Below are 72,089 nucleotides of genomic sequence, written 5' to 3'. Positions count from 1 at the left end.
ACCACTAAAACATCATAATTTCTGAAATATTTAAAACGCTTCTCATAGATATGTATAAGTATACCATGGAGTGTTGTCAACCAAGAATGTCTGGGAGTACAACTTTTCGCAATTCAATTTTGAGAAGTTGATGATTGTCCAAGTGAACGTCACACGTTCCCTCATAGTTCTTTCGATCCTTCCTTCTTTGTCATCAACATACTCCGGTAACTCCATCTTCTCTGTGGTTGAAATTAGTTAGCATAAGGGAATGTTAATAAAAAAGAGAAGAAAACATTGCAATTTTTTTTTTTTTTTTGCATTACTTGCCTTCCATTTCGAGGTTGGCACTGTATTGTTTGAAGCACTATATATATATATAACTATTCTGGTGGCTGATGTGGAATATCGTCTCCTCAAATCTCTCCCGTTGATTTTCTCAAACCTCCTTTGTTTAACAATTTCCAGTGGACTAAGCCAAAGTAGTGAACACTACTAACCACATGCCTGGAATAAATATTTTTGGCAACCATTCTGATAAAATACATAAAATATTTTTTTTAAAGTTGTTTACGTGTCAGGTTGTTAATAAATATATTTATTAAATCAATTAATAATTTATTTTTTAAAAAATTAAAATAAAATTGGTTTATTATATTAACAACAATAAATTCAATTGTTCATATTATAATTATCAGATCCGATTCGATTCAATTTATTTATATAATCTGAATCGAATCATGTTTAAATTCTTTAGAAAAAGATAAATATATCCCTAATTTTTTATTTTGTAGACATTTAAATTCCTAAAAATTAAAAAATACAATTAGATTTCGGACAAAAAAATATCCTACCCCTAAGTCCTAGTCCAACCTCTCACTAATCTCTCAATCTGACAAAAAAAAAAAAAAAATCCTAGCACTCAAAGTCTCCTTAGCTTCCTCTTCCTTTCTTCATTAAAGCTCGAGCTCTCTCATCTCTTACTCGCTAGCTCTCGCAATCTCAAGCTCTCTCCCTCTCTCGTCTCTAGTCTCGCACTCAAAGTCGTCATCGCTCTCTGCATCGCCAGTGGTCATCATCTCACACGTAGTCTCATTCGCACACCTTCCCTAAGCTCGTTGTCGCCGATGACAGAAGCAGGTCTCGGGATTGATCGTTGTTGTCGCTCCATGTCTCCTCACTGTCTCGCACTCAATCGCACGCCTTTTTGCGCTCGTCGTCGCCGGCGGTAGAAGCAGCCATTCCCGAGGCTGGTCGTCATTTTCGTCTTCTTGCTTTGAGTCTCGCCGTCAGCTCCCTTCGTGCAACCAGAAGCTGGTCCTCAATTTGGTGAGTTCCAATAAATTTTTCTGTTCTTTCTTTTTCAGTTTTGTTGTTGTAATTCATCTTTGTTGTTGCAATTTGTTGCTGAAAATATTAATGATGTAGTTTTTTTTTGTTTTGCTGAAAATTATCATTAACATGAATTTGTTACTAATTATCACCACTGAATCTTGAATAATTTGTTGTTAAAATTATCACTGAACTAGTTTCTTTGTTGCTTAAAATCATCACTAAGATGAATTTTTTTACTAATTATCATTAGTGAACCTTGAATTTGTTGTTATCTTGCTCAAATAATTACTTAACTAAATATTTTTGTTGTTGAAAATTATCACTGAGTTGAATTTGTTAATAACTGAACTTTAAATTTATTGTTGTCTTGCTGAATAATCACTTGTATATGAAAATGAATATTAAAAGGAGATCTCTGCTATATATTATTATTATTTCTCCTTTTTTTTGAAGATTTATTGTTTAATATCATGCTTAATTATGCTTAGAGCAGGACCGATTTGCATTATTGTTCATTTTTTTCTATGATTTACTATTTGTGATATGTCTTTGGTTACTACAAACATTAGCTAAATAGATATGATTCATTGGTTAAAATATTTGAGATTAGTTAGTACTTGAATTTCTAAAGAGATTTGAACTATGGATGTAATTGAGTTTGAGAAAAAATTGTTTACAGCAAGTGATCCTAAGGTATAATGATTGAATATATTTTTAATGATTTAGCGGCAATTGGCTAATTACGTTGACTATATTGCCTCTTTTTAATTCTTATATTATAATCTTTATGGTGGTTTAAAAATTATGATGGATGATGTTTTTTCTGGGTTTGATCAGGTTATGATGAAAAAAATGAGGTTTGATCAAATTTAAAAATAGAGGAATGTTAGGGAGTCAGTAGAATTTGTGATATATAACTATCAATTAGCCATAATAAACATTTTTAATGGTATGAGATGATATCTAACGGTGTAGGATTACTCATTTTTCTTTTGATGGTTAAGTGCTGGCCAAATTTTAATAAAAGTGGCGGTCCCTAAACTTTTCCTTAAAGATAAATATCAACAGTCAACAGGATCGGATCATCTTGGTAACATTATCGTTCTTTGACATGAATTTTTTTCGTTGAATTAATGTTCTGATGAACATTTTACTTAAACTTACTTGACTTGAGTCTTGAGGTGTGTAAGCTGAAGATGAGATCAGATACTTTAAATTTTTTGTATATGTTTCTCTAATCTGGGTCTTTCTCTTTTTATACAAAAAGGAAAAAAGAAAGTTTATCAAAAATTTTACTGTATCAACCTCTTCTTTGATTGTGTTAGCTTATGTAAAAATACACCTCTTATTTTAAGAAATCTTAACCCCTCTTTTATTCTTAGCTTCTATACTTTGTATGATTTAGTAGAGTCTAATTACTTGTAACCAAATGCAATTATAAGATCATTGTAAACGATTAAGCCATCTTAATCATCAGCTACATAAAATCTTCTGGGTTAGTGTGATAAGCAACAAATAATTGATCAATAAACGCCACATATTCATAAATTTGAATTTATCGGCTAACTTTGTCAATGGAATTCTGTTATATTAGCTTTATATGGTCAATGTTTTTTTCTTAAAATTTAATTGTAACAACATTTTCATCTGTTGGCCTATAATGGACTCAAGTCTTTATGTTAAATGTGTAAGTAACTTAAAGGAAGTAAAAATTATAGTTTTGTCATCAGTTATGCTTAAGTCCGTGATAGTTGAAATTTAGTGACACCCTAAGTTAATGACGCTTAATAATCTTGACGTAATTAGATGTTGAATCTTTTGTTCAATAGCACATGGTAGGGTAAAGTTGCTAATTAGCCAAGGTCGCAAAATTGCTTCAAGATAATTAAGAAAGGAAATCGTTAGTATTTCAGTTTTTAAAATAATAGATTTTTTTATTATATTATCTTTTTTTAAAAAATATTATAATCATGAATGAACAATATAATTTAGTTGTGATGGTTTTAATGTATTAAAATTATTCAGTTAGCCACAGTTAAGGTAAAACAAATACTACCATTTATTTAAGCATGTTGATAATGAACTAAATTTAGAAAATAATATACTCGCACATACATATATAAAGTTGTATGCTAAGTTGCTAACTCTTTTATAAAAATATTTTCTATAAAAAATTTTAACTAACTTTTATAAAATAATTGCTTAATATTTTTAAAATTAGAAAATAAATTATTATTAATAATATAATAATTTGATTTTTTAATTTAAAAATAAATAATTTGTAAAATTATAATATAATTTATATAATTTAAAAAAGATATAATTAGTAATAAATGAGAATATTATCTTTCTCCTAATAATATAATCATATGAAGCTCCTTACATGCATCATCATTCATATCCTTCACACTATTACTCTTAAAAAAATGCAAAACTCTTCCCAAAGCTATGAACGACCATTCAATGTACTCTTGAGTCTCGACTTCTCTTACTCTTCTCATGATATTTGATACCATAACGGTAGTTAAAAATAGTTCCTCCAATTGTTGAACAAAATACTTTTGAATTTGCATAAATTCTTGAAATCCTCCTTAGTATCCAAAACCTCGGCAACAACAATGCAAGTATCATTCACAATCAACAAACCCTTTGCTAGCTAGGGTCATAAAATTTATCTAATTCTATACCGAATTGCACTTCATAGTTGGAAGAACTTCAGGGCAGTATTCATAGGAACTCCCTGGCAAAATCATATACAAAATTATTGAAGTTCTATGATAGTTAAATTCATAAAAACATTTTATTATATATTATATTGGGCAAAAAACATATATAAGTCAAGGGTAGCCAGAAATTACGTGAATCCGCCAAGTTAAAAATTGCTTCATCAATCAACCAAAGCACTTCTCTATACAATTCAAACCAGCTTAGTTCGAATTTCATTTATATATAATTCGAACCGAATCAGCTCGAATTACTTGGCAACATTCACACTAATTCGAACCAGGTTGGTTCGAACTTAAAACATACATAATTCGAACTAGATGAGTTCGAATTATATAGGTGGAAGCTAACCAAAGTAATTCGAACCAAGTAGGTTCGAATTACTAATAACTAATTCGAACCAGGCTGGTTCGAATTAGTTAGAACCAGACCTGTACATATATGGTGTGAACGTGAGTATCTCTCATTAGAGGGATAAGATGGCTAGTGAAGAGAGTTTCATAGTGTTGGTTCACCACAGAGGATCCATTAAGAGGAAAACTCGTTCTGGTGTGAAATTCACTGATAAGGATCCTCTGTGTATGATCGTCAGGCCTACGACTAGGTATGAGGACCTTGTTAGCTCTGTATTGCTGAAACTTGGTCTCGAAGATGTGAAACGGGTTAAGAAGTTTTTCTATCGCATTCCAATCACGGTGCTCCAGGAAACCGTTAAGTATGATTGTTTCACGATCGGGAGTGATGAGGACTTGTAGGTCATATTTCATTGTCGCCGGCAGTTTCTAGAGGTGAGGACACCAGAACTGTTGGCAAAGTTGGTTGACGTGGTATCCAACTCGGGGGGTTCGAACCGGAATACCACCACTTTAGCCACGGTAGCCGGTTTTAGCTCCAGACCTGCCGTTGCTTCTTCCTCTGTCCCTGCGTACGAGCCACCCGTCCAACCTGTTGCCTCCCCTTCGTTCGCTTTTGATCTCAACGGCAGTGTAGGCGACGAGGTCGGAACAGGGGAATTTCCACGAATCTCTTTACAGTGTGCTACACCGGCTGGGGTTGGAAATGGATTTTTGGATGATCCAGAGGACGATGATGTCGAGTCGGATATGATTGTTGATGACAGTGGCGATGATGTCGGAGCAAGTGAGCCTGCTGGGGCGGGCGGTGGTTCTAGCTCTGGCACACAGCAGTACCCTCCACATTTTTCTTCTTTGGACTTAGATGCCATGAGGCAGGAGGGGGTTCCTGGGCAGCCGGCTGGATTTGGCGCTAGAGATGGTGAAGGGTCTGCAGGTCTGATAGAATTTCAGGTTGGTCTGCAATTTCAGGATAAAGATGAGGCCCTGTTAAGTGTGAAGACTTACAGCATCCGTCGAGGGGTACAGTACAAGGTCGTGGAGTCTGACTATCGCCGATATGTGGGCAAGTGTTCTGAGTTCGGGAATGGGTGCACATGGTTGATTTGCCTGAGTCTCCGACAGCGCAAGGGCCTTTGGGAAGTCAAAACGCTACAACGGACCGCATACGTGTCTCGCCACCTCCATCTCTAGCGACCACAGGACTTTGGATTACCATGTGATATCGGCATTCATTATGCCAATGGTTAGGGCTGATGTATCCGTCAGCATCAAGGTGCTCCTAAATGCCACCGCCGCACACTTTGGGTTTAGGCCGACGTATAGGAGGGTCTGGTTAGCCAAGCAGAAGGCTGTTGCCCTCATTTATGGTGACTGGGATGAGCGTACAACGAGCTCCCAAGGCGGGTGTTAGGAGTCCAGTTGACGATGCCTGGTACTGTTGCAGTCCTTAAGACGAGTCCTGTTCGTATCGGTGCACAGCTGGACGAGTCTCAAGCTTATTTTCACAGACTATTCTGGACGTTTTCACTATGTATCGAGGCATTCCATCATTGCAAGCCCCTAGTTAGTATTGACGGCACCCATCTCTATGGCAAGTATGAGAAAACGTTGCTTGTCGCGATTGCACAGGACGGGAACTCCAACATACTCCCTGTGGCATTCGCATTAGTCGAGGGTGAGAATGCTGAGTCGTGGGCCTTCTTTCTCTCCTACCTGCGTGAGCATGTGACACTGCAGCCGGGTCTGCTGGTTATATCGGATAGGCATAACGGCATCAAGGCCGCGCTTGAGGCTCCTAACAGAGGATGGTTACCTCCGTCTGTATACCGGATATTCTGCATTCGACATGTAGCGGCAAATTTTGCCCTAGCCTTCAAGGGCAAAGACGCAAGGAGGCTACTTATGAATGCGGTGTACGCTAAGACCGAGGTCGAGTTCCATTACTGGTTTGATATTCTGAGGTCTAATGACCCGGCGATGTGTGACTGGGCGAACCGGATTGAGTATTCATTGTGGACACAGCATTGTGATGAGGGGCGTAGATTTGGACACATGACGACGAATATCTCTGAGTGTGTGAACTCAATCCTCAAGGGTGTCAGAAACCTTCCTGTGTGCTCGCTAGTGAAGGCAACATACGGAAGGTTGGCCGAATTATTTGTTCGCAAAGGGAGAGAGGCTGAGGCACAGCAGGGAACCGGACAACAATTTAGTCAGCACTTGGTGAAGTGTATTGATAAACGAAATTTAGCATGCCGATTTAGAATTCAAAGATGAATATGATCGTGAGTATAGTCTAATCGACACTTAAATTTCATACCAAACAATCCTACAATCTATATCCGAGAGTACTAGTCTCCCGAGTCGTCCTCCCTTGGAATTGCCAAAATGTGCATCTTATTGATTAGAAAGCTTTGTTGGGATTCTTTGAAGGTTTTAGCAAAGTAGTAAGAAAAAAATTATCAATCATTAAAAGACTTGGCTTAGGATTGGCATTAGAATTTCTATCCTTATAGTTCTTTCAACGATGACAACAATTAGGCTATGCCTCATTTAGTTATCCCCTAGGTGTAGAGGAAAGTCAAATGAAAATAATCAACTTGAGTCACAAGTCCTAGCTTCACCTCATAGGAATCTAGCTTTAGTGCACTCCAAGTCAATTAGCAATCCCTAATTCCAAATCAACAATTGACACAACTATTCAACTTCTTCTAATGGTCCAATCCTATGCCAAGTGAGAAATTTCTACTCCATAACTAGTTGACATTTTATCAAACATTTGATGGACAAGAAAGAAAGTCATAGTAAAATGAGAAGAAAAGTAGAATTAAAGGTATTGCAACACAAGGAACTAACAACAAGCATCAAAGAGCAACAATGAGGATCAACTTCTCAAAGTATTGATGAAATTCAAAAACACAAAGTTGAATTCTAGATCTAAGAGAATTTAGCAATTACAACTACTACTTGAAATTGGATAAGTAAATCTATGACATGAGCAAAGTAAAGTGAGAATTGCAATGGATCTCACCAAAAAGTGAGTGAAAGTTCAGAAATTAGATGAAGAAGAACCCTAGTGAGAGCTTGAGATCTCTCTCTCCTCCCTCAAGAGTGTAACTAACTACCCCCCCCCCCCCCCCCCAAAATATCTCTAATCTAGAAAATGAACTAAGTGTCTTTGACCCTTGCTCCTCTGGTCTTCTTAAGCTTTTCCGCCAAGGCATTCCCCAAAAATGGGATCTCCAACCAACTCCACGCCTAAGTCACGTGACTTCTAAAAAATCACATTCGAACATCGGCGCGCATGCGCAAGGTACGCGTGCGCGCCACAGATGCATTTTGGAATGTACGCGGAGGCGTGACGTACGCGTGCGCGCCCAAAAAGATCATGGCTTAGCCGCTACGTAACCCGACTCGTGGCTCGACTCTTGGCTTCGGCTTCTAGTTGTTCTACCCACGCGGACAGGTCAAGTGCGCGCACGCGCCCATGCTGAGATTTCCAAGGCTTAATTCTCTTGCTCCCTTCCTTTGCTCCCATCCTCCTTCTCTCTTCCGGTCCATCCCTGCCCTATATTCTGGAACCACTTAACACACGGGTCACGGCATCGAATGGCATCAAGAGAAGATTAGAAATGTATCTATTTTAGTGCAAAATAAGTATGTTTTCATCCATGGGGAAAAACTAGGAAAGGAATGCAAATTCTTATATTTTCATACAGAAAGTGTGTGGAATCATTGATAAAACCCCTGAAATCGGCACAAGATAAACCCTCAAAATGGGGTTTGTCATGTATAGAGGCCAACTTGAAGACGGCTCGGTGCTTCACGGTGACTTTGTATGACAGGGATAACTCCGAGTTCACCGTCGCAGAGACAACTCCTACTGGTTCTTTCTCACTGGGTAGCTACAGAGTCTCGCTTGCATATCAGACATGTGACTGCAGATACTTCCAGGCACTTCATTTCCCGTGTCCCCACGCACTGGCATGCTGTGCCTATTCACGGCTTACATGGGAGCCTTACGTCCACCAGGTGTGTATCGTCTTAGTTCGGTCTTCAGTGTGTATCGGATGGGTTTCACATCTCCCATTCCAGAGGGTTTCTGGCCACCATATGATGGGCCGACTGTCATCCCAGACCCGAATAAAAGGCGTGCGAGAGAGGGTCGTCCGAGGTCCACTCGGATACGGACCAATATGGACGAGGCAAACCCGAACCGGCCAAAGAGATGTGGGCTTTGTCGGCAGCCCAGCCACACACGTCGGAGTTACCCACAGCTCCGAGGAGCAGAGCACACACGGGGACATGATTAGGTGTATTGCTAGCTTTGGTACTTTTGTTATTTCAATTTCGCGTTTAGATTCCAGTATTATCGGTTTTCTTATTTGTAGTTGGTAAGTGATAACATTTGTTAATGTTAGTGCGATGTACTGTGAATGGGATCATTATTGATGAATATGTTTTGTTTCCAGAGTTTTAAATGAAATGTATGTTGAATGCACACCGGAATAACAAACTCTACGAGTTAAATTAAGACATGACGTAGAAACTATGCTAGTAACAGAAATTAGTGTTTTGAACGAATTGTGAGTATTTCGAACCAACCTGGTTCGAATTACTATTTGATGCAATTTGAGAGTAATTCGAACCAAGTCGGTTCGAATTACTTGGGGAGTGGTTCACGTGTGTAATTCGAACCAAGCTAGTTCGAATTATGCAATTTGTAGTTTGAATCAAGTTGGTTCGATTTATATGTTAACGTAGTTCGAACCAAACTAGTTCGAATTACATAGTAATGTGCTTTGGCTGATTCGTGAAGCAATTTTCAGTTTGGCTGATTCAGGTAATTTTTTTGCTCCCTTAGCTTATTTCTGTTTTTTGCCCTATTAGATTCTCTAAATTTTAAATTTTTACTTTAGAGAATAAAGTGATATCTCACCTTTAAATGAGATTTTTTTATATTTTTTTTGTTCCACCTATAAAATAAATGGTGAGATATCACATTTTATCTTCTAAAATAAAATTTAAAATTTAGAAGATCCAAATCCATATATATATATATTGAACAAAGGAAACTCAACACAATAAAGTGGAGCAACAAGGATTCAAGCACAATAAAAACAAGACATAAAACACAGATAACAAGTATAATCCGTTGTCATCTCCAGCATTGCCATCAACAACCAAATGGATCAACTCCACACCATTCCCTATAACTCGAAAATGACATAATCTTTACACCTTCAACACTTGTCTCTGATCTCTGAAATACTCTGCTATTCCGCTCCAACCAAATGTTCTACATGACTGCAAAAAAGCCTATTAGCCATTTCTGGTGCTCCGACTTTCTGCCTGGTACTCCAGTCCAACTCTCGAAGAATTCTTTAACGGTCCCAGAATAATGGCCCATGCTCTATCAGCATACTTCAACCAAGCACACCACACCTGTCACGTAAACTCACAGGAAAAAAATAAATGATGTACAAATTATATATCCTTTTTACACAAAACACATATATTATCATTATGATTAATAATGCGCAGTCTACTCAGCCTCTCTTTCGTGTTGACCCTGCCTACTAAAACAAATCATGCAAATAGTTCAACTCTTGGAGGAACCAAGCCATGCCAAATCGAACTAGTGAAGCTGTAACTCATGATATCTTCTGAAAGAATCTCTTTCTGCAGCACCTGCACAAAAGAATTAGTAGAAAAAATACCTTTTTTGTCAAATTTCCATACAACTCAGTCCTCTCTATCACTCGATAATCGTACACCCGTAACCGGTCGTGAAGTTGGTTGAGTAACTCTAACTCCTATTAGAATAGTTCTCTCCTCCACTGGAAGTTCCATACCCACTCTACCACATCCCAAAAGCCACAGTCCCCTATTACGAAACCTTGTTGATTTGAAACAGAGAAGAGTCTCGGAAAACTATCTTTCAAAGAGCCACCTTGTAACCAAGCATCCTCCCAAAAACGAGTGCTCCTGCCGTTTTCCATCTCCATAGACAAACCACTGATCATCTTGTCTCTTACCTGTTGCTCCTTGATATTAAGCTGGCAGATATCTTTCCAAGGGCCCCTCTTGATGGCAAGGTCTGGCTTGACAACATTACAGTTGGGTCCAACTGATTACAAGAGCATAAAACCTTCTTCCACAGCGGACAGTCCTCCTTTGAGAAGCGCCACCACCACTTGAACAGAAGCGATGCATTTCTAATTAATTAGAGCATCTCCCACCTCCAAGCCACCTAGCTTTTTCAGAGCTTGAACTACCTCCCATTTCACCAGTGGTATACCATAATTCCCATCCTCTTTACTCCACATGAACCTTCTCTGAAGTCCAATTATCTTTTCTGCAACCGCTTTTGGCATCTTGTACAAGCTCAAGTAGTAAACCGGCAGACTATTGAGAACGGATTTTATTATTTCCTGTGGATAGAATAAGATTGTGTCATCTGCAAATTGGAGATGCGACAATTCTATATTGTCCCTTCCCACCAGCAATGAAAAAATTCGTCCATTCCTTACAGCCTCCCCCACCATCCTGTGCAGAACGTCAACGACAAGAACGAACAGAAAAGGAGATAGAGGGTCTCCTTGTCTGAGTCCTCTCTCCATCTTGAACGGCTTGGATGGTGACCCATTGATCAACACTGATATAGACGCTGTAGTCACACATTCCTTCACCCAAATTCTCCATCTAAGACCAAAGCCCATCTTCTACAGCACTATATCCACAAAGCTTCACCTCACTCTGTCGTAAATTTTCTGAAAGTCTAGCACTATAAGGAACAATTGGAAAAGAAAATGAACAAAACATACCTTTAGGTCAATTTAGTCTTTAAAAAATTGATTTTTAGAATATTCAAAAGTGAATTAAATAAAATCTTTATTATATGATTACAGTCTTCAACATGAACTGCAATTCGCGAGTCGATTCAAATTGCTCATAAAAATAGATGAATCGAACCACTAAAATTAGGACTTGTTTAGAAGTAGATTAATTTGACTTAATTTACAGCTCTATAGTAAATGAGTACGATATTAGCTATTTATTTTTTGTATATAAAATTTCTTTTGGTTCATATATAATGTTTTTTTAATTAATTAATTTTTTAAACTTTAAATAATTTATTATCAAAGTATATGAATGCATAACAATTTTTTTTATTCGTATGGATATCAAGTAAAAAGAATTGCTAAAATTATATAATAATTTTTAAACAAAAAATAAATTATAAAAAGAGAATCAAACGAATCAACTCGTTTAATTCGTTAATTCGAATGAGTCAAATTAAATTGATGTATTCCCGATATGTGAACATAAGACGTAACGTCAATTTCTCATGAAGTCAAACAGTTTCTTCACAGTCTTGGACCTCCTTTAATGTCAGAATCGGAATCCGGATGGATTTGGTGGCCCGCATCACTAAAAGCCTATAGCTCTCGAGAAGGTTATCGTTGGCTCCTGACAAAGAAAGTGAATTCGATCGAAAATAGCAACTGTGGGTGGATTTGGCGCCTTAATTTGCCAGAGAAGATAAAGATGATGATGTGGTTGGGTCTACAAAATGCGCTTCCGACAAATGCCTTCCGGTTTAAGCGTCATTTAACTGATTCGGACAGATGTTCGAGATGCAATGCAGATCTGGAAACAATGGAGCATTGTCTTAGGGATTGTGAGAAATCAAGATGCATTTGGCAAATGTTGGATCCTTTGCTTATTGATTCATTTGAAGATACTCTCTTGGAATTTTGGATTCGGAAGGTCATGCCGGGCAATGAGGCAATTGTAGGGGCCGGTCTTTGGTGAGTGTGGAGGCATCGTTGCAATAATATTTTCAATAATAGAGATCAGTGGTCAAACTATAAGGTTGTTGCTATGGCTCGGATTACTGCTAATGATTTAAGAAAGTCTGCCAGTACCAACCGTATAACTTTCAAGGATCGAAGGAGGTGGAAACCTCCAATAGGTGACACTTTTAAAGTTAATTGTGATGCGAGTCTGTTTTCTGATTGGAACATAGCAGGAATTGGTTGTGTTATTAGAGATTCTAATGGGCGTTGGATTTCGGGTTGTTCTAGTAGCTATCCTCCAGGGCCTATCGTCAGATGTGGCTTTTTGCTGTTTTAAGGGGTTTGATTTTAGCTTTAGATCATGGCTTGAGAGATATTGTGTGCGAAACAGATTCTCTTGACATTTTGCACATTTTAAAAAATCCGGCAAATGGGCTAAATTGTTATGTGGTTGATATTCTTCAGAAGATACAGGAGCTTCTATCAAGACCTTGGGTTGTGGATTTTGAATGGATTACCCGTGATGCTAACGCTGTGGCAGATTGGCTGGCGAGATATGCGGTCAAGACCAATCCAACTCATGTTATTTGGTCGGAACCTTGTGATGAGTTTCAGCATCTTATGCTTGTTGATTTAGGATAATCTCTTTTTTTTCTTTGTTTTTTTTTTTGTTTAGTCACAAAAAAAAATTGATGTATTCCCAACTTGTTTAAAATACGGATCAATTCGTTTTTTTAAATTTTAGCTCGCTGTTCACAGAAAATACCATTACCTATCATTGTAGTTCTAGCACTTTTTAATTTTAATATTAAAAAGATAATTATATTTTACATTGTTATTAAAAATGAATGTGTTTCACTCGGCCGTGGAGATTACATTCCAAAAAATCGAAAAGTTAATTCTCGTTCACATGAAATTAGAATATTAATTTTTTAAATTTTATAAATCTGACCCACAAATTTTTTAATTTTAATTTTAAATTTTTTTATTTATAAATCTGGCCCACTAATTTATTTTACTATAAAAATAAAAAATTAACCACTCATAAATCAAATCCTTCAATTTATACACTATAGAATTTGAACTTATCACTCCTGACCCTCAGATTTTAATTAAAATTTTGTCTAGTCTCAAATTTAAATCTCAGATTTAATTTTTACAATTAAAAAAAAATCACTTCCATATTAAATTGAAACATTCCGTCATCCATGACCAACGATGATACAACAATAATTTCCATTACTGAAAAAAAAATAATAATAAATAAATAAATAAATAATAATTTTTTTTAAATAGAGTTTCGACAAATTAGTCTTTATCATGTCGGATTAGGAGATAACAAAAAAAATTTCATTGCTGAAAGAAAAAAACAATCTAGTCCTAGACATACCTTTTTTGAAAAAAAAAAATAATAATAATAATAAATAAATTTGGTAAGCACAAGGAGCATATTCTAGAAGGTACTTAACCCGAGAGAGAAGAAGAAGAAGAAAGAGAAAGAAGGTGTAGTAAAGTCTAGAAGTGTCGCTCAACAAACAACATAAACACACTTTCTGTGTTCCTTCTTCTGTCATCAAAATCTACCTTACTCTTAATTCTTCTCAAACGTAGGGTTTTTGTCTCTCTCTAACAAAACCATGAGGTACTTTTTTCATTTCAATTTTATTTATTTACTTTTTATGTTCATATGTATGTTTAAAAGTGTTAATCCTCTGAACTTAGCATCTTAAGTTTGATTATGATTAGTGATTATGTTGAGTAATCATAGTTTTTGAAATGGAAACAGGACACATGTTAGTTAATGGTTTATACCACTGAAGTTTGCATTACTTTGTTCATTTTTTATTATATTGTAAAAGTTTTCTCTTATTATAACTCATTGGCAAGTTTAGGAAGTGTGATTTTCTATGAAGAGTGTGGGAAAATATGATTGTGGTTTTTCAATTACTAGCAGCTATACATGCCTTTTTTGCATTGTCAAGTTGCTGAACATTGATATTGATAATTTTGATTTTTGTTGATGTTAGTTAAATTTTAATCTTAATTTGTTGTGCTGCAATTTATGTTATTGGGATGAATAGCTTTTTTGGTAGTTCAATTTATAGTATACTATCTAGGTTTCTTGCATGCATTTTGGGAATTTTCATTTTTAGGGATCAAATTCTTCCATTTGCATCAGCATTCATGTAGTGAATCAGAAAGTTGAGTATTGTGATTGATACTGTAAAGGAATTTATACTTTTAGTAAATACAAATTAAATCCTTTTGATTTTTGTGTTCTGATCGTGTTTTTTACATCATTTGCTGTGTGCAGCCGTCATCCTGAGGTTAAGTGGGCTCAAAGGCTGGACAAGGTTTATATAACGGTTCAGTTGCCGGATTCGAAGAATGCGAAAGTGGACCTAACTCCAGATGGTACTTTCACCTTTTCGGCTACTGCTGGTGCCGAAGATCATCTGTATGACTTGATGTTGGATCTCTTTGACAAGGTTAATGTAGAGGTGAGACTCAAATTTTCCTATTTATAGATAGCAATGACATATCTATAAAATTTACCGTGTAAAATTCTTTTATGATAATCAGGTGTGACCATGTAGGTTAAAGTAGTTTTCTTTGAAATGGTTGATGTGGAAGTTGATTCTTCTTGTCTATGCATCATCATCTACTTAGATATTAGTTTAAGAAACTAAACTAAAGTATTGCATTATCTATGATGTGCTTGCACTTTAGGATGATGTTTGTTGTTGATGTAATCTCCATGGAGTACATGTAACATGTTTAAGTCTCTTTAATGTTTTTGAAATTTGTCTAAGAAATTTAGTGTTTTGTTAATTGCACTAGAACTATTTTTGTTTTTCAATGCATATTCTATTGGTTTCAGGAGAGCAAGATTAATGTAGGGGTGAGAGGCATATTCTGTGTGGTGGAGAAGGCAGAGAAAGGATGGTGGAAAAGGTTACTACGAGGAGAAGGAAAGCCTCCGCATTATGTGAAAGTAGATTGGGATAAATGGGTTGATGAAGATGAAGATGATGGTGGTATGGACATGCCTAAATCATGTTATTAGCAATTTTTGAAATTCTCTGTTTCATGGCTGCGGTTTTCTGACCGATTATCCTGTTTGTTTGCTTAGGTCTTGGTGATCTAGACTTGGGAGGGATGGATTTTTCGGTATGCAATGTGTTTGGATGAATTCATCTGTTTGGACACCCTTTCTTGTTTGATGTAATCTGTTCTAAATTTTAATTCTATTGAATGCTGCAGAAATTTGGTGGGATGGGCGATGATGCAATGGGTGATTTCGATGATGACGATGATGATGGTAAGTATGCTGCAAAATTAGCATTTGATATTTGGTGTGTGTGAAGAACTTATTATACATCATCATTTTAGAAATCATGGGTATGTGTGAACTTTACTCACTAGTATTAATCCCCTAGAGGGGAAGCCAATGAATCATGAAACTAACTTGAATTAACTGATTGAATTGCCAAATTCATCTGGGAAGAAAAGGTTTTGTTGGTTTTATAACTATGATGCATATGATACTATATTTGAGGCCAAAGTCAGTTGCCGTTTAGGATTTAAATTGGTGGATCTACCTTTTTTCATCGGCCGCAGAATATGATCAGTTTTAGTATCATTTAGGGAGTGTCCTAAATGAACCAACATGATCAATGGCTGTAGAAGGTGCATCGTAGCATTGTTCTCCCATTCTTAAGGCCTCAAGTATGGTACTTTAGGGTTTTCGTGCTTTAGGATTCGTTTATTTGGCCGACTGAAATATATTTGTTTGCCAATTATAATAGAGCAAGAAGTGTCGAAGCCCGGAGGACAGGAGACTAGTACTGAGAAAGAGGGAGCTTCCACGGCCGGAGATCAAGATGCTGCTGGGGAGGCTTCAACAGAGAAAAAAGAAGCTGCTCCAAGCACATAATACCCTTTCAGTTCAAGATCTTCAACACCTGATGATGCTTATAAGCATGCAGTAGATTATTTCAGTATTGTAGTGTGAATTGATAGTTCTTGAAGTAGAGACATCATATTACCCCTGTTTCTTGACCCTAAAACATTGGTGTCTTGGTGAGTAGTGAGTGCTATTGGCATAGTTAACGACTTAACATTCATTCTCTCTAGCTGAAGTAGGATATTGTACAAGTGAGACTTTTTTTTATTTCATGAAGGAATTTGGTATCAGAATATCTATATAATATTATTCATCATGCTGCCTATTAATTTTCATGGCAACTGTTGATGGAGCCGAGTGTGTTTATTATTTCTCTTTCCTAGTCAATGACCATATTGTTTATAAATGTTTTTAAGGCCGATATTAATTGGATTCTAGGATGTGAAAATTTTGAACATTTTCAACAGAAATAGGATTTGATATCTGCTTTATCATCTTACTCTTGATATTATGCTGATTTAATACTCAATAGAACATACCACAAGAAAAATTTTGTGGCTATTAAGAGTTAATATTCAATTTAACCCATAAAAATTGAGGTTGAATTCAAATTGATTTAAAATTATAATTGGTTTAATTTGAATAGTAAAACTTATAATAATAACTTTTGTTAGTTCCTAAATTAATTTTCATGAATAACATTTGATTTTGGACGTTAACTTATTAAGATTTAACTTATTAAGATTTAACTTTTCGTCTAAATTTTGTGATTGAATTGTACTAGACCTCTGATATTCTCACGAAAACAACCATATAGTCAAACTTCAGTTTACTCTATCGGACCTCAATCACATGGAATATGAGCAAAGAATTCAAATCACAATAAATTAATGCGAATTTTGATTACAAATTTCGGAGTTCAATTTGATTATATTGAAATTTTAAGAATCAAACTAAATTGTCCCTGAAATTATAAGGGTTAAATTGAGTATTAACTCAAAAATCATATCTGAATATTACCATGTTTCACTTTCATTCATCATTTTAATCCTCAAAATATTAGTTTTATAATGAAATAGTTTGTAAACGAGTGACTTTTATTAAGTACCATAAAATCAACTTTTGAGGTATTCTTTAACATGAAAAATGTGTAATTTATCTCCATTCAATGCCTCAAAAGTATGAGAGAAGTAGAACATCAATTCAAGAACTTAACCATACCATGCCTCAAAATCACTAGAACAAACAATTTAAGTTGGACCACCCAAACATTTAGTGTACAATGGGAAGGAACATTTCTAAGCATATGAATGATGGGGTGGATGTATTCTATTTCAACATTTAACATTATCACCATCATCACTTTGGTGAGTTCTTGTAATATCAGCATTTTCGCGACTCTAAATGCAAGAACAAAAAACACTGGAAACCTACAACCAAGAATGCAAGGGAATCACAAACAGCAATCTGTTGAGCAGGGATCCGATGCCTCTAAAACTAGCAATTGGACCATATGAAGTAGTTCCATGTAACAGTTGTATCAACCTCTACCTCTCCCTGCACCTGCGGAAGAAGAAGAAACATAAATTAATTAAGATAACAAGGACTACACCAAAATTTGTATTATAACTGATCCTAATATGATATCTGAAAGTTTCAGGAATTTTAGACATAGTTTAAGCTTTCAATCATAAGTTGTATTGAACCAAAATACACCATAATCATACATGCATTAACTTCACTCGATTATGACTTGATCGCTAAAAATCATGTTTTCCTTGACCATCCAGACAAGGGAAAGCAAGATTTGTAAGCATATATGTGGAAGTAGTATAAAGTAAACAGATAATACCACAGATCCCATGAACTCGTTCATGGGAAATTCGAGGGATAAAACTTAGATAATGAAAAGTTGCTACATGAAATGCAGAGAGTTTGGAATGATGTAAGGGATGATTTACCTCTGTTACCACCAGGCTTTCCACCTGGACCCCCCCTGCCTCGGCCTCCTCCTGGCCCTTTAGCTCCACCTTCGTCAAGGCCACGGCCCATTCCTTTTGCTGGCCGTCCACCAGGACCATCCTCTCTCCCCCTTCCCCTTCCACGTCCAACACCAGGCGGTTTGCGATCTGAAAAAGGTGATCACAATTAAGGAGTTTCCAGCATATTTTTCTTTAGAAGAAACCTAGAGGACTACATGAATAGCTTATTCAACTCATTCTATATGTGTAAATATAACTTGTTTAAACTTTGAAGTGATAATTATCTTTATTTCTTGTTTATTCCCCACTTTGATCACCCGTACGACTTAAATATCACTACAAAAAATGAGCTAGATGTGGAAAAAAAGGCTCACCTCCACGGCTCTTGGTTTCTTCCTGAACTTTGTCAATAACCTAAAACAACAGGCAATACAGCAACATCAGGGGATGAACATATGCATGAATCATGTCATCATGATCACGAATTCCAACATAACGTGAAAATCACTGCTACAAACCTCATCAGGAACTCGAAGATACTTGATTGTGTTTCCACGAATGTAGCATTCCGGCATTCGCCAAAATCTATCTCCGTCCTACATAACCAATTCCAATGACACATTATAAAAGATTTCAGAGCACACAACATATCACGATGAATACACAAGAACCAACAGCAAAAGAATAATACTTTAGAGGTACAAATGACTTCTCTTAGATGGATGTTCATCCATGTATCACAATTCACCAAATGCCCGTTATAAGTCTCTCCATTTTTCAGCTCCACCAACTGTTCCAACAGAAACATATAGTAAAAATCAAAATATAAAACATAAATAACTACTTCAGAACTCATATATACAATGATACATGATTTGCTGACACAAACGCTAACATGATAGTGTATCAAAATCAAACAGTATCTCTGCAATTTACACTGTATCACATGAATTAGGTAAACATAGAGCAAAGGCCTCGCAGACACTCACCATTGGGTGACCTTGGGCAGTCTTCAGAAGAGAAAGGGGCAGCTGAAAAAAAAAGGAGAAGAAAAGAAAGCAATCAGAAAACGAGAGGCAAAATAAATTAGTAGACCGCAGAATGCAACCCTAATAACAGTGACCCAATTGAGTTTTTCGGTGAAAGATTAGATTTTTAAGTACAAGTTATGATCTTGGGATGTGGGAATCAAAGAATGAGATCTGGGTTAATGGGTTTACGGAAAAGGGTTTATACCATAATAAAAATAAGAACTTTGGAAAACATAGTGAGAGAGTGTGAGAGAGAAAAGGGGAGAGTGAATTACCATGTCGTGAATCGACGGTGGTTGCGGTTTAAGGTTTGATTATGCAACAGAGAGCGCTTTGAAGGTTTTGAATATACGAGGAGCTGAACAAGCGAAGGAGGAGAGAGTTGGATGAAGCTGTTGAATTTGAGATGCTAAAAAGAAAGTTTTTTTTGGAACAGAGTTTCTGAGCATCAATTTGAAACTTCACCAAAAAAAAAAATCTGTCAATGCCGATTTGACTTTGGCAACCTTTTCTTTTTAGATAAAAAATAAAATATAAGATAAAGAATAATTTTAAATAAAATAGAATAAAATATTTGAGAATTCCATAATTTATGAAGTTTAGGACTAAAACAAACAAAAATCTCATAATTTATATAAGATTACAGCAAACCAATATTTTTAAGTCTTAATAAATTAATGAAAAGAATAACACGTATTATATATATATATATATATATATATATATATATATATATATATATATATATTATATTTTTTTCTTACATTTGTGAAGTTATAGTTCATGTAATCGACACAATTAAAAAAAATCAAAATTAGAATGATAAATTTTAATCTTACCTATTCATAGCATGAATTATTAAACTTATAAAGATTTAAAATCCAAGATTACAAACATGACAAGGATACATTATTATAATTTACTTTTCTAACTCAAATAAAATTATCCAATTTGATTTATTATGTTTTTTATATATGACATGATTATTTATAATTTTGATACTATTTCACTTATTTTTCTTTAAAAATATATTTGTTTGGATTCTGTAATATACTAATATGACATAAGTTTATTTAAAAAAATAAAATGACATTTAACAATGATTTTTATAAAAAATTATATGAATGCAAAGTTATTATTTGTAATTTCAGTAAGTGATCATGTGTGTACATATATATAAAGTCAATCTTCAAATCAAATCTTATTATCTTACGATTCAAAAAAAATTTATATATATTTTTTAGAAAAAGGCCAATAGATTATGAGTACACTAAAAAAACTAAAAAAAAAAGTATTTTAAAAGATTAGAAGGATTTAATTATTAAAAAAAATTAATATTAAAATTATTAAAAAAAATTACATTTTTATAATATTTAAGAAAAAAATCAAATCTTTTTATAAAAAAATAAATATATCTTTATTTATTTATTTATTTATTTTTTATAATTTTTGTGTTGATAAAGTTTATTTCTCTTAAAATTTTAGTAATTTTTATTAATTAATTGTTTATTTTTTATTTTTTTATCTTTACCCAATGAAAAAAGGACAAAAATTAGAAAAGTAAAAAATAAATAAATAAATAAATAAATAATAAAAATTATTAAAATTTTAGAAAAAATAAAAATTGTTAATATAAAAATTATAAAAATTAATTAAAGATATATTTGTCTCTTTATAAAAAGATTTGATCTTTTTTTTAAATATTATAAAAAAATTTGGTCGTTGTTAATAATTTTAATATTAAAGATTCTTTTTAATAATTAAATCTCCCTAACGGTCTTTTAGAGTAACATTTTCTAAATTAATCAACTAATTAATCCCAAGTGAAAATTCATACATATTTATTTAGCGTTGAGAATCAAATAATATATATTAAAGATTATAAAAAATAAAAAAATAGTTAAGAATATATTTATCTTCTTATAAAAGGATTTGGTTCTTCTTCTTAAATATTATAAAAAAAATTAGCTCTTCTTAATAATTTTGGTATTAAAAATCTTTTTTAATAATTAAATCTTTCTAACAGTCCTTTAGAATAATTTTTCCAAAAACTAATGCTAATATTCCAAACATCTTTATATCTACTACTTGTATAATGACCGTGCCTCCTGAAGTCACGCGTCACCCTTACATTAATTTGTAATAAAAAATTGAAAACGGATTCGTTCTCACCTTCATCTTCTTTCTTCTTTCTCTATTAGATCATTATGAATATTTTTTTTCTTCTGTTGCGTGTTATGAACACATAGTAATTTGGCTACATTCAGCTTCTTCTGTTGGTACAAGTGTACAACTATTTTTAAATATTTACATATGTTCTATATAGCTTGTTCACATCACAACAATAATAATTCAGTCACAAAACAAGAATAAAATAGCATCCATTGAATTATCTCAATTACAATGTTTTCAACATTACAAAGCAAAAGACAGTCATTGTTATACTCTTAAAATTGTCCACTGTCTACTTACTTAGCCAAATAAAACACACTCAAAGCCAGATTTAACCCAATCAACATACAAATGAAAATCTGGAACAATTCAATCCTCCTAAGATGCTCCTTCATTTTATTAACCATAGATATCACCATCATCATCCTATCAATTTCTAGCCCATCCCCACACTTGACATTAATTCTGCTTTTCTTTTTTGGTTTTGAATTGCCCACCATGTTACTATTCTCCGAAGATACTTCTCCTTCCACACATTGCTCTTGTATTTCTTCTAACTATTGAAAATACTCGCATCGCATTTGTGTGTTTTAGCATGAAACGAAAAAAATTCATTCATCAAAGAATGATTCAACACTAAAATTGAATAACCAGAGACGACGAATAAGGAGAGCTATTGGATTACTTCGTTACATATCTATCAGCATTCCAAGCTTACCTTCCACATAGGGTATCGTAGAAACCATCTATCAGGGTTGCTAGTTGTCTTCGACTTCAACGGAACCACTGGAATGGGACAAAAGCATGTTCTCTTGTAGACTTTGCTCACTATATCTGAACCACCATCCACGTCGAATGCTTGCATTGATGGCTGCTTTCTCTCGGTTGCAGATTTTTCACGAATCGTAACTGTATGCATCTTTCAATTTTGCAACCTGGAGTACGCATGAACGAAGAGAGCAGTTTAGGGACTAGGAAAAACAATTTGATTGAGGGAAAAATGAATCTGATGAATTAGGAATTTTTCACCTAGGATGATGATTTATGTAATTCAAAATTCTAGTTAAAATTAAACTTACCTTGTCAGCAAAAACCGGTTGCCAGCTCAGTATTGTCCTCACTGGAGCTGTGGTCCGACGAGCATGAGGACACACTTGTCAATTTTTAAAATCATTCAGGTGCCATTTTGTCAATAACAATAGTGAGGTACCATTTTGTTAGTGCCAGAATCTTTCGGGTACCAATTTGGTATTTATCTCAAAAGAAAAAGATCCGAGACTTAATTTAAGTCTTTAACTTAATTCAATCTTGTACAATTTTTAGCAGTTTAAATTTGATTTTGGTTTAAGAGTAAACTACCATTTCTATCCACAAAAGTTGAAAACGCTGACATATCTATCCATAGAAGATAAAAATTACCATTTGTATCCATAAAAATAGTTTTTGCAAGCAAAATTATCTAAACCTTAAAAAATTGAATAAAATTCCTAAACTACCCTTTTCTCCACCACTATCATCTTCTCCTTCCTTCTTCTCTCTCTCTCTCAATGTTCTCAACCATCCAATCCCAACATCAACCACATACCACCGTCTCACCCTGCCCCTCAACCGTCACCCTAACCCTTTTGCCGCACATTCCCCTATCGGTGTTAATCGCGACTCAACAGTACCACCATTACCATCAGCCATCACTACCGTTAACTTCACCGCCTGAATGGATTGGGTTTTCTCTGCACACACTCTAGGCTGCGACTTCTTCAAGGGTTGATCGAAAACACTAAGCAACAAGGTTAAGATCTATGACTCTAACCCTAAAATCCTCCAAGCTTTCTCCAACACCGCCATTGACCTCATTGACACAGGTACGGCGGCGCAAACGCTGACGGAGCGTTTCAGTGGCTGTGCAAAGTGAGGATCATCGATGGAGCCCATGGAGGCGCACTTGCGTTTGAGGGTGGAGTTCCAGTGGTACTTAATGGCTTTGTCGGTTTTGCCGGAGAGGAGTCGGGATATGGTGGCCCACTTGTTGCCGAACTGAGATTGAGCTCTGATTATGGTGTCGTCCTCTTCGGGAAGTGAAGGCCTGATGCTCCACCTGTGGAGAGAGCTGGTTGCACCATCGGAGCCTGCAAAAAAAATGGGTTGGTTCATGAACCTGTAATGAAGAACAAAGCAAAAAGAAATTAGGGGAGAGGTAGATATAACAACGGCAGGGATCAGGCAGCGACGGTGGTGGTTCTACGATGCGGAAAGAGTGAAGAGGATTGGCTATGGCGGCGATAAGGTAGCGTGAAGAGGAGGGTCTCTGACGCAGTAGGCTCTGGTTCGAGGCCGATGGTGATGGTGGCGAGGAGAAGCTGGCGTGGTGCTCCTGGGCTCGGCAGAGATCTGCGACGTTGCTGGCGGAGAAGAAGGTGAACAGTGATGAGGAGGGTAATACGGTGGTATGTGGTTGATGTTGGAATTGGGTGGCTGAGAACATTGAGAGAGAGAGAGAGAGAGAGAGAGAGAGAGAGAGAGAGAGAGAGAGAGAGAGGAGGAGATGATAGTGGTGGAAAGAAGGGTAGTTTATGAATTTTATTTAATTTTTTAGGGTTTGGATAATTTTGCTTGTAAAAACTATTTTTGATGGATACAAATGATAATTTTTGTCTTTTATGGATAGATATGTCAGCGTTTTCAACTTTCGTGGATAAAAATGGTAGATAAAAAAAAAATAAAAGGAATTTTTTAATAAAAATATAAATTTAACAATGGAAAATAATATTATATAACATTATAACAATATGCAATTAGGATTTGGATTTTCAAATAGTAGAATAAATATTACATTTAATGGATTAAAAAATTAATTTATTATTTTTTAAAAATATCAATTGAACTGAAATTACTTATTAATTAAACTCAATACCTTAAAATTAAATATAGAGTAAAATATCATATGAGTCTCTAATCATTGCTCTAAATAACCATTCACTCCTAAGTGATTTAAAAATGACAATATAATTCTTAACCATTAATTTCATTAGACTTTTTTTTCTTCTGTTAAACTCTCATCTAGAGTTAACGTATTTTGTCTATGTGTAATATTAATTGATTACATATTAAAGAATCATTTCAAGGAACAAAATGTCTCCTTTTGTGTCAGTAATTATAATAAGTAAAAAATGTGCCTATAGTTCAATTAAAAAATTTTTATTAGGAGAATAATTTATTATAAATAGTATAATCATGATAGAATTAGGTAACGATGAATTGAGTAATTTGTATCTTTTTTTTTTTTGAAATTTCATCAATAAAATTATTCTCTCTCTTTTGATTCTCTCTAATTTCTCCCTAGTTGATTAATTTTTTTTATTCAATTTTTTTTCTCTTTATAGTAATATGCTACGGTACAGTAGCACAAATAAACCTTGAAAAAATTTTATTGAGATATTTAAACTCTTAACTAATTATAAACATAAATACATAAATTCATAATAAACCTTAAATGGGCTTTTCCTTTTTGTGTGGGAAGCTTTTGTACCGGATTGTTCTTCTCCAGTAGGTACTTCAGCTTCTGGGTATCTACATTTGAGGATCAAGTTTTAAATTTTAGGGATTGTGTTTCTATATATTAGGCTGCAAATGGGATTGTATGGTACTTGTTGGTTAAGCTTCTAAGAAGAATCAAAGAACTGAGGTTGCTACCATCCAAAACTAGCAACCAATTTAATCGTAGGTATAATGACTTATTAAAATTTAGAATTATTTATCCTATTTTATAATTTATTATGGATTTATGTATCTATATTTCATTAAAATTTTTTCAGATTTACTTATTTTATTTTACGATAATATATTACTAACATGACAAAAAGTATTTTATTTCTTGGAATGGTTCATTAACATATAATTATTTAATTAGTTAACATTACACATAGATAAAGTTCGTTAATTTTGGATGAAAATTTCATCAGAAGAATTGCATTATTATTTTCCAATCATAAGGAATGAATTGTTATTTAGAACAATGATTAGGGGTCGGAGCAACATTTTACTCTTAAATTTATTCCATCAGTACAAAATCTTGAGTTATCATATTTATTAACTTGTATAAGTTTGGCTGTTAAAAAATTCATTATTTAAATTTAACTTATTTCGAAGAATCTATTCTTAATATATAAAAGTAGATGGATAAGTTTAGTCACATTACTTTTAAGACATGTTTCTCCTCTTACTAATGTCATGTTAGCAATGTCGCTTACTTGGTAAAATTTTAGAATCAATCACTCAATTTTTGTCGAATCACCTATTATTTCCAAATCAGCAAAATATATATAGAAAAAAAATAAAAAACAACTATAATTAGAAATTAATAGTGTCTAATCAAATTTGTAACTTACAAAGACATTAAATCCATATCTTTATATTTATTATATCTTACCGTTATAAACAATACAATAAATTTATTACCCCTAATAATTAATTTCTATAAATAACTCATTAAATGTAATCAACATCCATATTACAAATGTCATAATAATATTATTAATCATAATAAATTTTACGTTACAAATATTCAAATTCCATATTATTTGACCTACTTATATAAGTCTCTTATCACTATTCCTTCGAATAACATCAAATTTAGCACAAGAAATTTATTTTCGAATTACACATCTCAAACTTACTCAATGGAGCATCATTCTTTGGATAATATTACCAAACAAATAGACAATTGGTTTATCAAAATTTGCGTGATTTGTCTATGAAAAACATTAACGACCACACAAATGAAGAGGAACCTCTTTCCTTAGAAATGATTATATTAAATGAAGAGGAGACAACTATATTTGTGGCACATATAATCAAACACCACAATATCCAACAATAAGGTAACTCTATATATAATTTTCATAATCTCATCTATCAAATTATTAATTACTAACTCAATACTTATTTCAGATCAAAGTATTACAATAATTTTTGTACTATTTGATGGCAAAGAAAAAAAAATTTTGGGCACAACTGTTTCGAATCTAATAACATTCCAGAAAAGTAATGACATTGAAGCACCACCCCAATTGAAAAGTTTGTGCAACCTTACACTTATATTTAAAAGTTAAAGTAAATGATTTTAACTTCAAAAAAAGTTGTCAACAACACAGTGTTACCAAGACATTTGTTCCAACAAAAAACACTGAATCTCAATACCCATTACAACATGCAAAGATGAAACAAACAACATAATAAAAAGTGCATACAACTTAACAGTTCATAAAGAACATGTTTTTCAGAGAACCTACGATAGAAAGAAGAAAGCAACAACTCTAACAACCACCAATACAAAAAAAAGAGAACGAGCGTCACATAAAAAGACCAAATCCATCAAATAAAACAAATGCAAAAATCAAATCACCAAATAAAATATATATCACTTTGTACAACTCTAACATTCAAATCTTCTGTATTACAAATTATTTTAAATAAAATACCTTTTAAATTTAACTTTAATTTATACATTTAATTTAATTCTACAAAATATAACAATTTTTAATATTTATTATATATTATCATTAATTTACCGTCCCGTCCCGCGCATGGGTGGTCTCATTCTAGTTTGTATAAACTCTCGGCTTGATTTAAAGAAGCCAGAAGAGCTAACATAACATTTACAGATGCCAATTGAGAAGTTATGCAGCTACTGCAGAACCTATCATCAAAGAACTAAGAAGCACAGCATCAAGCATGCTAATGTCAAAAAGAAAAAGAAAAAGAAAAAAAAAACTCGAGATAGACCCCTCATTAAATTTTACAGTAAAGATTAGTAAACAAGTATTTTGTACAAAAAATAAGTTACATAACTCCCTGAACTAAACCAATATGGCAATGGGAGTTTAGAGATTCAGTCCATTGTTAAGTCTGCATTTTCAGTTCTGACTTCTGACCTTTTATGAACTGTTGTCAAGTCGACTAGATGCCGCATCGTTGGCCGGCCATGGGGACAATTCCATGGAGATTTCAGCTCAGCCAAATGCTCAAGTATCTGAAAAAACAGTTATTACAAGATTCAGACTCGGTTTGTCAGTGTGAAAAGATTTGAAAGTTCTATTTTGTTTTGATTTGGTGTCCCATTAAACCTACTCATGCTACTCCAATGTGTGCTTGTGAATTTTTCATGAAGAGGAAGGGGCAGTGCCTAAAATAACACTTATTAGTACCTTCTGCATTTCATTTCTTCCAAGTGAATCACCAATCATGATTGATGATCAACAAGCACGCGATGCCAACATTGCGCGAACTCTTGACGGGCAAAGAGAATCTGATGTATCCATTTTATAACTACCAACAATGTCACATTCCCCGTGATCATCAGACAGGGTAGAAATCAGCTCCTTCACATCTGTTGGGAAAAAACACTTATCAGTTATCACCTCAAGTAACATTATCCTTATTTTTCTGTTTTGTTTTCTTTTTATCTATGAAAATAATAATAGTAATAATAAATGCAGTCTATAAATCATGTCATAGAGTATATAATTCACTGTGATTAATCGAAATCTCTAAAAAGAATACGTATGCACAAGAAGAAATGCCCTCAAATTGAATCAAGTATCAATTTAAGCCATTTTAATTAGGCAAAAATTTCCAGATTGGGATGAACCATCTCCTAATATCAGTACAGTATTATGATGATCATGATATCACAGACTGAGAATCACATATCAAATGCACACAGGATTTTAGGGCTGAGGCTTCCTTGACCTACCTTCGAACGTATAAATCAATAGACATGGTTAAAATCCAAAAAAAAAAAATCCAAAGAACCTACCTTCAACTCCAAAGGCTATATTTTTACTGAAAGGGATGGACTTTAATTTATAACGGCAGCCAGGTGGTGCATTTAGATCTTCTATCAAAGTAAAGCCATTCTTCCTGAAAATGAGTAACTGATGAGAGAATACCAAAACAATTTTTCTAAAGCTCAACTCCATCAGCAACTCGTGACAATCAAAATTAAATGAGTAGGTGGTAAGAGACAATAGAGCAGCAAGACTGGCTATATTAAACTGAAAGCATAATCTGTTTAATGCAGGATTGATATCAGGATTCTATTAATGAATTATGGCTTCTGACAAAAACCTGAAGGAAGTAAAATCAGCTTATCATCATTGAATCAACATGACAATTTATACCTGATTATGTCCATATGCATTGTAGCAACTATTTCTTCTTCAGGGGATAGCTCCAATTTGATTGGCCTACATAGTGACAAAGTGGTTCAGACCTTGGAAAAATTTAGATAATGAACAGAGAAGAAATACAGTACTCTATTTTGTGGAATCTGAGTAGTGTACGTGAAGAAATATATCCTCAGTCACATTCGCAGAAGTAGTGCTTGAAAAATGATATTTCAACCCGAATCAAACTCTCTAACTTTAAAATCACCTTCACACTCCTCACCTAAGTAAAGGCTGCTGGTTCAAGATGGTTGACTGTGAGAGACGCTCAAAATTGTATTTCTCATCAGCAGCATGCTGAAAATAAGCTTTCATTACAAACTATGATTTCTAAAGTGAAATTTCGATTATAGCAAAAGAATCATCAACATAAGATTTACCATTCAAGGGGATGCGAAGAACAGCAGATTCAACAATTTGAAGGTAAAAAAAGGGTTTAGAAATTACCTGGTCTACAATAAATAAATCTTGATCCAATTTAGCTATGATAAATCCAAGATTGAATTGGCCGATCACCTATCAAAGCATTACGTCCAAGACATCATCAATAACTACATTATATATTTAATCTGAGAGTGCTTGTATGGCTGAGCAGCTGAAGAATAAATGTAATTTTGCCATGGTCAGGATAGACATGCAGCCCTTTATGCTCCAAATACAAAAATGACTTGGGTCGAATATCGTGGGAAAAACTTAACAAGCAGTTAAACTTCACTAGTTAGAAGATAGAAAACAGCCAAAAAAAAAACCCACTAGCACATTTAAGAAATGGTTTTACTGACAAGTTTTCTAAGAGCAGTTGTTAAGAATACTAAACTAGAAAAGCTTTTTATAGGAATAAAATAAGATTTTGACATTAAAAGCATACAAAATTTCTACTTTAGTAATCCAAACAAGTGCGTTTGGCAAAACCCTTTAAATTAATGACATCATCGATTGGTATAATAAAAGACAAGCCTCCTAGAAAGAAAAGACAAACAACCTTCATTCTACTGAAGTCTTCCTTCTTGAAAAATCTTTCCAACTCAATAGTTGCTGCAGCTAAAACCCTTTCTTTCTGATCTTCAATTTCTGGTTGTGAAAGCTCTAAAGTTGCAGCGGCATAGCAACTAGAATAATTATGAGACACAGTCAGTACAAGATTAGCTTAATATTTCATACAAGGATACCACCATTCTACCTTTTGCTGCTATTTTTTCTGCATCTATATTCACTGGATTGCAACATAGCAAGCCTCTTCTCTCTCTTTTTCTTAATGTCCTGAAAGGAAAATTGCAGGCTGGAGAACAACTTCTTAGGAGAAGACTTAGAAGAATCTAACCGTACAGAAGCTGAACATAATGGAGGATCTGAGTTTAAAGTATGATCTGTAGTCTTGATCAAATCATAGCTAGAAGGAGCTATTGGTGCTTTTTCAGCTTTATTATTCTCTTGATCTAATTCCTGTAAATCAGCACATGCATATATGAATATCACATCAAAAGAGAATCACAAAATTTTATTTTCAGTTACTTATATCTTTACCTTTCTTATTGGATAAGAATAGAAATTTTATTGGAAAGAAAGAAAGCAATCAAAGTAAAGAACTTCCCCCTAGACAAAGCAGCATAAAAATGCATAATGAATATGAGGCAAAGACATTAATACTGTGTGGAGTATATATCAGGAAACTTCAACGTAAGTGCTCCAAATAGAAATTTCTACATCAATATCAATATATAGTATCACATGCATACTATTCTTCAAGAACTAAAAAGTCTAGACATACGAAATTGGAGCAATGCTGGAAATTTGACTGCAAACCCACATACCATTTTACACACTCCGTCAGTACAGTCACCTCTAACAGAATTTTCACTTTTGTGCATGACGTCATCAGGATTAAGTTTCTGCAAAGAGTCAATCTCAATCTCCTTAGCATTTCCATCAATTTGGTCAAAATAAACAGATCTAGGAATAGAGTCATTTGTTTCAGCATTTGCAGTCCTGAGGTGACACTGAGGAGCTTTATTTCTAAGAACAGGTACTTCAGATAAGGCTGTAATGATGTCATCATGACTTCTTTTATTCACAGAAACAAATTTGTTAAGAGTTGACTGAACATATCTTGATTGGTTGGCCGAATATTTGTTAGAAGTGGTCCCACTCTCAACTCGACTTGAGACATCCGCAACTTGATCAGGCATAATACTACCAGTGTGTGTCAACTGTCTTCTACTCTTGTCATCCTTTAAAGAGATGTGTGCTCTGAGGGTAAATTCTTGGCGCACTATACTTCTATCAGTGTTAGGAATTTTCAGTGCTTCAACATGAGACCCCTGACCACCACTAACAGATTGAGCAAAATTGTTGGAATCGGTAATATGCCTAGCCTCACACTCATCATTAGAAATTTTATCATTGTTGCACTCAGTATTATTCTTCTCCTTGTGCCCATCCTGGGAAGTACCATCATCATCACAATCAATATTATGTTCTTCCTCAGGAAGACTACTATTTGGAGATGACGGTTTTGTTATGATAAGAGATTTCCTATGAGAAGAACCCAACTCAATGCAGTCTTCTTTGCCATCCGGCTTCTCAACTTTATTAACAGAATAAGAGACATTACTTGGAGAATAAGTTTGTTGTAATCCCTCTCGCAGGGCTTGCAGTATGGCACTTTCTTTAGAAAAAAATATTTTTCTTTTATCAGGAGTTACATTGACATCATATGCTCTTGTAGGAATGGTAAAATTCAATATTGCAATGGGATATTGTTTAGGGTTTGCACCTTTATATAACTCGTTGACAAGTTTGCTGATTTTAGGCATATCCACCGGTCTACCATTCACAAAAAGATACTGCCTATCTCCCAAATTCCGTCCACTACCCTGCCCAGGCCTAGAGATGAAACCATCAACTTTGCAACCATCTGATATACATATTGTCAATGGTTCTAAGCAGCTGAAAGTATTCATGCCAAGCACTGTGATGATGTTATCTTTAAGAGAGTTACTTCCTTGTGTCTTAAGCACCACAGACCTTACATTTTTCCCAGTTGTATTGGTGCAGACAAAGCGAACGCCTTTTGCAATAAGGGCATATGCCTGAAGAGTACTTGTTAGAAGTAGACCATATTAGTAAACTCAATGAATCAAGAAAAACGTGGCAAGCAAAACATGGAAGGAAATCTGGAGATATAAACTATACAGAAAATCCAAAAGCATGAAAAGGAACAAAGGGCATGAAAGTTAGATGACCGAACATTTTAAGTTTTTTATAGTTAACAATAGAAGCTAAAGGCATGTCTCACCTCAACCAGAAAACTTCACCTAACCATTACAGTTTTTAGCCTTGGTGCCTTTAATTCGACCACACTAGTTAATACTTACTAGATCCTTAAAGTAGTTCTCTAGCAGTATTTTTGGTTTGTTTTTAGCCGAGTTAAGAAATGAAAATAGATGACAAGCCAAACACCACCCAAGTTTTATTTATTTTCAGTAAATAAGTGACTTTATAAAAAGAAAATGAATTGAAGTTTGTTTCAACTCTTTTCGCACAGAAAACAGAAACTTACATTCAACAGAGAAACCAGCTTGCCATATTCCTTGCGTATGTTACGGCTAAATTCCTTGCTTCGAACTGGAAGATTCGAGAACAACTTCTTAACTGTGACAGTGGTTCCAACTTGGCGAGCAGTCTTCTTCTCAGCAACTAACAGACCGGAATGGTCAAAAGTCAAGTGCGTTGCAACTGTCTCATTCTTCGTTCTTGTCTCGACGCTCAAATTCCCCAAAGCACATAGCGAACTCAGTGCCTCACCTCTGAATCCAAAAGTAGTCAAAGACTCAAGATCAGGAAAATCTGCCAATTTTGAAGTATGATGCTTCAAAGCAAGAACCTGCAACCATTAAACATGTACATTGAAATTAGCTTACTTCAAATCCAAAACAACTCATAATCCTTCACTTGAAAAGTTACATGCATACAAAACGTTAGCTTTATCAAAAGTTAACGCATTTGCCATATTTAGAATATTTAGCTCCTCACAATCCTTTAATCTTGTTTTTCATAGAGTACCATGGCACCTTGCTACTCTCTTTAAAACTCGAAATTTGCATACATAGAAAGGCTAGCAGTATTGAAAGAATTTACCACCTTTCGACTAACGATTTGCAGTAATCTATCTCCAAAAAAAAAAAAGTATTAACATGATGGGAAAATGTTAATTTTCAGGATTAGTTAAGTTTGAATTATCATTTCACATTAGAATCCAATCCGAAGGCTAATTCAATTTCATTTAAAACCCTAGCTCCCAAAACCTCCAGACCAAAAAGCAGCTTGTCACCTTGAAATTGTTTGGGGAAATGCCGGAACCATTATCGATGACCTGGAAAGAATCTTCGCCGAAGTCCTTGAGAACTATCTCGACGGCGGTGGCGCCGGCGTCGAGGCTGTTCTCAACGAGCTCCTTGACGGCGGAGGAGAGGTCGAGGATGACTTGGCCGGCGCAGATTCTGTGCACGACGGACTTCCCTATGGGCTTGATGAGTTGCGGCTCATCCGCCATTGATGACGATGTTCCAGTTGCATGAAGCTCCTTCAACATTTGCCGCCAAAATTGCAGCGGGAATGAAACCTGAGTGAGTGACGGGGAAATTGAGGAAAATAATAAAATAGACATGAGACTTATTCATACTGTGGTCTAAATAATTGAAGTCATAATCCAAAAAGAGCTAGTCTATTTTTAGTGGGCCTCAAAGGTTAAAGCGGTTCAAATTCAAAAAGGTCAATCCCAAAACTACATGGGTTAATCTATTTGATATCCACGCTCGATTTGTGTCTGACCTGGCTTGTCATTCTTTACTTCAGATACTTAAGAGTTCAACTACTATTTCATAGGATAACTTTTCAAAGGCTAAACCAAGTTGGGTTGGTCTAATGGTTAGTTTACTAGTCCATTTAAACAAGTGTCAAGAGTTCGAATAACGCCTTGTGCATGTAGCAACCCATTGGCTAGTGGCAAACCTTTAAATGGAGCTCAGTATCGCGATGGATTAGTACTTGGCCTGTCGAGTTGGGGGATATCGTGGAAAACAAAAAAAAAAACTTCCCAAAGGCTAAAGAAGAAACTATCCATTATTTCTAGCGAATAAATTTAAGAGTGATGACTAAGTGATCATTTCTTTTTATAAATACCTCATTATTCATCAATCTTAAAGTATTTTCCAATTGCAATTTTTTAAAATTTTGTTATGTTCAAAAGACTGTCGTCGTTGCCGAAAACCTGGAGATCAACCATCAACCATAACAAACGTTCATCCAAGAGACGGATGTACGGCATCTGACTCAGGATCACAACGTAAAGATCACTACAATTATGATCGAACACTTTTTTTTACCTTGACATTTTGAAAAAGATAAAGATTTTGCTGATGAAAGAGATAAATAGGAGCAAGGAGGACAAAGAATGAGCTTTTTCAGATTTATAGTTTTCAAAGAAATGCTGCAAAGATTATGACCCTCATTATATTCATGGCACCAAGGACTATTCGAATAATTAGAAATCGAGTTAGAACGACAGCAAGAATATGAGCTGCAACTGCAAAGAGATCGAGAAAAAAAGGATCCAATTTTCTTTGGGAGTGATTCTTTTTCAAAAAAATCATGCGCGCTAAAGTCTCCAAAAACTTCAAGAGCCTTGACATAGACCTTTACAATGGTACAACTGATCTCCGACACCATCTCAGCAATTTTAAGAGTTGTATGTATTTAGCAGATGCGTTTGATGTAACTAAGTGTAAGGTATTCTCGACCACATTAATCAAAGCAACCATAAAATGGTTTGACAATCTATTTCCAAAAGCGGTAACATGTTTCGATGACTTGGCCAAAATTTTTTTACCCATTTTTTTCATTCAAAAGACAAAATTAAGCATGTTCCAAGTTTACTAGGGATAAAATAGGAATCTAAGGAGCCCCTTAGAACCTATATGAAATTGTTCAATAAAGTTTGCCTAAAAATCTAGATCCTACCAAGTACCAACAGAAGTAGCCATAATTGAATTAGTAAACAGTATCAAAGATGCACCCTTCTTATAACTAATTTAACAGAAACATCTAACCTCTCTTCACGAGGTCCAAAAAATGACAGAAAAATACATTAATGTAAAAAAAACTGACCAACTAAAAAAGCCTCATCAAAACAAAGAGGCCGGCTAGATTGATAAAAAGGAAGAACAAATAAAGAACGAAGACTATACTAATAAGACAAAGAGACACTACTTTTACATTTTGTTAAGAATGTCTTCAGGTAAAGTTTATAAAGATATTTGTCTAGTAGTTGAAAAGTTACCACCTCTACGAATTATCCAAAACAAGAAAAGAGACAAGTCAGAATATTACAAATATCATTGTATTTATGACTATCACATTAATGATTGTTATGATCTTAAAAAATGTTATTGAAAAGCTTACACAAGATGACAAATTTGATAAATATATGGAAACTAATAAGTCATACAGGAAATACAAGACATTCAGAAAAGATTAAAAGATTAAAAAAAGAAGGATTGAATAAACCTAGAAAACTACTAAGCATCACAGCCATATGATTGCAGGAGAGTTTACAAGTAGAAGTCTAAAAAATCTCTCCAAAAAAGACACCTGAAAGAGGTATTCTAGGTCGGAGTTAGGAAGCAAGACCCTTCATCTATCTAAGATCACTTTCATTAAAATAGATGCTAGAAGTGTATTATCCTATTATGACGATCTAGTAATAATCACAATTATCCTAGTAAACATCAACCTGCACAGAACTTTAGTTGACTAAGACAGTTCAACTGATATTTTTTTTAAGAAAGTATTTGACAAACTTGTACTAAATGCAAAAAATCTAAAGACATATTTGAATGCTTTGTTTAGGTTTAGCTCATTCATTATCTTATATTCATCAATTTGTACAAAACTTTTAAAAAGAGCAAAAAATAACACAAAATTATCTTATTTGGTTTTGATAATTATCAAAATGGATTCATAGTTAAACATTTTTTATTAATTAATTAATTAAATAAATTTTATATAAATAATTCAAATTTAAAATTTAAAATTTAGAAATATACATTTAGAATATTTTATATTTTATTTTTTAAATTTTTAATAACAAGTTAATTTTCAATAACATTACACTGTTCTATTTATTCCGAAACGTATTCATATTTGCTATCAAATCTCTCTTTTATTAAAACTATCATTAAAAAACTATTGTTAACAAATTGATTACTTTATATATACAAATTTGAATGACTAATATGTCTACTTTTATAGTAATTAAAAAAATGACGAGTTATATTATATATTAATCATTCTTAAATCCTAACCTATTTTATCTAATAGTTTATATGTTTGATGACTTCAATTATAATGGAAAAAGAAAATAGCGAAACACAAGATTATTCAACATTAAAATTTATGAGACCGAATAAAAGATTTATTCTTTAGTTAACCTGACTAGATTAATCACATTATGATTCTATCTTTTTAAAAGAAAATATCTAACAATACCTAAAGAGTAAAATACAACTATATTTAAATTACGATCTGGACATGTTTCGTTATACAAGTTAGAGTTAACCCAACGACACATAACACATTTACATATATACAAATATATTTATTGTACATATATACAAATATAGGATACTTTATTTTGTGAATAATATTTTGTATAAATATAATATTTTAATAAAAAAATATTTTTAATACAAAATAATATATATATCCAATATATTAAACTTGTATCATCATTTGCCTTATAATTTTTATTGAGTAAGCATGTCAATTAATTCTAAAAAATATCAAACCAAACTATTATAATGATACTTTTAAAAAACCTATTTATCTTCTAATAAAAATTATTAAAAATTTATTTATTAAATATACATATTAAATATTTTATTAAAAACCATAGAAGAATTAATTTATTTGACAAAAAAAATTCAAAAACTTTTCAAGTAATAAAATTTTACAAAAAAATTTCAAATAATAAATATGTTATTTAATTTATTTTTAATGTGTATTTGTATTTCAACATGTATTTTATATTGATAGCTAACTTTGTTAATTGATTTTGGTGTACACATAACATAATCGAAAATTTTATTGACAAAATATCTTACTTGAAATTTGTTTGAAAATTTTGAATTTTTCCTCATTTTTTATTTTATCTTAGTATTCACTAATATTCAAAGCATACTTAAGGCTTATTTTTTGGATATGAAAACAAAAGTAGTGATATACCCTAATATCTTAATTTTTTATGTTTTTTAAAATTGTGAAAAGTGCACAAATTGAAAAATCCAATTTCTGTACCTCAATTTTTAATTTTTTTAACACAAATCGGACGATCCGATTCCTGTACCTCTACAAATTGGACAGTCTGATATCTACTTCTCTAATTAAACCTCTACTTCTCTAATTAAACGGTTCCACGTTTTATAATAACACCCCAAGAGTCCACATTTTAAAAGAACACCGTTGCCACACCAATATCAAAAACAAAAAGTGGCATACTTAATGCCCGTGTATATTTGTATCAACTATCAAATCGGATTAATCCGTTATGAAACAAAGTTGAATGACCTTATATAAAGTGATCAAATTTCTAAAATAATGGTATTGACACAAATGAATGGAAATTAACATTTGATAGCTTAATAAACTTACAGCTTGAAGTGGAAAATCAGAAGGCAACCTAAAGTTGCTTCATCTTCTTTAGTACATTGCCCGCTTCCATAATGCTCATTAATTAGTAGTACATGCCCAATGCCCCTTGGCATCTTGGTAAATACTCATCTCTATGCTTGTCAGAAAATTCATCCATGAATTTTCTCTGCTCATATAAGTGTAATTGGCTTCAGGGGAATGAGTAACATTGACTAGGGTTTCCTCTTGATGGAAATGGTCCAAAGAAGATCTGAATCAGACTGAACTGTCACTATATCTCCTTTTACTATATTTGATGTGCTTACTAAGCCACCAAATCTCATCTCTGTGTTATCTGAAATAGACAAAATAAGATATTAGTTAGTTATCATCTGCTTCCACTATCAAACAAGTTAACAACAGTGATTAAAAAAGACTATATTAATTAATCAGAACCATCACAGCCATATCTAAGTATCCAACAACAAAAAATCAAATTTATACTATATTTGCTGTTTTTGCATTTACACAAATTTGGATAAAATTTCAAAACTAATCCAGATAGATTAATCCAACTTGAAACAAATATATATGCCATTAAGTGGAAACTGATAATAATAGCTTCTCATAAAAAAGTTTCCAGCTTTTGCAATTATATAAAAAAATTTTAGTTGTAGAATCACCATTTACATGTGTTAAAACAAGACACACCCTAACACTAACTACATATATCTGGTTTAAAAAACCAAGTTAGCTCCCCATACCAATCCATTTTATTCACAAAGTTTGCATTCAGGATCTGCCTTTAAGGACAAGTGGACAACAACTGCCCGATTGCTTTAAGTTAGATACAGTATGTGTTTATTAAGTTATTCACAAGAAATACAGGATATGCAAAGTCCACCTAATCTAGTAATTTGAATTGACTATAGAAGAATCGGACTTTTGTGGCAGCATGTCATCAGGCAGAAACCATGGAAGAGTATTGATGATTACGACAATATACTTACTAAGGTCCCACCGGAGGCCGGTGGTTGTAGACTTCGCAGATGGCATTCCAATGGGAATCAGTCCGCAATGTGGACCCTCAATGGAAGATTGAACAAAGATCTTATGACAGTGACTCTGTGGAAGAAGGTGAATGAGGCAATCCTCAGACAGAAGGACAATCCGAGTGTTAGAGAAACGGCATAGAACATTGATGTTTCCCATTTCATGATCAAATCGCCCGCCAAGTGCTCCGGTAACAAGAATGCAAAGCTGTGATTATGTCAAGTGGAAAAGTGGGGAAAAAGTCAAGAGTGCTCAGCTGGACTAATCCCATAAAATTAATAAGTCTCAATTATTGCAATAGTTGCTTATCGATTTGGCAACAGAAAAATCACCAAGCACCATTAAAAAGTATAAAAAAAAAAGTATAACCAGATGAGCAACTTACTTTTGATTTATCAATATCTGGTGTTTGGTCAAGTATGTACGATATACATTTGTGTAAATCTGTGGTATCCTGATCGTGAGATTCATCTATTATCTTAGTTCCCTGCAGACAGGATACAAACATAAGACCCTTGGAATGATTTATGGAAAGATCACATATAAGGAAGTAATAAGTAGGACCAATTTAAATGGGAATTTGTTGAACCATTAAAACCATATTCCACTACTTCACATGCATATAAAAGCTAAGGCAAAAAGACCAATGCAGAATAGAACAAATAGACAGAGCAAAATACCAGCTTTTTATAATATTCGAGTACTTCTGTCCGGATTGAATCCATGTCACCTTTGATTACATCAGGCTTGTACCTATATAAAACTCAGCAACCTAAATCTCCAACTAAAGAATATATAACAAAACACCTCAAAAAACCACTTAGAATAGAACTGATGACTACATCCAAATACAAATAGTTAGAAAATGAAATTATTACCCCAATAAAATAGTGACACAGTAGCCAGAAGTACATAAAAGGACAAAACAAGGTTACAATTTTCCATTTTTCTTAAAAATCAATACTCCACTTTTATTTCCATTTTTAACTCTCAAAGTTACTAACAAGACTCTGAACATAAAACCTCACTTTAAAGGAAGAATAAGTACCTAACTATTTTGGAGCAAGCAAGTGTCATGAAAAAAAATAAAAAAGTTACAATTTTCAATTTTGATTCTGAATTCGGATACCCTCTTTTCTGAATTGAACAAAACACTCATGCAAGCAAAAAATTTTGGAAAAAAAAAAAGGGAAACCTGGATTGAAGAAGAGATGGCTGTTCAGAATGCAAAAGCTGAGTCATTTCATCGAACAGGCGATTGGCACCACCGTCAGCACACACTCTCAGCTTCGCTGTAGCACGCAAAACGACACAGAAATAAAGAAACACAAACAAAACGACAATGGAATAAGAAGAGAGAGAGAAAGAGAGAGAGAGTACCGTGGTCCCAAAGAAGAGGTGCGTAGGTAGGAAGGCGCTGATTGAGAATGACGAGAGCATAGTTAGTTACAGAAGAGGTGTTGTCTTTATTCTGCGGTGGAAGAAGGAACGTTGAACGGTGAGACATGAAAGAATCCTCCATCTTCTTTCTTCTTCTTCTCTCTCTACGCTGGCTTCTCTTTCAGCTCTCACATTCACGTGTTGAATTTCAAAATTGGTAGCCATCAAAGTTAGTTAACAATGTATTTATACGTGTTGTTTAAAGGTATGATAGTAAGATTTAAAAAAAAAAAGTTAATAAGATAAAAAAAAAGTTAATAAGATAAAAAAATTTTTAACTTATTTTATTTAATTAATAATTAATGAATTTTAAATAATATAAATTTAAAATATTTTAATTATTTTATATTATTTTTCAAATATTATTAATATTTAATTTATTTTTAATATATATTTTATATTAATAATTATTTTAGTAGCTGATAATAATATATAACTAATATAATTGTTATAATTTATCTACAAAAGTCAAAATTACTTTAATATTATATTTATTGTATTCAATGGAAATCTTTTACTTCTAGGCCATTAAATATTTTTTATTAAATATAGAGTTATATTTTTTATTAATTAAATAATTTTAGTTTTTTATTTATTATATTTTATATTAATGGCTCATATTTAAAGTTTAGTATAGATTTAGTGTTTAAAGTTTCTATTAAAAATAAAAAAAATTTAGATAAGTATGGAAATATTATATCATTTGAACTATAACTCATTGGTATAATCTTCTTATACTCACTTAAAAGGTCCCAAGTTCGAGTCTCTCTATCTTTGGTAAAAAAAAAATAAAAAAATAAAAATTTAAACTTTAGAGATTAAGAAGTGCTATATTTCTTAATTTTTCTGAAGTCCATTAGCATTTAACTTCACTGACTTTGTGTGTATAATTTTTTTTTAGTATTGTGATTTGTGAGCTAATTTAGTGTTTGTTTGGGTGTCATTATCTTGATAAAAAAAGATATTTTTTCAATGAAAAAAGATCTTTTTTATTTTTTAGCGTGTTTGACAAATTTCTAATAGTAAAAATAAAAATACTAGAAAAATAAAAAAATATTTTTTTGAGAAGCTGTAATTTACATCTTTTTTTTTAAATATTTTTCATGTAATAAATAAATAAAAAAGTACTTTTATATTGTTATACCCAAACATAATTGATAGATAAAAAAAAATTGTATGAGATATCCAAACATCTTTTACTTTTTCATAAGATCTTTTAAAAAAAGATAACTCGAAAAAAGATTTTTTTTTAAAGCTCACCCAAACAAACCTTAATTCATATTTCTTTTTTAAAGGTATCTTTATTTTATATAGGTATTTATTAAAATAAAAAAACTTGTGATTTATAAGATTTAAACTTAAGACCATTTACTAAAAAGTGACATGTATAAATGAACATAAGTAAATACAACTTATAAATTTAACCTGGTAAGCGTAAGGAAATAGTTACATAATAGGGATAAACTTTTACTTTTACCTGTAACTTTTTGGTAAATTATTTTGGTAACAATAAAACTCTAGCTTATAGTTAACATTTTTTGTATATAACGTGTATATATGTAACATTTTTTGATGGAATGCTAGATATTTATAACTCTCACATCTTTAATAGTTTTCACACGGTATTTATATATTTATATATGAAAGTTTAAAGTACTCAAATTCTTAAGTATTTTAAAAACTAAAGTACCAAAAACATGGTTTATTTTATATTAGTATTTTTGCATTTGGCATGATCAAATTAAATAAAATAAAATAAGGATTTTTTGTGTGGATATAGCTGTAATTGTATTGTTGCATTATTGAGGATTTGGTATGCTCCGTTTTGAAGGGACATTCATAACTAGGAACGGTTGGTCCTCTAAGACTTGCTTCTTTTTTCTTTGATACAGTGATGTAAACCAATCATTGTTTTGGAATTTATAGTATTATGCCACCTCCCATCCCATGTGCCAATTGCTATCTAGGATCCATCAGTCTTCTATTCATTTTGATCACCCCTTTTTTTTAAATTAATTTTGATAAAATAATAATATAATTTTTACATATTTATTTAATTATATCTATTTTTTAATGGTATGTGATAATACACGTAATTTTAAAAATATTTTTATACACAAAAAATAACCATCAAATCAATTATTCTAAATTTTATATTGACATACATCCTTTTTTCTAACAATTGAAAATACTAGTTAAACACTTAAACAACACAAATAACCAATTTCATTATACAAATTATTTTTTAATTTCCTATAGTATTCTCCAACCTGCCAAGTCAAAAGCTAATCCATTGCGAATTCCAAATCTAAACTCTATTTAAGAATTTGCCACCGGCCAAAGAATTGTTCCATATGCAAGATGAAGTTTGAACCCTCAACACTTGGTTAAATAGATTAGTAAGCTAACACTCGACCAACCCATCTCGGTTTCGTTATACAAATTATAACAGAGTTTAGTCTTGTACAATTCAGTATGAGTTGTGTTGAGATGACACATTTTTTGAGATCTCACTCTTCGAGTAGTGTAGAAAAAACACTTCTTTTTTCAATGTAACATGGGGATATCAATATATCAAGAATAATGGAATCAAGCATCATGTTTCATCAGTCACAAATTTCTATGATGAAGGAAAACCAGCTTACATAGCAAGTCCACAGCAAAAATTGTTTATATAAAAACTATCTTTAGTATATCCTTAGCAAGCGCCTTAACTAATTCTTAATATTTACCTTTCAAAACAGAAAGAATCGTATAATATATTTATACCACATGCCACTAAATCCACTCAAGGAACAGAGATTGAGAACATTCAAATCAAATTGAAGAACACCACATTCACCTTCCATCATGGATTTGCAAAATAATAAGCATAATGCACTATTATTAGTGTCTGATTTTGCATTTGGCTTTACACCAATAATATTGAAGAAAAAAATCATATTCACCCTTCATCATGGATTTGCATAAGAATAAGCACAAGGCACAATGATTAGTGTTTGATTCTGCATTGGGGGATTGGAGTTTCACACTTCAAACCACAAGTATCATGAAAAATAAGAACTTTATTCCTTAAAAGAAAAAAAAAAGTTTGCTATGTACAAACAGAACACCCCACAAAGCCTTTAGGGAGGAAGAACAAGGGGAAGAGAGAAGAGTTGGATCAGCAAAGGGACCTAAAAGTAAAGCTTTATCTCCAATGAAAATTGTCAAATAATTCTAATTAAGTATGAAAAAATTTGAATAGGTAAAATAGAGAATGGTGATGAGGGATGAAAGCAAAAAATAAAGAACAAAACCTATGATATAATACAAAAGGGGGCAGGACCAAAATGATGGAAAATTCCATTACAACTGGTCACTGACCTTGCTCCACCATTTAGGTGTGATAGAAGAATTAGCCTAAGCAAGAAGTGCAGCTATACAGAGAGGCTTTCACATGAAATAGCTCAATGATCTCATTTTTCTCGAGCCGCCTTCTCCGTAAAGGTCATTCCATTGGAGGAGCTCATTCATATTGTTTGATTCCGATGACACACTCGCGCACACCTTCATGAATGCATAAACGAAACGTTAAATAACATAGCCTTTGCAGGCCAAGAGCCTTTGCAAGCCAAGGACATATGATCCAGATGGATCGTGATCACTGTAGAAAGATCAAGTAACCGATTTCGTATAACATACCTGCTCATGCGCATATTTAAAATCTTCCATCTTTAAGGGTCGAATATCGGCACTGCTACACAATCTCGGCAAAGGTTTGTTCTCAGCTTGTGCTACACTTCTCTCCTGAAAATTGAATTTCATATTAGCATGTCAAATACCAGTACAATTTGTTAAACATGTAGACTTATTGTCCTTTTTGAGCTATCAAGAACTGTTGTTCTAAATATTCAAATAACCGAGTCATGTGAAAGAATATAGAGCCTAAAGCAATTTATGAACAAGGAAGAAAGACAACAAAGATTTTAAAAGAGCCTACCTTCTTCTCCTTCTCCAAGATCTCTCTTATCGGGCAGTGAGCCGCTGTGACGCAAAGATTCTGTCATTGAAAACATAACCATCAGAATATTTTACACAACCAGATCTGATAACTTCTCTGAAAACCAAGAGGAGGCGCGATTGACAGATAGAAAGATAACCTTTAGATCGCTCCCTGAATATCCATCAGTCATATTTGCCAACGCATCCAAATCAACGTCCGATGCTAAATCTTCCTTTGCTAAAATGACTTTGAGAATTTTTTCTCTGTTTGGAGCATCTGGCAAATTAACCATCAATCTACAGAGTTTTTTACGAAAGCTTGTGTTAGTTCAGCACAGATCACATACCATCAACATGAAAAAGATGTTGACATAACAAATAACATGTTTACCTTCGTGGAAGCCTCCTAATAACAGCTTCATCAAGATCAAATGGCCTATTCGTAGCAGCGAGAACAAGTATGCGTTCTTTATCCTTTGTACGCAGACCATCCCAATTAACCATAAACTCATTCTTCATTTTACGCATAGCCTCATGCTCACCTGGATTTTCACGTCTTCCCAACATACTATCAACCTGGCAAACACATAAATAAAATAAAAAATAACCATGGATAGCTCACATTTAAAGAAATAAAACAATTACTCTAAAGGAAAGAAAAATTTCAACGGAATATACACATGGCATATACTAACCTCATCGACGAAAATAACACTTGGAGCAATCTTGCTGGCCAGTGAAAAGACTGCTTTGACATATTTTTCTCCTTCGCCAAACCACTGCAACCAACAAAAATGATATCACCGTGTTGCTTAAGCACAAAAGGAACATAGAAGTTTCAATTTGTAAAACTTCTAATACCTTCGAAGTAATGCTGGACATTGAAATGTTGATAAAATTCGCTCCAGCTTCGGTTGCTACAGCTTTTGCAAGCATAGTTTTTCCTGTGCCAGGGGGGCCAAAAAGCAATATTCCTTTGCAAGGCTAAATATACAAATAACAAATTAATTGTATCAGATGCTGAAGACATTACATAATCTACATAAAAAAGCATTTGACAAATCATTAGATGCAACTAAAGAGAATCTTCTACCTTAGTCAGCTGCCCTTTGCAAAACAATTCCGGCCTCTGAAGAGGAAGCATGACCAATTCCTTCAAGGTGTCCTTCACATTTTCCAAAGCTCCAATATCATCGAATGTCACCCCAATATCGGTTGGTGGAATAACATCACCAAGCAATTTTTTCTCAAATTCATTCTCAGTAACCACATCCTAACATGGAAGAACAAATACAAGAGAGACTAAGTATAGGCAATCGCATATTTTGGAAAAGTTACAATGCAAAGCAAGTTGCGCACAATAAGATGATAAAATGTATAAATTTGCAACAGAATGTGTTAAATTACCTTCAATGATTTCTTTAAGCTCTTGTTTTCATTTTGAATGCCATGCAGAATGTTCAGCCCATAATTAATGCTGCACCGATGAAGTGTGAATAAGGGTTAGAAATTAAAAGATTTTGTTATATTTCTCATTACTCAAAATTTTAGGATGGCAGGATCAAGATGGAAAGAAGTCATGACACCTTTCTGCAGACAGCACAAGCTTAGAATCTTTGGATAAGGATTCAGATGAGTGCATAAGCTGGTAACTTATTGCCCAACCAATGATCTTTTCCACACCTAGTAAAAGGAGCAATAGCATAAAATCAGCATTTTGGCAGCAAATCTGAAATTTCCATACTTAGATGCTACAGTTGCTTCAAATAAAAATGGTGGGGAAAAGGTTAAAAAGAATGCTGACTTTCGGTTGTTAGGGCTTGATCTTTGATGCAAACAGTCTCCAAGTCAGGACATTCCAATCCAACTCTGCTGAGAACCTGATATCAACAAAGGAATCACATTGTAAGTATAACAAATAGTAACACATAACACTTGGTATTTATATAAAACCAAGTAAAAAATATCCAGATCGTTTGGTAAGCCAGAGCATCTAGTGTACAGCGACAATCAACATACTAGTCACTGAACAAATTCGATCAAGAAAAGGAGAATAGCAAAACAAAACAAAATAAATATATAAAGGCATATTAAATAAAGGACAGAAGATGTTGGAAGGCTCACCGTTCGAATGCTGACAACATTAGACTGAGCTTTCATAGTCTCAACATCACGCTCTAGCTGCTGCTTCCAATCAGAAAGCAAGGTCTCATCCTGTACAAGTTTCAAATTAGAACTGATCCATGAACTGTTGATGGCAACGCAACAAATCGTACAATAATATTAATCTATGGTGATACCTGAGGCAGCTGTATAGTCACTCTGTTTGGGAAGAGGCGACCAAGTTGCTTCATTACTTTGGGTGTTTCTTTGCTCCTATCATGCAGTCTACCAAAATTATCCTGTACAAAGTTAAATACCAAATTACAGTAGTTCAATAAACAATAATTCCTGAAGGAGCCATGACAAACAGCTAATATATATATATATAAAGCCACAAAAAAAAATATTCAAGGGCATAGCCCAGACAAGACTGGCAACTTCCAAGAAAGAATTACATCATTATTTAAAGAATTATATGAAGCGAAATGGTTACTATTATTTACCGGAAAAGCAAGATCTAGTAGTGCAGTCTGATTGCTCCCAAACTTCGTAAATAGAAGGCCACCAGGTTGTGTCTGAAAGCATAGAAGACAGAGAAATAAAATCAGCAAACAAGATTTCTTGAACATGAGGTCAATACAACCAAACATCAGCAAAAATATATAATAGTAAAAAAGTGTACCTTCTCCTTTCGATTGTCCAGCTGGGTATGAGAGGCAATTACCACCACATTCTGTGGCAAGCTTTCAAATTTAATTTTCAACATCTCGGTGTACCCAACCATTGCCTTCTCTATGTCTTTAATGAATAACACCACTGCTCCGTTTTGACTCTGACTGGTAACAACCTATGTAAACGACATCAAAATGGATGTCATTATTTCACCAGGCATCGAGAAAAACAATGGAACAAGCATAGAACCAGGCTCACCTCAAAGATTTCTTGAACTGCAATCTTGTCAACGTCATCGCCCCCTGAACCATCTACTCTCAACAAATGATTTGCTGCAGTATAAATCACCAATGGAATTTTAATGCACAAGAGCCAATATGTAGCTAAAGGATCATAAGTTCAAAAAAGCAGATTGAAATACCAGAACAAAAGAACCCGCGATCATCTTCACAAAGACCACCAAGATCATTGCCATCAGGAATTGATTTATCAAACCTAACCCCAATCTTCGAAGACCCATTATCTTCAAATGCAAGCATAACCTTTCCGCGGGAGCCATAGCTTGGTCCCCTGTCCAACATAGCAAAGTCTTAAGTCTTAATTTTCAAACGCAACACAATTTTAAACTAAATATTTAAAAAATGTTTTTCTAGATAAGGACAACTAGGGGTGCACCAAACAAGAAATTTAAAAAAGGAAACTGAAATCCTTAGGTAAACAAACATCCCCAATACTATGCATTCAGAATAAATCACAAACCCCGTGAAATGATCACGCAATGCCAGAAACAAAAGTATAACCCAACTCAACACCCCCCCCCGGGGGGTTGGGAATATATATATATATATATATATATATATCAAAGCTGCAACTGAACTGAGAGATACCACTTCAAAGTGATTTCAAATTCAGAAGCAATAATATCCACAAAAGAGAAAAGTAGACTCATGCCACTCAAAACAAATTGCTGTCAATCAGAAATTCAATATTCTTCCTTTAATCTTCTTTTGAATGATTTTCAATGGTTATAGCCTCCTCAACAAAAGGGATAAAAAAGATCTCTCTTCTCCACAAGTTCAGATCAAATGCAGATTGACTGAAATTGTATTCAGAATAATTCTTCCATCAGACAAAGTACCTTGAATAATTTTGTATTGACGAGACAGCAGAAGGGAAGTTACCAACAAATTTTACTCGATCACCTGCAAATTATTTAAGCCTCATGTTAACCTTTAGGTGCTATGCAATATGTACAATAGGAAGTAAATTTGGAGATAGTTGCTCAATTTTTAACAACAAAACCGCACACCTGTTTTAATAGTAGTGCCTTTTGATGAAGCAGTAGAAACCTCCTGCTTCAGCATAGCCTGAGAACTTATTGTGGATCCACCCACAATTTCAGCATCAACACTAGAAGCTGGTTTACTATGTTTTAAAGAAGCAGCATGTGTACTTCTCTTAGCCAACACAGATGGTCGTTCAGGCTTTGAACTTTCTTTAGCAGAATCAACTTCCTTTGATGGAGTTCCCTGAAATATCAATCACATAACAAAAACTATTATTATTCTGTTTATATTAACAGCGATTTAGGAAGAAATCATCTCAACAATACAAACAGATAATAAGAAGTAGCAAAAGAATATCTGAGAAAACGTACACCAGGTAGTGAAAGAGAATCAACAATTAGTAGCCTCGCACCAAAATGCTTTGCAAGTGCCTTGGCAAGAGTCTCCTGATATATATCCGAACCTACACAGGAATCGCATAATGAGAGCACTTCTTGATTGCAGAAAGGGGAAAACAAAGCATTAACAAGAATGAAGGAACTACCTGCAGGTCCAGATAACAATATCCGTGGGGACACTGAGGGGAGGTCTGAGGCAAATTTTCCAAAGCCATTACACTTCAAATGAATATATGTCGAAGCAATCAAAACGGTCTTTGTCGTGTCGCTATAAAAATAGAAACATCATAGCTAAGAATGCATAATTTATTTTCTTATGATCTCATCTATCTTTAAGCAGCAACTACAGGCTATAAAAGAATATAAGAGTAAATATAGATTATTCAAGCTGTTAGCCAACATCTAAGAAGTGACCACAGTAAAATTATAATCCAGTTAAGATTGAAAAAATATTAGGAAATCAAATGAGAGAAAAGTTAATAACGAGAAGCAACGATGCACCTTAGATAGTATGGGAAACTTTCAAATGAGACATCAATATTGTCAGCACTAAGAACTCTTTGTTGTAAACTCTCCTTAAAAGCTTGCCGCCTGGTTGATGCCAATATTGCTGGGGTATCAACATCTTTAAGAAGTTCTCTTAATTCCCTTCGCTCCTCCAATATCTTTGTAATGCTACTACTTAAATCAAAATCAGGATATGAACCAGCAAGCATGCGCAGCAACGGCCTTAATTCACAGGTAGCAGCAGCAGCCATCTTCCCAGCATCTGTATCCACATTGGCATCAACCTCCATGGTGTCAACACTAGGATTTTCATTACCAATAGCAGAAGATGCAAGAACAGTTTTCTCAGCAGAAACAGCTCCAGTTTGCTCGTCGGTATTGGTGGTATCCTTCACTTCATTGTCTCGAACACCATCCCCATTGCCAGAAGGTAGTGATGAAGCATCCGTGTTTTGTTGGACATTCTTGCCAGCTTTAGCAGCAGGCGGAAGGCGAGCTAAATCTTTATGAAGATTAGATAATGAGGCTAATATTGATGCTCCAGCAACAGCGGAAGGGTCCCCGGATCTAGCTTCAACTTGCATTCCATTCACTGGAGTACTCCGAGCTTCTAAAATACTCACAGGAGAAGGTATGCCAGTGGTAGCAACATTATTATTTGTGAGCTGCTGAAAGATCTGAATTCACGCTAAGGAACGCATAAAACACAATAGAATATCTTCAAGAATGACAGAAACAAGGCAGTTGAATAAAATGATATAGAGCATTGTAAGTGAAGGTGCAAAGTATAAGAGGCAAAAACAGATATATAATTCATAGGAACCATATGAACAGGATACATAAGCATGCTTGCCAGAAGAACCGAAGACCACCTCATCACCTCCACTTAATATAAGGCGTGCATTCTTGCGATAGGTCTTACCATTAACTTGAACAGCACCTTTGCCTCCTGTGATTTCCAGTAATGCAACAGGTGAACCTCCACGCTGTGTAGAGTAACAACCATGATCAGTAATCTAAAATAGTAATTACCCATCTAACATAATTACACAAATCATTCTTCCCTCCCGATATATGAAATGGAATTTTTGCATCATATAAATGACTAATTTTCTATAACCAAAATGCAAAGCAGATAGATCATTAGCAACTCAGCCGCCTGTTTTAAATTGCACAAAACGGAAAGTGGAACCTCTACCTCGATGTTGCTCAACTTGCACAAAATATTGCCAACAGTTGGATCTTTAAGCCATAAATTGCACTGACGACCTTGGCCAATGGTGAAGATAGGATCACACATAGGCTGGTGAGGAATCTGGAGAAGAATGAAAAACAAATATGATTAGTTCTAGATTGACATGACTAATGAAAACACAATCAGCTCAGAATTCTCCACATTTTAAAGCCCAAAAAAGCAGAAGATACTTCAAAGTAGATGTCTCACTTACTCATGTCTAGCACCTATATATTTTATGGTGAAATCACACGCAGCATTGCTTTTATCAAGTAATGCAAAATCTTTGGCACAAAGTTGACATTGATTCCATCCTACATAGTATTGACTAACTGTGGCATGATATTGCAAGAAACAAAATTTTCTCTAGCCAGGACAATACAACAACAACCAAGCCATATCTCATTAGGTAGGGTGCACTAAATGGATCAAACATTGCAATCCATAGTATCCTTATCATAGATCATATCTGCATAGAACTTTAAAGTAGTTTAACAAAGGATTTTTCTCAACATTATAGGACTGCACCAAGGATCAAATTTAAGCCCTTACCTTTTCTAGCCATTACTAGTTACAAACAACACCAGCCTTTCCAATCTTGTAACCTAGGGATAACTACACTGACCTTGTTAGTTCTTAGTACATACAACAACACCCCTTCCACTTTGGGATAATTACTTCCTGTCTTCTCTATCTGTTGCTCTTACACCAGATACCCTCTTTTATCTACAAAGTTGCACTACCTTCCTTACTTTATGCATACTAAATATAACAAAACAAGGAAAGCAGGTATAGTTTCACAAACAACATGTGATTGAGGAGCAATAAGCACCACGGTCAGTGCAATTGAGCATGCAGCATTAGAAGCATTTTTTGAAACTTCAGTCATCAGTTCCCATAATGCAGAAAGTATCTTGCAAAATCAACCAATCATTCAAATTTGCAGGTCAAGTGTAAAATTTCAAGACAAAGCAGTTCTATATCCGTTAAAATCACTCCAATAGATCAACTTTAACCATGCATTCCAATTCCACAATGCAAAAACCATACAAGTACTCCAAGAGACAAAAAAAAAAAAAAAAAGATACATAGCAAAATTTGCACACTCAATTCACAGCGAAGAACCAAACCTGAGAACACTGAGAAAGGAGCTTCCCCCATGCTGTCTTAGGTCCTGATTTCGATTTCACTGACCGCTTCTTCATTCGGCCGGCAGCAGCAGCCGCCGCCAAAGCCGCCGCAGCACTCGATTTCTCTCCATCCACCGCATCCTCACCTAAAATTAACAAAATTCAACACAAAATTCACTCCAAATTCTACCACAGATTCATTATCCAATAGCCACATGCATGCAAAAGAATCATTCACTTCCCACGAAATAAACCAAAAGGTTGCAACTTTCTAACCTATGGACTGAGGCGTCACCAAATCATCCCCTTCTGCCGCCGGCACAGAAGGAGGCGTGGCCTTCAACGACAAAGTTTCTGGCAAAACATCATCGCTGCAAGCATCAACGGCCTTCAACGACGCCGTCTCGGGTAGATCATCATTTCCGGGTCCAGATTCGTTCACAGGAGGAGCAGCAGCAACAGGAAGCGTCGTGGACGATGCATCCTCTGTGGTGTTGGTAGAAACCTAAATAATCACGAAAATTCAGACCCAACAAAAAAAAATATCTTTTTTAATATAATTTTGTAATCAAGGGGAAAGAAAATTAAAAGGGTGGAATTGAAAATTCTGCTATGAATCGGATTGAAGAAAAAGGGGAGACCTTTGATCTTTTGTTGGGGTTAGAAGGAGAAGGCGAAGAGAGGGTGCGTTTGGTTGAGGATTGGGAAGAACTGCGTCTAGTTTCAACCATGGTTTTGGGTTGGGTTTGAGAGGGTGGTGATTCACCCTTTCTGGTATCGACGAAGTTGTTGTTTCTGCGATGTGTTGTGTGTGTTTGGTTTCTGTGATCCAAGAGAGAGAGAGAGAAAGAGAGAATTGGGGTTATGACTTTGTGTTTGTTGTTATTGTTGTTGTTGGAGGAGGAAAAGAATGATTGAGAAGAAAGAAGAGAAAGAAAGAAAGAAAGAGAGAGAAAATGTTATCAAAAAGAGAGTTTGGGTGTGATTGTATCTGTGGTTATTTTATATGGTGAATGAAGAGGCATAGTGAAGGAAGAAATTCAAGATGAAGCAAACATGGTATGTCATTAACTCTTGCAATTAATTTTTTCCTTATTCCTCAATTTTTTTTCTGCTACTATCATTTTTCTTTTGTTACATTTTGACCATAATTATTGTCACTTTTTATATTTACAATCAATCAGTTATCTATATATATTATATATTATATTAATATAACATATATATTAAAAAATTAAACAATATATTATTTATATATAAACATATAATAGCTTATTTTTTGGTGTATATATAATATTTTTTATATATTTTAATTAATTTAACTAAATATAAAAATTATTAAGAGTGGGTAATACTTTAATAGTGAATATTTTACAATGTACCTAAAATTTTAAACCTCCCATTATTGTCAATAAAAATATAATATAATATAATATAATATAATATAATATAATATAACCAAAAAAATATATTTGCATTTGTTTTTTATAAGCATAATTTTTGTACTAGAAATTTTTTATATGAATTATGATGGATCAAGGATTTGCGAGTCCAAACCGCTGTTGGATCATTTTCTTGAAACGGGTGGTATTTATAAAGATATTTCGACCCCAAATTAAAATAAATCTGAGAGGTATAAAGTGTATAAAAGAAGTAATGTATATAAAAGAGTCTTTGCCTCCTTTCATATAGTTTTTGATAATCTTATCTTATTTGGTTAAGATAGAAAAATATTTGAATTAAAATACAAGTTAAAAATTATAGGAATCGATTTAAACCATTAGAAAGAAGCTGGCCTCGAATATCCAAGTGGGGAGATTATTCTGAATTAGGTCCTTAACAATTTTTAAGTTTAACTTTATAAATGAAGAAATTAAAATTGGAAAAAATTTTCTTTAACAAAATCAGTTTTATATTAGTATTAGTATATTTCATAGCCAGGTGAATATTATTTCTTTTTTTTTTTTGTGTCTATATTATTTCTTCCTTTAATAGTCAAGCTTTTATTTAACAGCAAAACGAAAAATGAGAACGAATTTAATGGAAATATTTAATGTTAAAATTAAGTATGTGTTTGAATTATAGTTTGTAAATGGGAGCTTTTATAAAATTGATTTTGTAAAATTGATTTTGATGAAAAGTAAGTTTGGGTTAATATAATTTATATTTGATAATTTTTATATTAAAATTGATTATAACAAAATAAATATTGATTGAATTATACTACTCAAAATCACTTTTAGATGAAAAATTACTAAAAGAGACATCAATTTAAATAATTTTTTATATACATGTAAAATCAGAACACTAACAAAAATAATATAAAAAATATTTATCATATAAATAAAATAAAAATAATAAAAAATAAAAATATGAAATAGAGTACTATAAATTTTATAATGTCAAACAAAAATAAAATATTCTATAATTTTTTTAGTACTGTTAGTACTCTTTAATTTAATATTATTTTGGACTATAAATTTTCATTATTTATGGCTCTATTATTACTTATAATTAATTTTTTATTTATTTTGTCCTTTTTTTATAGGATCATAATTTATATTATATAAAATTTTATTAATAAACGTAGTATATAATAATTACAATTACAAATTTTACAAAGTCAAAATAAAAAATAAAAAAATTAATGCAAAACAAAAATATAGTACATCAAAGAATAAAAAAAATTATATAGATAAGAAATAATAAAAAATTCATAAAACCAACAATATATCGTATGAACAAAAAAAATAAATAAAATTCATAGGAATAAAATCAAATAAAAAAATAAAAAAATTCATACACAGCATAAATACAATCCAGTAAATGATAGAAAAAAATTTTATATGAACAAAAAATAATAAAAATATCATATAAAAAAGTTAACAACATTTGTCGTATGAATAAAAGAAATACAATAAATAAATAAAAAATCATATGAACAAAGCTAAAAAAAATCATAAAAAATCATAAAAAATATACATATAAAAAATAGTATGATAAATGATAAAAAAAACTCATAAAAATATAACATGAGAAATCAGAACACTACATAAATAATATAAAAATATTTATCATATAAATAAAAAATATAATAAAAAATATAAAAATTAAAATATGAAAATGAATACTAAAAATAATAAAAAAATTAAAATATTCAATTTGCCAGCGATTGAAACAAATCTGAACAATTTTGATGAAAAAAATTGGAACTAAAAACTATGAAAAAGTAGGAAGAACTGCAGAGAATTACTGTGAAGATAATATTTACTAATATCCTTTGTATAGAAGAAAATAAAGGGTATGGTTGACAAAAAAAATAAAATTTTCACCTAATTTTTCAAAGATAATTAGTAACTATAAAGTGAAACGCAAAAGTTACAAATTTAACTTTTTCTAAATCAAAGGCAGAATTATTTCTGGTGCGTTCAGAAAGATAAAAATTATCAAATATAAAAATGAAACTTTCAAACTCAAACGCGCTTCTTTTATCTTCAACATTTTTGTCAAATACACTCTAAATCTATTCATAGAATGGTATACATAACTATTGAAGTATTTTCGGTGCAAAATTTGTAGGGCATAAATTATTATGCTGTCAACCAATAATATTATCTGACTCGTGGTATACATGACTATTGAAGTATTTTCGGTGCAAAATTTGTAGGGCATAAATTATTATGCTGTCAACCAATAATATTATCTGACTGGTAAGGAAACCAGTTTGGTTATTATTATGCTGTCAACAAATAATGTTAACTGACTCGTAAGGAAACCAGTTAACCAAACTAATCAATAATATTACAACATTTTACACGCCTTTGCTGCAAACACTGCACCGTTTATCATGGTGCGGTGAGCGTTGACTCTGATAAAACGTAGGTTCAACAAAAGAGTTGAGAGAGAAGAATGTTTTGTTGGCTTGTTGCTATATCTCACTACAATCCAGAGATTTCAGTGTCTGATAAATTGTGCACATCTAACACTGATTTGGAATATCAATGACAGAACCTAATCGTAACAACCAAAATTCACTTAATGCAGTAACTGTAATTTACAGAATATTGCTTATTTTTTAATCAAATTACTGTAATGCAAACTCAATTGAATCAGATAACAAATAATACAAATATACAATAAAATCATCAATTTGTATTCTTAGTGTTACCATTTTTATATTGTGAACATTAAGAATACAATTAAAATTTTATAATTTAAAAACATATAATTAATTATTTGTCTTTGATGAGAGGTTTTAATTAGTTTTTTTTAATTTTTTATTTTAAAAAGTCAGATAAATAGTAAAAGCTACATGTACTCACTCTACTTACTCTTCCATTAGCATGAAATTAATAAAATAATGTTAAAATAAAAGTTGTAAAAAAAATTTATATTAAAAGATAAAAACATCATATACAATATATACATTTTTTCAAAAAATTAATTATACTATTTATTTTTTATCATCCAGCATTACTTTTCATTAAAAAAAAGAAATCCTCAAATGGGCAATCTTTCTTAAATTGGTAAGAATATTAAAAGAGTCAAAATTCATCCTTTAAATTCTCGATATTATAAATGCATTTTTTTAGTGTTTAATTATTTCATGAGAAACATATTATTATATTGGGTAAAAAATATAATTTTTTATCTCTGAATTTTTGAAAAATTTAAAAAATATATCTAACGTTATTTTTATTTTAATTTTATTTATGATATTTTATATATATTTCATTTAAAAATTAAATAATATATACAATATTAGAATATTTATATTATTTTGCAATCATCACGTACCATTGTATGTTAAACTTTAAAAGTAACAAAAAAAGGCTAAAATAATTTTGTGAATATGTTATATATATGTAATGTATATGTAAAATGTTTTTAACATCATATAAAAATAAATATATAAATAAGATATTATATAGATATCATGAATTAAGTTAAACAATAAAATTTTTTTATTATAATTTTTATTATTTTATTAATATATTTTTTTATTTTTTATTTAAGTTATTAAATATGTCAAAATAAAATTGAATAAATATTTTATTTTAAAATAAAAAGAAGAAATAAAAATATTATAAAAACTAGAAATAGAAAAAAGTATCTGAAAATTTTTTTGGATTATTTTACTCAACTTACAAGTTATTAAAAAAATCTGTTAATTTTAAACTATAGGATGGATAATTATTACAGGTGATGAGTTAATTTTTTTATTGATATCACCTTTTTTTATTCGTTCAATTGCTTTATTATTTCATTCTTTAGTAATCCCAAAATGTTTTTTTTTTCTCAAATAGTTATAATATATATTCTTGCATAACATAAATATTATTTAAATTTTTTCAGTATAAAAACCAAAAATTAAACCGTGGCTTCCAATAAATCATATAAAATAGTAACTATAAGTTTTTTCATAAAGTATATATTCTAATAATTTCTGGATTATAATTGGAAGCTTTTTTTTCTTAAATCCATCTTATATCAATAACTCAATCTCTAGGGCCTATAGATAATTTTAGACAAGTTTACTGAGTGGCATTTAATATATGATTGACTGAACAAAATAAAATACATAAAAATAATACCAACAAGTTATTAAAAAAAAATTAAAAATAAAGATTCTTTTTAGTTTAGTAAAAAATAGAAAAAAATTCATTTAATACATCAATGCCAATAAATTGTCAAATACTTCATATTGTTAATTTAAATTTAAATGCTAATGACCTTGGAAATGGATGTGAAATACTGAAAATTAATTAAATATGAGAATGAAAACAACATATCTCATTCTTTACCCCTAAAAAGAACCATTCCCTATTATGACATTAAGTGGACATATAAATAAGAGAATGTTAGAAGTGGTAAAGGTGAATTAGTGGGTGAATTGGGAAAGAAAACAAAACGTTTATTTGGTTTTTATTGAAAAATGTTATATGCATGGGAATCTTCAAGTCTATCTTGTGAATATAGATGAAATATGCATGTGTCTTGAAATGCATATATAAACTTACAGGAGTCACACATGCAGAGTTTTTAGAGCGGGTGTGGAAAATGCCAAGGATCTGGGCAAAAGGGTAATTTCATTTCTTTCATCTTATATTAAAGTATTTTAATTTCCTTAACCTACCAACATTAGTACCATGCAATGATGAGTATGTTTATTAAGTGTAATTCTCTTTTGGATAATAATATATTTAGTCATTTCAAAAGCAATTTGTAGATTCTCATTAGTTAATACTTTTAATTTATGGTTCAATAAGTGCAGTGATCATTAGTGTTGACGTTTCCATAAGATTTTGAATTTGTTATACAAAATTATTGCATACTCTATACATTAATTATTTATATTTATTATTTATACCATGTGAGGACATGTAGATGGTGGCAAGCGGGAAAGTCCGCCTGGCGGACTGACTTGTTCCGCTCCGTCTAATAAGGCGGTTCTAGAATTCTAGCCCGCTTCGTCTAACGGCGGGCTAGTGGGCCGGCGGGCTAAGCCCGCAAAATAACCTCTTTTTTATTTTTAACTATTAAATAATATATATAAAGGCAAAAAAAAATCTTTCTTATTTTTTACTTTTAATTATTATAATTTCTAAAAATATAAACAAATTATAATTTTTATATTCACAAACATTAAAGTCTTTGTAATTATAATATCTAATAAATATAATTATAGACCAAGTTTTTATCCAAAACATAATTATAAATATTGTTCCCAAAGCAAAATTTTACGGACCGCTCTAGGCCCAATCCACCTACTCGCCGGGTCGGAGAAGCACCTCCGACCCAAACCTAAACCATTAATAAGGGAACCCGACAGGTCAGCTCTCGGATACCCGACCCGGGCGGCGTACGGCCACACTTCCTGTGCGGACCAAACCCCCAACTAGCTAAAACGGTCGGGACGGAGTCATCAGAACCGGACCCGACGGTTAGGACTGCCAACGCTTCCCCACGTGAGTAGGAATAGCACAAAGAATCCTGGACAGTAGGCCAGGTCACCTTTAGGCCCACCTAGCACGGTATATAAGGGGAGAGGTCAGCACTCCCCAAGGTACACATCATTTTACTTAATTTGGCTACCAACTCGTACGAACACTGACTTGCTCATCGGAGTGTCCTTGTAGGTGGCCGCCCCCTCCCCGCTACATACGCTTCCTCTGACGTCATCGACATCCGAATCCTCGCTCCACTTCAATCCAGGGTCTCATCCGTTCCCCCGTGTCTAAGCACCCGACCTACCCAGGACCCGAAGTCTCCAGGTGACGAATATTGGCGCCGTCTGTAGGGACCTTGTAGATATGGAGCGACTCCCCACGTTGAAGGAGCTTCACAAAGGTGGCGGGGCTCACCTGAGCCGGGCAAGTTCGACGGCCTGCACCGCCGAATGCCCCCGTTCCTCCGTTTAGCCCAACCAACAAATTTACACCAAGACCCCCGAAATGCGTCCTTTCAAAGGAACAAGAGCCGATATCGCCAAGATTATGCAAGAACTCAGGCACAGAGTACAAAACTTAGAGCGAGAGCTAGCAGCGAGAAGCCAACCCCACAAAGACGCCAGTCGCTCCCATGGCGAAGCCAACCGATCTCGCACGCGAACCCGATCTCCCCCCCCCCCCCGAGGACACGAAAGCTGGGAAGGGAGTCCAACGAAGCGTGATAAGACATACACGCAGGCGACCTCCCGACCCCACCAGGACAAGTCCGAAGGCTGGGGGAATCCCAGAAGGGGAAAGCCAAGAGACGGCAAGAGCCCATCATCATGGGATACACCCCCTTTCCATCCCTCATTCCTCAAGGTCCGGCTTCCGAAGAACTTCGATAAGCCAACGGACATGAGGTATGACGGGACCAAAGACCCTCAGGAACACCTCACCGCCTTTGAAGCAAGAATGAATTTAGAAGGGGTAGGGGACGCAGTGAGATGCCGGGCATTCCCTGTAACGCTAGCCGGCCCAGTGATCTGGTGGTTTAATGCCCTCCCGCAAGAGTCCATCACGGCTTTTGCAGATATCTCCCAAAGCTTCCTAGCCCAGTTCACAACACGCATAGCTAAGACCAAACACCCGATCAACTTGTTAGGAGTCACCCAGAAACCCGGGGAACCGACCAGAAAGTTCTTAGACAGGTTCAATGACGAATGCTTGGAAATTGACGGTCTCACGGACTCGGTCGCCAGCCTCTGCCTGACAAACGGCTTGCTAAATGAGGATTTCAGGAAACACCTCACGACCAAGCCTGTGTGGACCATGCAGGAAATCCAGAGCGTCGCCAAGAAATACATCAATGATGAGGAAGTAAGTCAGGTCATAGCAGCCAACAAACGACCGCCCCCTAACCCACCACCTCGGCAAACCCCCCAGGTCGACAGATATAAGGAGCCCCCCAGGACGGAACTTCAGCCAAATAGCACAAGGAACCTCCATGAGTAGGAAGGTTCACAAACTACACGCCACTTACGGCGCCCATAATAGAAGTCTACCAACAAATTGCAGACAAATGAATCCTATCCAAACCCAGACCCCTGAAAGAGAGAATGGGAGGCAACAAAAACTTTTATTTTGACTACCACAAGGGGTTTGGTCACAAAACACAAGACTGCTTCGACCTCAGAGATGCCTTGGAACAAGCCATCAGAGAAGAAAAACTGAGTGAATTCTCCTGGCTCATCAGAGAGCCGAGGAGGTGGGAAAGAGAGCGCTCCGAGGAAGATCGGAGCTGAACTGTCAAGCCAAGGCAAGAACCCCCAGGGGATGCCACTAACCCCCCAACTTTTGTGGTCAACATCGTAGTTGGATGGGACAGCCCCCCCAAATCCAAGTCGGCAGCAAGAAGAGACACCCGGGTGCTCTCCATATCGACAGATGGCCTTGCCACCTGCAAAAGGCACCCCACAATATCCTTTGCCCAGAAGATAAATGGTTCAATGACCTGGTAGTTACAGCCATGGTCAGGACAGGGCTGGTTAGGTGCATCCTCGTTGACACAGGAGCAGACTCTAATATCCTATTTAGAAATGTCTTCGACGCCATGGGACTCAAGGAATCCGACCTCAAAAACTACCAACACGGGGTCATGGGACTAGGTGACAACTATATCAAACCTGACGAGACGATCTCTCTCCCAATCAGCCTGGGAACTGGTGACACCAAGAAATCAGTTATGGCAAACTTCGTAGTCCTTAGAGACTCCACCGCTTATAACATCATCATAGGGAGAAAAACTATCAATGAATTCTCAGCTGTGATATGCACCAAGTTCCTAATAATGAAGTTCATAACGGACAAAGGAACAGTCAGTTCCATAAGGGGAGACCTAGAGACGGCAGTCGCCTACGACAGCGCCAGTCTCTCCTTAAAAAAAGAATCTAAGAAGGCAGCTGGCATATTCCTGGCAGAGCTGGATGTCAGGGTGGAGGACAAACCAAGACCTGAACCAGAAGGGGACATGGAAAATTTCCAAATAGGGAAGTTGGCAGATCAATTCACTTTCATAAACAGGAACCTACCCCATGAACTCAAGGGCCCCTCATAGAGATCGTAAGGGCAAACAGCGACCTATTCGCATGGACTCTATCAGACATGCCGAGATTAGATCCCGAGGTCATGTCTCACCGGTTGGACATAAAGCCCGAGCCAAACCGGTAGCCCAGCGGTGAAGGAAGATGTCGCAAGAAAGAGCAGAAGAAGTCGCCAAACAAATAGCAGGACTACTTGAAGCAGGGTTCATCAAGGAACTCGAGTACTCAACGTGGCTGTCCAATGTCGTCCAAGTCAACAAGGCCACTGGAAAATGGAGGATGTGCGTCGACTACTCCGACCTGAACAAAGCATGTCCTAAAGACTCCTTTCCCCTCCCAAACATTGACACCCTAGTTGACTCGGCAGTGGGGTATCGTTTTCTCAATTTCATGGATGCCTATTCCAGCAACAACCAAATCCTGATGCACCGACCTGACGAAGACAAAACAGCATTCATAACACCCGGGGGCACCTATTACTACAAGGTGATGCCCTTCGGACTGAAGAACACAGGAGCCACCTACCAAAGGCTAATGAGCAAAGTCTTTCATGACCTCATCGGCAAAACGGTAGAGGTGTATATTGATGACATCCTGGTAAAAACCGCAAAGCCGAGCAAGTTAATGGACGATCTCTAGGCTGTCTTCAAAGCACTAAGAAAATTCAACATGAGACTTAATCCGCTTAAATGCGCATTTGCCATGGAAGCAGGTAAATTCCTGGGGTTCATGATCACACAGAGAGGGGTAGAAACCAACTCAGACAAGTGCGAAGCCGTCCTCAAAATAGCAAGCCCAGGATGCATCAAAGATGTGCAGCGACTCACCGGGAAACTCACGGCACTATCTCGGTTCCTCGAGGCCTCAGCTGAAAGGGCCATCCCATTTTTCAATTTAATAAAGAAATGAATCACCTTCAAATGGACACTGGAATGTGAAGAAGCGTTCGGCCATTCAAGAGGATACTCTCAGAACCTCCTGTACTTAGCAAACCCAGATAGGGTGAACCTCGATACCTGTACCTGGCCGTGACAACGCAAGTAATGGCGGCAGTCCTAGTACGGGAGGAGGACAAGACCCAGCGGCCAATATACTTCATCAGCAAAATATTTTGAGGGGCAAATATGAGGTACACCAAGTTGGAAAAGTTAGCCTATGCCCTACTAATCTCATCCAGAAGGCTAAAACAATACTTCCAAGGGCACACAGTCATTTTGAGAACTGACCAAGCCATCCAACAAGTTCTCCAAAAACCCAACCTGGTAGGGAGAATGATGACGTGGGCAATAGAGCTATCCCAATACGACCTGCGATACGAGTCAAGACAAGCAATCAAAGCCCAAGCTATGGAAGACTTTCTTGTAGAAGTCACAGGGGAAACTCCTAACACACCGGACGCACGGTGGAAGCTCCACATTGACGGAGCATCTAACCAAACGTTCGGAGGCACCGAAATTATCCTTGAAAACTCGGTAGGGATAGTCTACAAGCAATCCATCAAGTTTGAGTTTCCGGTCTCCAATAACCAGGCCGAATACGAAGAACTGATAGGAGGATTGATACTAGCCAAAGAAGTCGGAGCATTAAAAGTTGAAGTCAGCAGCGACTCTTAAGTCGTCACCTCCTAAGTAAACGATAACTACCAAGCCAGGGACGCGCTACTACAAAAATACTTAGAAAAGGTGAGAGAACTATGCAAAAGGTTCGAAAAAGTCACAATCCAGCACGTCCTAAGAGAGAGAAACGCCCGAGCCGATCTCCTTTCCAAGCTTGTGAGCACCAAACCCGGAATAGGGAACAGATGCCTAATCCAAGGGCTGGCGACGAAACCTGCAATCGTCATGTGCACAACCCAGGCACCAAACCCACCCTCATGGATAGACCCCATCTCCCGATATTTGGAGCATGAGGAAACACCCAAGATGAGAAGGAAGCACAAACTATTAAGAGGAAAGTCCCCAAATATACAATCATACAAGGCCAGTTGTACAAACAAGGACTTCACTAGCCTTTACTCAAATGCCTGCACCCTGACCAGACGGACTATGTCTTAAGAGAAGTCCACGAAGGATGCTGTGGCCACCACATCGGGGGGAGATCCTTAGCAAGAAAGATCATCCAGACAGGATACTACTGGCCCACAATGATATCGGACGCCCAAGAGTTCGTGAAAAAATGCAAAAAATGTCAAGAAAATGCCAACTTCCACAAAGCACCTCCTGAGGAACTCAGTCTAATGATGGCTCCCCGACCTTTTGCCCAATGGGGAGTCGACCTCTTAGGGCCATTCCCACCAAGGCCAGGGCAAGTGAAGTACCTAATAGTGGCCATAGATTATTACACCAAATGGGTAGAAGCAGAGACACTAGCCAGCATATCTGTAGCGAATTGTCAAAAATTTTTCTGGAGGTAAGTTATCACAAGGTTCGGGATTCCGGAGTCCGTCATATCGGATAACAGAACACAGTTCACCGACAAAAAGTTCAAGGAGTTTCTCTCAGGACTAGGAATTAAGCAAAAGTTCTCCTCCGTCGAACACCCTCAAATCAACGGGCAAGTGGAAGCAGCCAACAAAGTCATCTTAAAGGTGATGAAGAAACAACTCGAAGGAAAAAAAGGCTCATGGACAGACCAGTTAGCATCAGTCTTATGGTCCTACAAAACCTCCCCCCAGTCATCTACTAGCGAAACCCCTTCCGACTCACATACGGGGTCGACGCAGTCATCCCAGTCGAGATAGGGGGGCCAAGTCCGAGGCTACTTTTAGGAGGAGGAAGTGAAGCAGTTGAGAAAGACCTAATCAATGAAACAAGGAAAATGGCGCACCTAACAGAGGCAGCAATCAAGCAAAGGATAACCCTAAGATACAATGACAGAATCATGAAAAGGAACCTCGGGGAAGGTGACCTGGTCTTACTACGAAACGACATAGGGCCACCGACCCCAGGAGAAGGCAAATTGGCTGCAAATTGGGAAGGACCCTACAGGGTAAAGGAAGAACTCGGCAAAGGCGCATACAAGCTAGAAAAACTAAACGGAAAGGAGGTCCTAAGAACATGGAACATGGCAAAACTAAAAAGGTTCTACTCGTAAGGGAAGTAACGGAGCAATCCGACAACACGACCATATCCGCCTCAACCCCTCTAAGTTTCTTTGCCATTTTACGCATATGTACATTTTGCATCCTTATTATGTTTTAAAGTTTCGCATGAATATACACAATGAACTTTGTTTTTTCAAGATTTTTGAAGCATCATAATGACAATAAACGAACAGTCGACCTAACGGAAGCTCGGGACTGATCACCCCGACAACCAAAGGGACCCGAGTTTAAGAACCAACATGGCAAAATATATACATAGGAAAAATAGGCAAGAGAAAAGCCATGACGGCCCGGATAAACGAAAACAACAAACAAAAACAAGGCCGCGACGGTCCGAGCAAGCGATAAAGCGTTAACAAAACCATTCATAAAAAGAAAAATGTTCATTACAAGCAAAGGCGCCTATACAGGCACAGACACCAAAAACATAAACTACAAAGTAAGAAACAGGAGAAACCACCACCTCAAGGCTTTAAGAGATCGACGATCTTCCCGCCCTCAACAGTCTTGAGGGCACCCACCTGAGTAAGATCAAGGTCGGGAGCAAGCACAGCCACCTGAAGCTTAATCCCCTATTCGGTCAGCTTCACGGCCTCCCGAGACCCCTGTGCAATCTCCCTATTCTTCTTCTTCAAAACAATCATCTCCTTGCGGGCAGCCTCCACCGAGCTCTCCGCCAACTTAAGTTTTTCCTCCAGCTCCTACACCCTTTTCTTAGCCTCGACAGTTTCACCGCGAGAAGTGTTCAGATCCTTCATCAAAGCAATATCCCGCTCCATCAAGCTACTCACTTCCTCATCGTACTCTTTGGACTTCCCTTCCAACTCAGATAACTTCTTCTTCAAAGACTCCTCTCGAGATCTCGAGTCCGTCAAATCTTTCTGGGAATCCCGAAGCTTCACCTCCATAGCGTGATAATTCCCCAAGACAGGCTCCACCTTCTTGGCAATGGCATTTACTCGGAGAAGGCTACGATAAATCCACCTCGCTTGCCCAGAAAGGTCAGCTTTGTGGAAGAACTCTTCCGTGCCAGGGAGCAACTGAGATTCAATAAAACCCCCAGCATCGAAGTTTTTCTCCATGATCGAAAGCGCCTTCCCAGAGTCCCGTTTCCTCTTCTTTGAATTGTCAGCGGCTTGCAAGTCATCACCAAACCCCAAATCATCATTAAGAATCTCCTCTGCCTCCACACTCGCCTTCCCCGGGGGGTTCGGAACAAAGGTTTCAACTTAGCAGGCTGACCTTGGTCAACCACGACGGCCGGACCACTGCCATCCCTGACAACCTCATGGTCCTAGCTCGCCGAAGGGGTAACTGACGAGTCCTCACCACCTTCCTCACTCCCTTGAATAAGGCTCATCAAGTCGGCCAAAGTTTTCTTCCTACCAGTCATAGAAACTGAAAGAAGCAAAGGAAAAGGTATAAGCAATAGGAAAACGAAGGCATAAGAAATAAAAAGTAAAAAACTCACCAACATAAGACTGATCGGCCTCCCGATCCCCCATAACTATACGGGGGTTAAGGTTTCTCTCGCCAAAAATTGCCGACAAGATGTCAGCGATATTACGATCCTCTAGACTCAGTTCATCATAAGAAATCTTAATCAAGTAATCGGATCCCGCTCCAAAACTCCAGTACATCGGGATCCGTCTATCCCCCTCAAGGGTTAACCAGAAGAGTTGATGACCTTCAATGGGCCTAACCTTAAAAAAGGTGGACTTGAAGCCATTATAAGAATCCTCGAAGAGGACAAAAATCCTGCGACCTTGTTGGGCCCTAAAGGACATGTATCCCTTTTTCGCCTTCTGGCGAGAAGAGTTTGTGAGGAGAAAAAGGTAGAGAAAGACATTTACAGGGGTCGGCAGCTCCAAATATTCGCAGACCATCTCGAAACAGCGGATGGTAGCCCAACTGTTCGGATACAATTATGACTGAGCAACATCGCAGTTGTTAAGCAAACCCATGACAAAAGGGGTGAAGGGCAGTCGAACCCCTAAAGTCGTGAACATGGGTTCATAGACCCACATCCAATCAGCAACTCGAGGGCCATCAAGTTTTTTTGGCATACGCGCTCCCGAGCAGCAGAAACATAAGCCTGGTAGAGCGCCTCCTCGGGACCACCCCCACATAAGAGCCCTGCCTGGCGCAAATTTTGAAGACCCTCCTTCGTAACCTGGGAGGGGTGTCCCTCACGTCGGAGGACACCCAAGCGTAATGATCGATAAAGTCGGCTAGTGGTCGCTGAGCCGGGCTCGGGAGAATAGGACGCTCGGCCATACCTACAGCGGGGCACCACTCAGTCAGAACAGAAGATCGGAAACCCACACAAAGCAAAAGCAAAACTAAGGTCCCTCAAAACACCTCTTTCAAATAACTCTACACTAACCCAGAACATGAAAATCCCCAGCAAAATCTAGTGGCAAAACCCAAACGTGCACACAAGAAAAGTGCACGAAACACACAAAATCGAGGAAAGCAACTAAGAAAGGATAGAAAACCGTAAAAAAGATGTACCAGAAATGAAGAATCTCGAAAAGTATCAGCAACAAAGAAGAGTCCAAGCAAGAGCAGGAGTACTCAAAGCAGGAGGAGGATTAAGAGTAGCAGGAAGAAAGAAAAGGAAACAGCAGCGGCGCAGGAAAACAAAAGAGAGAAAATGGGACTGTGAAGGGCTTGCAAAACAAAAATAAGGAGAGAAATGTAACCGTCGAAGAAAAAGCACCAAAAGGTAGGGGCATACCTGTCTTTTCACAAACTTCGAAATGATGGGGCATTTAATGCCCTACACTGAAGCCAAGGAGACAGCACCAAGGACGAGGCAACCACGCGTGCAAAACACGAAACGCCATCAGCGGACTCCCGAGGAGAACGACACACCCTTTCTCGGCGAGTAGCGTAAACGCGCCTAGCCACGAACTCCAAAACCTTGAGGCTAGTGCGTTTGGGGCATTGTTACGGACCGCTCTAGGCCCAGTCCACCTACTCGCCGAGTCGAAAAAAGCACCTCCGACCTAAACCTAAACCAACAATAAGGAAACTCGACGGGTCATCTCTTGGATACTCGACCCGGGCGGCGTACGGCCACACTTCCTGTGCGGACCAAACCCCCATCTAGCTAAAATAGTCGGGACGGAGTCATCGGAACCAGACTCGAATTTCCGACCCGACGGTTAGGACTGCCAACGCTTCCCCATGTGAGCATGAATAGCACAAAGTATCCTGGACAGTGGGGCAGGTCACCTTTAAGCCCATCCAACACGGTATATAAGGGGAGAGGTCAGCACTCCCCCCAAGGTACACATCATTTTACCTAATTTGGCTACCAACTCGTACGGACACTGACTTGCTCGTCGAAGTGTCCTTGCAGGTGGCCGCCCCCTCCTCGCTCCACACACTTCCTCTGACGTCATCGACATCCGAATCCTCGCTCCACGTCAATCCAGGGTCTCTTCCGTTCCCCCGTGTCTAAGCACCCGACCTACGCAGGACCCGAAGTCTCCAGGTGACGAACACAAAATAAACATAATCCAAAACATAATTATAAATATTGTTTCTAAAACAAAATAAATATAATCCAAAATACTCAATTTTTATCTTCATTCTCTTGTAAGTTGGATTGGGAGAAGTTGGGTTTTGGTAAAAAAATTATAAAAATACCTCTTGCTAAAAAATTCTAAGCCTGGCGGAAAGCCCGCCCCGCCAAAGCCCGCGGTTTAAGCAGTGCGAGTTAGGCGAGCTTTTACTATTTGGCGGTCCCAATTTTCCAGTCCAACCCGTCTTTTTTGGCGGGTTATACGGGCCAGCCCGGCGAATTTAGACCCGTTTGCTACCCCTACTTGCATGTAGTCTTCTTTGTCTTGTTGGTTATTGATTATTATTTTCCTTTTAATAATATTTGAGAGATAAAAGAATTAATCAAAATAATTTAAATTTATCTTATTTAATATTATTAATTATTGTTATTATAATTAATAAATATTGAATAAAATAAATTTATTTTCTTTTGTCTTTTTAATATTATATTTTTTTTTCTTAGTATTTTTTGGCGACTATTATACATAGTACATTATTCTATTACCTATATCTTAAATATTAAAATTAAATTAAAACATATTTATACATTTGAAAGTATAGTAATTATTTGAAAAATATATACTACACTACTTATAGTTTATTATGTCAACGTTGTCTTTTGATTTGTTTGCTCTCAGATTGAGAGGGTCTTGAATTTTTTGTTTTGTTTGTTGTTCTTTTGGGGTCTATGCATGACCTCCTTTGATTTACCAAAAAAAAAATAATAATAATAATTGAAGCTTGAAGGTTAATAATTAAATTGTTAATTTGTTACTTAAATTTTTATTTAATATTTAAATATAATATTTTACACGTAAGATATCATAATTTTCTATTCTACTTCTGAAACTGTCACACAATTTTCTTTTTTGAAATTAAAAAATTTCACAATTTTTCTGTTTATAAGTCTATGTCAATTTCAAATAATTTGCTCATTCTCATTTTTGTTGCATAATCGAAAAATCAATAGACAAAAAAAAATCCTGATATTTTGCAAAACTAAAAAGTTACGTTGTGCTCTAGTTTTGACAAAGATGGGGTAGGTGATTGGAAAATTATTTAACACCCCACATCCCTTTGAAGTTTGAATTGTCATAACTCAACCGATTACGGATATAATAATATTAAGGTTTAATTACTCTGTTTGTCCTATAGTTTCGCAAAATTTTTAATTAAGTTTTTATATTTTTTTAATTGGGTCATTGCACTAATTTTTTTTTATTAGGTCCCTTTTAATAATAAATTAGTAATTAACTTAATTGTATAGGGATCCAACTAAAAAAAATTAGTGCAAGGACTCAAATAAAAAGAAAAAAAATATAGAGACTCAATTGAAAAAAAAAATTGGTGCAGGAATCTAATTAAAAGAAAAAAATATATTAACCTAATTAAAAATTTTGCAAAACTATAAAAACCAACAGAATAATTAAACCTAATATTAATAATGATTTCTTAAGAGTAATTGCAAAAAATCAATGCATGTTTTCATGGCGAAAACGTAAAAGCATGGTTGTTTGATGCAACATATATTTTGTTATTCAACAGTCCACATATATACATATGTTGCTGGCAAATAAAATAAAATCCAACCTCTTATCATTTTGAAAAACCAAATTAGTATTATATTTATTTTTCCCACCATTCTATTTGGCACAACATTTTAATTTTTTTAGTTGGATACAAACAAAAATAAGGTTGTGTGCTTAGGACCGAGTATCTCGAAAAAGCTAAACTCTCAACTTACCATTTATTTTAGTGGGATGAATTGAACCATTTCTAATTCTAAGTCACACTCACATATATAAAAGTTTTATCTACTATTTAATTATTGTCAAAATTCGAACTCAAATACAATATATTAAAAAATAATGTATATAATTATTTTACTCAAATTTTTGTTAATGTTCATAAAAAAATATGGATATCTTAATGTCGCAATTGTAATGTCAAATAATATTAAAAGGAATAAAAGCAACAAATAAACATATAAATGCAAGGTGCAGGTGACAAAATAAATTGTAGAAATTGAAACAAATAAGAAATTAAAAAGAAGATGAAAAAAGAAACATGAACGTAAAAGAGAAGAAGACGTAAAAGTAGATGAATTTTATTAATAAAACTGGAAAAAAGCAAAGTACAAGTGTTTGAGTTTAGAGAAATTATTTAAGATTCTCAATTTTACTCTGTGATGCCAAGGGGTTGAGAACGTTTTGGGTTTCTAAGTGTTTTTCAAGAAGAACTGAACTGCCTATAATATTTTTCTAAAGCTCTATTTATAGACGAACCTAATGTCAGCTAACAGTTACCATTTGTACAACACTTGCGAAAAACTTGAATTTCCTGTAACTGTTCCTGAACCTCTTGTGAATTTCGAAAATTAAATAGATAGCCAACTGACAAATAATCTAATTTAATTTAAAATAGATATAGATATTATATATAGAGACATATAGATATAAATATTATAAATAGAAACATTACCAAGTAACAAATTATTTCTTTTGATAATTTTCTCATAAAAATTATATTTTGTCTCACATAATGTCCCTCCAAAAATTTTTCACTTGAAGTCATGCAGTGATTGAAAGTGAAAAATTTTGTTGTTTATAATAATAAATGAAGTATATACAAACGTATGTTTATTTATTTATTTTTTTTTACTTATATATATATATATATATATATATATATATATATATATATGATAACAATAAGTGTTAATAAGAATGAAATTTTGAGACATCACATAGAAAGCACATAAGAGTATTGTACTATTTTCCCTTTTCTTTGTTACTTTGTTTATTTATTTATTTATTTTTAAATTGGCTAAACAAAAGTAAAATAACTCAGTACTCTTATCTTCTTGTAATACATGTGAGAGAGAGAATACGTTAGTGTTAAGCTTTTTCTTTAACTCTGTGCCTCTCACTCTCCCCAATTTCATCTACTATGGTGGGCTTTCTCTGTTCACAAGAATTTGATTATACTTAATTCTTCTAATATTTCAGGTAACAAGAACTTCTTCCACTCCTCCATCTTTATTTCAGAAAATCAATTTTTGATGTAAAGTGGATGGAATAGCACCCATTCCATGAATCCAGTCACGTCCCAAAAGCAAGTTAAAACCAGCCTTTGAAGGAACCATAACAAATAGAGTCAGCCTATTGACAAACCAACTTCAATTGACAGCAGAACCACACCTCTAACAAAATAAGTCCTTCTATTAAAATCTGTTACCCCAATGCTACTTTTAATCAGATCTTTTTCAGTCTTTCCAAACCTTTCCATCATTCTTTCAGGCATGAGATTAACAGTAGCTCCCCCGTCAACCAAAATCTTATTGACAATCCTTCTATCAACACGAGCCTTGATATGCAGTGGACGCAAGTGTTCCTTATTATTTTCAGTAGGCTTCTCAAACAATTCTCCACCACACATATTGTCATCTAACAACAAGCATTCGCTTCCAGGAAAGACATCAAAACAATCATCTTCTAATGACTCTACATCCTGGACTTGACTATACTCCTCAGGCAGTATTGACACCACAGTTATAGGTTGCTTAACACCGAATATTGCTTCTAAGCTGTCATCAAAATCGGTGTCAAAATTATCAGTAATTAAATCTTCGTCCCTTTCTCCCTTGTTTTCAACCATTATCTTCTTTCCAGCAAGATTCTTCTTTACATTTTTATTGTATTTAGGGTGATTAGAAGAATTGTCTGTTTCTGCAGACTTGGCCATGATTGGCAAAAGAGGAAAATCTACACCGTGTTTCTTGTATGGATCTAAAGGAACATACTCAGGTATATTCTCTTTTTGCTCAAAAGTTATAAAATGAGAATATTTTGGAATATTTTGACAATTTGGCTAAGGAGAATAATTAGGAACCTGATGCATGTTAGGATTATAACAAGAATAAATTGGCTTTGAGGGAATATGTACATTTTTTTGGAATATATATATTACCTCCATCTTGTGCATGATTCATGTTCCATAACTGAGACTCGTAGTACCTGGACTTAAAAGGTCTAGACTTCACCCATTTATTTTTCCTCTTACAAAAGCAGTAGGTTGATTTTGTACATTTATCACATTTTGGACCCATTTATTGTTTGAAATTTTGGTGGGAGAAACTCTTATCTTTTGAGAAAATCCATCAGGTTTTCCATCAATCATGACTACAGTCTTCATCTTCTGGTTGATGGATTGTACCCCAGTGTTGTTGACGCACTTATTCAAAGGAGTTTGACCGCCCAACTTTTGTTTTCCCTCGGCTATCTTCCGCTTTAGCTCGTTAGTTTCGTTTTCTTTTTCAGCAATCTTCTTTCTCAACTCAACCTTTTCTTTCTCTTCAACTTTGTACTTTTCAAACTCTTTTGCAGTTTCCTTGTCAGAAACAGCATTGCACTTTGGGCACATAGTAATGGTGCTATCATATTCTTTAATTCTCAATAAAAAATATAAAAGATCCTCACCAGGACGAGGATAAACTGGCTTCTTTTCTTGCTCAAAGATCCTCAGGTCTTTATTTTCATCTTTAGCACTAACCATTGCGGCATCAACTTCTACCATGTTAACTAACAAATTGAATGGCTCAACATAATTTGAGTCAGCAGCAAATGGTTCAGTGTCCACCTTCATAGTAGTTTTATCCTCAAACTTCAACCTTCCTTCTTCAATGGCTTTTTGTATCATATCCTTGAAATGGACACAATTATTAGGTGGTGTGTGAGAACATCTGATGAAACTTACAAAATTTTTTATTCTTTATTTCATCAGCTGAAGGCATCTTTTTTCCTTCTGGTAAAATAAGTTGGTTATCTTTTAATAAAATTTTAAATATTTGATATGCCTTATAAATATCAAAAGAATAAG

At 34.8% G+C, this 72,089-nt stretch overlaps 5 protein-coding genes and 1 pseudogene across 6 annotated transcripts; 1 reads left to right on the top strand and 5 right to left on the bottom strand.

Annotated features, from left to right (window-relative positions):
- The first annotated feature begins 13,513 nt into the window (after positions 1-13,513).
- LOC112755816 (uncharacterized protein OsI_027940) lies at positions 13,514-16,455 on the top strand. Its single transcript, XM_025804115.3, has 6 exons — positions 13,514-13,838; positions 14,511-14,697; positions 15,078-15,234; positions 15,330-15,367; positions 15,461-15,518; positions 16,006-16,455. The coding sequence occupies exons 1-6, from the start codon at positions 13,834-13,836 to the stop codon at positions 16,131-16,133; spliced, it is 573 nt and encodes a 190-aa protein (XP_025659900.1). The 5' UTR covers positions 13,514-13,833; the 3' UTR covers positions 16,134-16,455.
- Positions 16,456-17,236: 781 nt separating this feature from the next.
- On the bottom strand, positions 17,237-19,623 carry LOC112755807 (sm-like protein LSM4; annotated as a pseudogene).
- Positions 19,624-23,085: 3,462 nt separating this feature from the next.
- On the bottom strand, positions 23,086-27,530 carry LOC140177565 (transcription factor MYB44-like). Its single transcript, XM_072210688.1, has 3 exons — positions 27,492-27,530; positions 27,219-27,316; positions 23,086-23,443 (listed from the first exon to the last, which is right to left on the bottom strand). Exons 1-3 carry the CDS (start codon positions 27,528-27,530, stop codon positions 23,086-23,088), a joined length of 495 nt encoding a protein of 164 aa, XP_072066789.1.
- On the bottom strand, positions 26,813-33,363 carry LOC112755796 (DNA mismatch repair protein PMS1). Of its 2 annotated transcripts, XM_072206069.1 has the most exons (12): positions 32,842-33,284; positions 32,071-32,394; positions 31,285-31,600; positions 30,323-31,176; positions 29,692-29,954; positions 29,494-29,620; positions 28,959-29,027; positions 28,735-28,808; positions 28,467-28,532; positions 28,103-28,206; positions 27,492-27,673; positions 26,813-27,316 (listed from the first exon to the last, which is right to left on the bottom strand). In XM_072206069.1, the coding sequence occupies exons 1-11, from the start codon at positions 33,175-33,177 to the stop codon at positions 27,540-27,542; spliced, it is 2,667 nt and encodes an 888-aa protein (XP_072062170.1). In that variant the 5' UTR covers positions 33,178-33,284; the 3' UTR covers positions 26,813-27,316; positions 27,492-27,539. The 2 variants fall into 2 exon arrangements, with proteins under 2 accessions (XP_072062170.1, XP_025659880.1); XM_025804095.3 differs by having other exon boundaries at positions 30,323-31,600; positions 32,842-33,363.
- A 3,679-nt stretch (positions 33,364-37,042) lies between these two features.
- Positions 37,043-39,862, bottom strand: LOC112755786 (thiamine pyrophosphokinase 1). Its single transcript, XM_025804083.3, has 6 exons — positions 39,630-39,862; positions 39,445-39,541; positions 38,930-39,002; positions 38,635-38,736; positions 38,207-38,456; positions 37,043-37,551 (listed from the first exon to the last, which is right to left on the bottom strand). The coding sequence occupies exons 1-6, from the start codon at positions 39,769-39,771 to the stop codon at positions 37,430-37,432; spliced, it is 786 nt and encodes a 261-aa protein (XP_025659868.1). The 5' UTR covers positions 39,772-39,862; the 3' UTR covers positions 37,043-37,429.
- Positions 39,863-42,734: 2,872 nt separating this feature from the next.
- LOC112755777 (uncharacterized) lies at positions 42,735-52,037 on the bottom strand. The gene is made up of 27 exons (XM_025804073.3): positions 51,645-52,037; positions 51,280-51,508; positions 51,004-51,149; positions 49,838-49,954; positions 49,479-49,625; positions 48,634-49,316; positions 48,279-48,400; positions 48,106-48,197; positions 47,758-47,977; positions 47,587-47,650; positions 46,870-47,018; positions 46,707-46,780; positions 46,459-46,623; positions 46,280-46,351; positions 45,974-46,075; positions 45,798-45,887; positions 45,478-45,553; positions 45,260-45,356; positions 45,081-45,150; positions 44,767-44,946; positions 44,535-44,657; positions 44,369-44,452; positions 44,065-44,249; positions 43,832-43,970; positions 43,672-43,731; positions 43,374-43,478; positions 42,735-43,238 (listed from the first exon to the last, which is right to left on the bottom strand). The coding sequence occupies exons 1-27, from the start codon at positions 51,732-51,734 to the stop codon at positions 43,125-43,127; spliced, it is 3,795 nt and encodes a 1,264-aa protein (XP_025659858.1). The 5' UTR covers positions 51,735-52,037; the 3' UTR covers positions 42,735-43,124.
- Positions 52,038-72,089: the final 20,052 nt, after the last annotated feature.

Source organism: Arachis hypogaea, chromosome 2 (genome assembly GCF_003086295.3).
Source record: "Arachis hypogaea cultivar Tifrunner chromosome 2, arahy.Tifrunner.gnm2.J5K5, whole genome shotgun sequence".
NCBI lineage: Eukaryota > Viridiplantae > Streptophyta > Magnoliopsida > Fabales > Fabaceae > Arachis > Arachis hypogaea.
The sequence above is the reverse complement of the archived record's forward strand: the minus strand, read 5'-3'. Positions and strand labels throughout refer to the sequence as shown.

Bases quoted from the DNA above. Each gene is read 5' to 3' on its own strand.
- LOC140177565 (XM_072210688.1), bottom strand. From the start codon at position 27,530: ATGATTGGTGATTCACTTGGAAGAAATGAAATGCAGAAG. The intron at 27,317-27,491 runs GTACTAATAAGT...CTGTTTTTTCAG, and splicing joins GAAGAAATGAAATGCAGAAG to ATACTTGAGCATTTGGCTGA. The intron at 23,444-27,218 runs GTCAGAAGTCAG...TCTTCATTACAG, and splicing joins TTGACAACAGTTCATAAAAG to GTTCATGAACCAACCCATTT.
- LOC112755777 (XM_025804073.3), bottom strand. From the start codon at position 51,734: ATGGTTGAAACTAGACGCAGTTCTTCCCAATCCTCAACCAAACGCACC. The intron at 51,150-51,279 runs GTTAGAAAGTTG...TGTTAATTTTAG, and splicing joins GGTGACGCCTCAGTCCATAG to GTGAGGATGCGGTGGATGGA. The intron at 45,554-45,797 runs GTGAGCCTTCCA...TGTTGATATCAG, and splicing joins ATGTTGTCAGCATTCGAACG to GTTCTCAGCAGAGTTGGATT.
- LOC112755816 (XM_025804115.3), top strand. The intron at 15,368-15,460 runs GTATGCAATGTG...TGAATGCTGCAG, and splicing joins TGGGAGGGATGGATTTTTCG to AAATTTGGTGGGATGGGCGA. The intron at 15,519-16,005 runs GTAAGTATGCTG...CAATTATAATAG, and splicing joins CGATGATGACGATGATGATG to AGCAAGAAGTGTCGAAGCCC.
- LOC112755796 (XM_025804095.3), bottom strand. From the start codon at position 33,177: ATGTCTATTTTATTATTTTCCTCAATTTCCCCGTCACTCACTCAGGTT. The intron at 31,601-32,070 runs GTAAGTTTCTGT...AGTACTCTTCAG, and splicing joins AGCTGGTTTCTCTGTTGAAT to GCATATGCCCTTATTGCAAA. The intron at 28,207-28,466 runs GTATAAATTGTC...ACTCATTTTCAG, and splicing joins ATGCATATGGACATAATCAG to GAAGAATGGCTTTACTTTGA.
- LOC112755786 (XM_025804083.3), bottom strand. From the start codon at position 39,771: ATGGAGGATTCTTTCATGTCTCACCGTTCAACGTTCCTTCTTCCACCG. The intron at 39,542-39,629 runs GTACTCTCTCTC...TGCGTGCTACAG, and splicing joins ACCTCTTCTTTGGGACCACG to CGAAGCTGAGAGTGTGTGCT. The intron at 37,552-38,206 runs GTAAGTATATTG...TGTCTATTTCAG, and splicing joins CGGCCTCCGGTGGGACCTTA to ATAACACAGAGATGAGATTT.